At 35.4% G+C, this 58,370-nt stretch overlaps 4 protein-coding genes across 4 annotated transcripts; 2 read left to right on the top strand and 2 right to left on the bottom strand.

The window, feature by feature from the left end:
- The first annotated feature begins 11,093 nt into the window (after positions 1–11,093).
- Positions 11,094–12,140, top strand: LOC106833441 (olfactory receptor 4K15). Its single transcript, XM_014844632.3, has one exon. The coding sequence runs from the start codon at positions 11,166–11,168 to the stop codon at positions 12,138–12,140; it is 975 nt and encodes a 324-aa protein (XP_014700118.3). The 5' UTR covers positions 11,094–11,165.
- A 17,694-nt stretch (positions 12,141–29,834) lies between these two features.
- Positions 29,835–30,755, top strand: LOC106833440 (olfactory receptor 4K15-like). Its single transcript, XM_014844631.2, has one exon. The coding sequence runs from the start codon at positions 29,862–29,864 to the stop codon at positions 30,753–30,755; it is 894 nt and encodes a 297-aa protein (XP_014700117.1). The 5' UTR covers positions 29,835–29,861.
- A 3,696-nt stretch (positions 30,756–34,451) lies between these two features.
- On the bottom strand, positions 34,452–35,387 carry OR4K14 (olfactory receptor family 4 subfamily K member 14). The gene has a single exon (XM_014844556.3). It carries the CDS (start codon positions 35,382–35,384, stop codon positions 34,452–34,454), a length of 933 nt encoding a protein of 310 aa, XP_014700042.3. The 5' UTR covers positions 35,385–35,387.
- An 18,530-nt stretch (positions 35,388–53,917) lies between these two features.
- On the bottom strand, positions 53,918–54,859 carry OR4K13 (olfactory receptor family 4 subfamily K member 13). Its single transcript, XM_014844553.3, has one exon. The coding sequence runs from the start codon at positions 54,854–54,856 to the stop codon at positions 53,918–53,920; it is 939 nt and encodes a 312-aa protein (XP_014700039.2). The 5' UTR covers positions 54,857–54,859.
- Positions 54,860–58,370: the final 3,511 nt, after the last annotated feature.

Consider the following 58,370-nt stretch of genomic DNA (forward strand, 5'->3'; position numbering starts at 1 on the left):
CTTTCCTAAACTAGAAATAGGAAAAAATGTCTGTGCACGAAAACTTCAGTATCAAGCACAAAGCATATAATCGTACCTAGAAATAACACTGCTATCTACTCTACTGATCTGAAATGTAGTCCAGAAGGCAAAAACAAGGTTAGCAAAAATTCTAAAAAGTGTGATCATCGAGTAGAAAGATGTTGGATTCACAGCATATCTAATTCAGAAGAATTTTGGAGGTCAACTGAGTGGTTAGCAAAAAATACTAAATTATTTAAAAACAAATCTTGAAATAATTAACCTTATCCACAAGTAACTTCACTCACGGAACATGGACCACTACTTGTAAAGAAAGAAAGAAAAAATCCTCCTCTCAGAAATGCAAAATTTATAGTGTCTATCATTCAATCAAAGATTACTAGATATGTTAAGAACAAAAATATGAATTATAACCAGAAGAAATTAAATTCATATAAATAGACTCAGAAATTACCTAGATAATGGGATTAAAAGAAAATAACTTTAAAAGAACGAGTAAAAATATGCTCAAAGATATAAAGAAAAATACTAACATAACAAAGATAGAAATGGAATTTATTTAAAAGAAAAAAATGGAATTTTTAGTGACTAAAAACATAACATTAGACAGAATATTAGTGGAGATTATTTGTGCAATATTAGTGCAGATTAGACCCTATAAAAGAAATGATCAGTAAACTTGAAGGCATAGCAAGAGAAAAATCTCTAAACAGAAGTACCAAGACAAAAATACAAAATGGAAAGCTGACTAGAGTCACAATGATATGTAGGATAATATCAATTGGTCTAACACATATGTAATTGGAGTCCCAGAAGGAAAGGAGAAAAAGAAGGTGTACAAAAAATATATGTTAAGAAATAGTGACCAAAATTTTCCACATTTGATTAAAAATATTAAAATAGTCAAGAAGCTCTACAAACCCCAAGTGAAGTAAATTAATAGAAAATCACAAGACACCACAATTAATACTGAAAATTTGTCATCAAAACATCTTACTGCAACCATAGATAAAGATCATAAACAGAGGAACTAGGGTAAGAAAAACAAAGACTTTTTATCAGTAGACAAAATAATAGAATTGTTAAAGGCTTAAAAGGAAACAACAAATTTTTGATGTAATCATTGATGTAGAAAAACATCCTTAAAAATTTACAGTGAAATGAAGACTTTTTTAAGATAAACGTAAGCTGAGAAAATTCACGGTTGGTAGACATCCACTAAAAAACCAGAAGATTGGGGGTCAGCCTGGTGATGCGGTCGTTAAGTTTGCACGCTGTGCTTTGGTGGCCTGGGGTTTGCCCGTTCAGATCTCAGGTGCGGACCTACATGCCGCTTGTCAAGCCATGCTTGTTGCAGGCATCCCACATATAACGTAGAGGAAGATGGGCACGGATGTTAGCTCAGGGCCAGTTTTCCTCAGCAAAAAAGAGGAGGATTAGCGGCAGATGTTAACTCAGGGCTAATTTTCCTCACACACACACAAAAAACAAAAACAGAAAGTTAACAGAAGTCCTCAAGAGAAGGAAGAAATACTAGATGTGGGAACTCAGTTGTATAAAAAAAAACCTAAAGAATACTGAAAAGGGCTAAACGTGGAGAAATTAAAATATGTTTTCTAATTCTTAAATTTATGTAAAATATAATTGGATTATCACTCTCAGATCTAATCTCCTGCCTGAAATAAACAAAATACGAACAGAATATATGAAATAATTTCTAGGCAAGGCAGGAATGTGATTCCTGTGAGAGTATAGCAAATACATCGGGGCCCTATGTTATCCTAACCTTCTGCCTAAAGATGTTTTCCAGGCAACACACCACGGAAGAGAAGTACATGCAAAGCCCAGCAATTTCTGTGAGTTTGAGAGAACAAGATGAAATCAGTCTTAAAGACATATCTACGCTCCCAAGTTCATTGCAGCTTTATGCCCAATAGCCAAGACATGAACCTAAATGTCCATGAATGAATGAATGTATAAAGAAAGTGTGCACACACATACAATGGAATAATGTTCAGCCTTAAAAAAGAAGGAAATCCTGCCATTTGCAACAACATGTACAAACCTAGAGGACATTATGTTACTTGAAATAAGCCAGACACAGAAGGACATATGCTATATGATACCACTTATATGAGGAATCCAAAATAGGAAAAATCACACAAGCAGGGAATAGAATGGTGGTTGGTCAGGTACTAGGGAAGGGGGTAGGCAACAGGGAAGTATTAGTCTAGTCTAAGGTTACAAAGTTTCAGCTATAAGATCAATAAATTCTGGAGTTCTAATGTGCATCCTGTTGACTGTAGTTAACAATACTGCATTGTACACATGAAATTTACTTAGAGAGTAAATCTCAAATGTTCTCACCACTGACACAAAAAAATAGTAACTTTGTGAGGTGATGGATGTTAACTAACTTTATTGTGGCAATCATTTTATAATATCTATATCTATGTCTATAAAATCATCACATTGCACAACTTAAAATAATTATAAATTATACTTCAATAAAGCTAAAAAATAGTGAAACAAGAATTAAAAAACTAGCGTTTCAGTTATACAAGATGAATAAGTCCTAGAGATCTACTGTACAGTATAACGCCGATAGCTAACAATACTGTGCTGCATGCTTAAAATTTTTCTAAGAGAATAGATCTTATGTAAAGTGATATCACAAAAAAATAATAATCAAGAGGGCAGGAAGAAACTTTTGGAGGTAATGGATATGTTTATGGCATGAATTATGGTGACAGTTTCATGACTGTATAATTATCTTCAAACACATCAAGCTATATAAACTAAATATGTACAGCTTTTGCATGTCAATCGTAACTCAATAAAATGTTTTCTTTAAAAAACAGATTAAAGAACCACATCTAACAAAAATTTAAAGCATGTCAAAGTAAATTCGATTAGGAAAATTTATTGTAATTGCTATCTCAAAAATAATATAACATTTAATAAATATTTTGAATAAAAACATTAAATGTAAAAAAGAAGTATGTTTGATGCTAAAATGTTACAATATAGTTTAATAAAGTGGAAAATAAATGTTATAGAGCAATTAAACATTAAATAAACCTAATAATGGAAATGAAATGACAAACTAAAAAACAAAACAATGCAATAGAGGTCAGGAAAAGTGGGAAAAGGAGAAAATATAGGTAAAATAAATATAAAAAATTAGCAAGATGGTAGATATAGAGCCATTTAAATAAATACATGGTATGTAAATGATCTAAGGACTCCACAAAAAGGCCGATATTTCCAGAATGAAACACAAGCAAGATCCAATTATTCACTGTCCACGAGGAATCCACTTTAAATATAAAGACACAGATTGCTTAAAAGTAAAAGAATGGAAAAAAGATGTACAACGTAAAAAGTAATTATAAGGGAACTGAAGTAGTCATATCAGTATCTGACTCTGAAGACTTCAGAACAAGGAACATTGCCAAGGATAAAGACAGAGCTATCATAATGGTAAAGAGCTTAACTATCAAGAAAACATAACAACCCTAGTCTTGTTTGCACCTAATTCCTGAGCTTTAAAACACATGGAGCCAAACGTTTCTTCTTATCAAATTAGATTTCCAAACTAATTTGAAAAATTACATACACACAAAAACCTGCACATGAATGTTCATGGAAGCTTTATTCATTATCACCAAAAAAAGAAAAAAGGAAGCAATTAGGATGTCTTTCAATAGATAAACAGAAAAATGAGCTGAGGTTCATACTGCAAAAAGTAAAAAGCACAAACCTCATTTAAAATGGAATCAGGAGGCCAGAATGAGGAGCTCTCACCCCTGTTGGGATAACAGAGTCCAACAGGAAGAAGAAAGACTTCCTCTTTTTGACCAGCAAGAAGCTCAGCCAATGAGAGATTGTCACAATTCAGTCAACGAAAAGCCACTACATTTTGAACTCCCAATTTCCTCCAGAACTTTTTGTCTACAACAGCCCTCCCAACTTCCTCTTTCCCCGTATAAAAGACTTTCTCCTCCCCTTGCTGCTGGGGACTTTCAAGTGGATTGCCATGCTTGTAGACCCCAAATTACAATTCTTTGTTGATCTTGAATAAAAGCAATTTTTGCTGAAGAAATAACTGGCCGTCTATTTGTTTAAGGTCTGCAATATATAATAGAATAATATATACTATGATAAAAAAAAGAATGAGCTATTAACCTGCGCAAGAACATAGATCTTAAATGCATATTGCTAAATGAAAGAAGGCAATTGAAAAGGTACACGTTGTATACACTGTATACACTGAACATATAATGTTCTGGAAAAGGCAAATCCATAAACAGAGAAAACACAATAGTCATTGCTAGAGGTTTGTGGATGGGCAAGTGGTCAATTACAAAGGAAACTTTTGTGGTGATGGACGGTACTAGAGTCTGGGGTTTTGTGTTATGAATCCAGAGACTCATAAACGTTCAAATTCTTTTTTTTTTTTTTTTTGAGGAAGATTAGCCCTGGGCTAACTGCTGCCAATCCTCCTCTTTTTGCTGAGGAAGACTGGCCCTGAGCTAACATTGTGCCCATCTCCCTCTACTTTCTATGTAGGACAGCTACCATAGCATGGCTTGCCAAGTGCTTCCATGTCCGCACCTGAGATCTGAACAGGTGAACCCTGGGCCACCAAAGCGGAACGTGTGCACTTAACCCCTGTGCCACTGGGCTGGCCCAAAGCTCAAATTCTTGAATCTGGTAACTTTACATTCCAGAACTTATCCTCAGACAGCAATTAGAAATTTAAAGATGATTTTTATACAAATTACTTTTAAAAATGCATATTCTCAATTAAGAAAAAATACATTTTCTACAATGTGGGAATAATTATTTGATTATGTTTATAAATTGGAACATAAGGCGACTAGAAAAAATAAGTTTACAAGTTATATGTAACAACAAGGGGAAATGTTCATGATTCATGTTTAGAGAAAATAGCATTTTAAAAAGCTTCATAGACAGCCTGATCCCATTCACTAAGATAGGTTTGGGAAGTAAATACAGGGATATTAGAGAAGTAAACCTCACCTATCATTGATAATTTGAAACTGGATGTTTCAGAGGATGATAATGATGATATTAGCAGAGTTGCTACTTACTGTAAAGGAAAATTTAGGGAAAATATATTAATTTTGGTGGTACTCAATTTGTGGTGCAGTGGTGTCTTAAGATATATATTGTAATCTTAAAATTAGAGCTATACACTTAGGGCAGTGTCTAATAAAGATATAAAGTCATTTGACTGTATTGAATCACTAGCAGGAGATCTTAAGGAGGAAATAAATTCCAAATAACAGATTTTTAGAGATTATCTACATGAAAAAGTTAATAGAAAGAACAGATATGAAGGAAGGGTACTAGAAAGTATTGGCCAAAAAGTGCTCTAAACTCATATATCTGGGAAGGGATGAAGAATCAGCTTGGCACCAATCATAAATTCAAAATGTTCCAACCTGTGGACAAGGCATCACAGTAGACTGGGAAGGACATTAGACAAGGGATTAAAAAAATGTGTCTCTAAACTGGACAGTACAAGTTGAGTCAAGCAACTAATTCCTCAAGAGCTCTTTCATCCTATCTATACATTTAGAATGTTATACTAGTTGATTTCTAGTATCAATACTAGCATCAAAATTCTATGTGATAATAAGAAGAAAATTCTTTCTTTATCCTTTTACATTCTGTCCTTGAATGTAGAAAAACCTCAGAAGAGGAGCAAATCAGAGCTTCACTCAACAGTATTTGTGCCTAAAAATTTGAACTAAAACTTCAAATTTTTGCAAAATTCCTTCAAGTCCTTTCAGCAGAATCTACTTTGTAGGATGCAGTGTTTCTATTATAAAACAGCTGTCACTGCCCTACCCTAGAGTCCTTGCTTTGGAAACCAAGCATATGGCTCCCCTAAACTATTAAAATACCAAGATGTTTGTACTGCTGTGTAGTATGCAAAGGCACAAAATGGCTCCTCATTAATTTTTGACATTCCCAGTGGCCCTGTTCTAAAGCTCTCCTGAAGCAGATAGGACTAGCCAACAAAATTATTAATTGCTTTTCTTTCTACCATGTTACATTTTCTCCACCAGATCAAAGTATTTCCATTAGTCCTGCTGTTTTGTCCATTTGTGAAATCCTCAAGGTGATCCCCTATAATTCTTGTGAGCAAACAACCTTTCTCTCAATTAGCCCTAATGAAGGTGATTTCTGCTATCATAACTCTCCTCTGGGTCTCTTGGTCACTACAATCCAGTGACGTCAAATCACTAATTAGCTTCTAACTATTGTAACGGCTTTTCTTATATCCATATGCTAAGGACAACAATGCTTCAAAGAATGAATGGTGAAGACTGAAGCCTGAAAAGACATGGGTTCCCTATATTTGCCCCCATCTGATGGATCCTGAAGAATGTTCTTTCTCCCAGTAGGTGCAGACACCAAAGGCTGGGGATAGGAAGAGTGCTGTTTTTCCTCAGCTTCCTAATTCAGTCAGACCAGAGAACACAGAGGGGCAATTATCCTCCACATTTTCAATTAATCTTTAAATATTGTATCCATTTTGACTATTAATTATTGTCAAAATATCTAACTCTGAGAAATGATTAATGGCCATATTCCTTCACTAAAACCAGAATAGGTTTACTCTTTTGATTGAATATAATTTTATTTCAATACATCTTTATGTAATTACCTTTGTCATTGAATCAACTTCCTTTTTGGGGATCATGTTTTAAAAGCCAGAGAATTATAGAATATTAAAGTGTAGGAGGGAGAATTTTTCCCTTTTTTAAAAGAGAAGTGGAAAACTTGAACGGTATGTAATTTGCCTAAAATTGCAAAGTTATTTAGTAAGAGGTAGCATTAGAATAGATATATTCTATAACTCAAGCTAATACCTCTGTTGTGGTCCATGATGTCTTCGGATATCATCCGTCGATTTGGACTTAAGGCTATTTTACAGCTTATAATTTAGAACATCTTGGTTAATACGTGACAAGAAAGTATTAATATTAATAACATATGAAAATGAAAAATCCTGCTGGATGTATATCTTACTTGTGAAAAAAAGAGAATGCTCTACATATGATTACTGTCTTTCAGAATCTTCTTACTAGTATGACAAATCTATTATTGCATGAAATGTTCGACTCAGTTATTTCATGATCACAGAGCACACATCTCTGACATGTGAGGAAAAACTTCTACACTTTGAATCAAGGGAAAGTGAGATGAAGGAAAGAGAAGCCTAAATATTCGCTAAATATGGTTTTAATAAAATGATACATTATTCCTGATACCTCAATGTCTTTACAGACCCCAAATCATGTAACAATCACTGTAAGTGGTAATACTTCCTAAAAAATATTCTTGCTAATTTTTAAAAGAAAACTTGTATGAAATTCTTGTAGGTTAAGTTGCTGAGGCTTCCCCTTGAGAACATGTTTAAACCCCTGAAGAATTGCATCCAGACTTCTGAACCTGTCTGGTGAGGGTAGAGTTGCAAGGAAGCATTTTCCTAGTATATGTAGGTAAATATTCAATACTTGAAGCTGCAATGGAAACTAGGAAATAATCCAGTTATCCTTAGTGACATATGATTGGTTTTAATTTCTGGCTGTCTCAAAGTTTTTTGTGATCATTTAGTTTACTGCTACTGAAAACAGAAGCAATATGGCTATAGTTAGGCTAAATTCTCTGCAAAATTGTGAAACAGAAGATTTTGTTTTGGGCATTTCTTACTTTTTACCTATTCTTTACCTCTTAGATTCCTGACTGTTTCAAGGGCTCCCTCAGCTACCTAGGACCTATATTAGGATACAGCATCCTGCCCTATCTCATCTCTTTGAAGACAATCCATCTTGCCTACGGACACCCTGAGTCTATTTCCTTCTTATTTAAAAGTAAACTTCTTTATGATTCATCTCTTCAGAACCAGGTCTATTTTCTTAGGAGATGTAGAAGCAACAACTAAATTTTTTCCAAACACTTTCCATTTTATCTTAGGAAAGTGACAACATTTTTGTCAGTATTCTTCTGAAGACCACGTTCCAGCATTTGTCTTCACAGTGAGTGCTATATCTCTGATCTGGATTATGGTAGGAGGGTGAAGGGAGTGGCGATGCTAGAAAGCTTGTGAAAGATGTATCTTTGAACTGGTAGAGTTTTCTGGTGCCTGTATCTCTGGTCTCTCTACTCTTACTTTCTCGCTTCATCTACTAATCATAATATCTGAGATAGAAGTACTGGGGAAAGATTTATTTGATAGAAGTTCAAATAGCAGGGACCTGAGGGTCACCTAGAACAATCCTGTATGCATGCATTAATTTTCCTTCAAATATTATATGTCAGATCACATCATCTTTGGGCATATAAAATTATCAGAGAATAATTACTTATTCTGATTAGAAATAATGCTTTATTAAGAACATTTACATATATGTAGTCATTACAATTGATTGAAGATTTCTCACCTACATAATTTTTAAGAAAAATTTTCAACGTCTCTTTGAGTATAATATTATTCTCAGTATTTAATGCTTGAGGATCATGAGCCCTGAAAGACTCAATGACCTACTCAGTGTCATAGAGCTGCCCAATGACACAACTGTGATTTTAACAGAAATTTTTTATTCTAATAGCTTTCTGTTTTCTCTACAGTATAGTAATTTTATTTGGTGTAAAAAGACAGACCATTTCATCTAAAAAGGAGTGTGCTAAGGGGTAAAGGGAAATGAGGCTCATCAATTTCTCTAAACAAACAAGGGATTATGCATGTTAGCAAGTGATCCTCAGAAAGGCAAGTTATAAACCTAACTACTGTGTCTCTACTGCATAGCACAGTGCCCTGGGAAAAGCAGCCATTTACTTATTTACAGAGTAAATGAACAAAAAATTAATGCATTTATATTATATGTAAAGGATTTATATTTAGAGGATATTTATTTAGAGTTTCTATTGCTCATCACTTTGATTAAATCAATTTGTCAAGTGTTTTCCTCCTTGGAAAACAGGGTCGTTTCTTTTTCTGGGCACAAGAACAATGACAGCGGAAAATTACAGCTTTGCAGAAGACTCATTGGGAGGATGATTCTTGTGATGATTTTCTCACAAATTAGATTGGGTTTTTTATTTCTAAAACTTCAGAAAGTCTTCTCTGCCTGCAAATGCCTCCTGCTGCTCCATTCTGCTGTAGCTCCAGTTGTCTCTGGGAGACTCATTCCTTGTGCTTCAGGCTTTACTCTTTCTGTTAGGGCACATGTGAACCCATATTAGTTGGTTCAGTGGGATATTATTTCCTTTCTTTTATATAGGGATTTGATGAAGTATTTATGTCAAGGGGTCAAAGAGTAAGGGTGTTCCCCAGGGAAAGAGAGGCCAGGATGGGTGTCTGGAGTTAACCTGGTAACAAAAGTATCTTGAAAAATGATAAGGAGGGGAGAAACTCACTGAAGAGAATGTGATGGCTCCTCAAAGACAAACTTTTGCCACTGTATAATTTTACCTGTATCCTGCTGTGGCTACAAACTCTACTTGCTAACCTCGTCTGAAAATCTTGGAGTCATAGTTTTGATATGATCTGTGATAATATGTAAATTAATTTTTGGTGGGTTTTCTAAAGAATTGGAGAATTAATATGTAGGGGTGAGTCCCTAAATTTGGTTCCTGGGACTTAAAATTATTCATCACATGCCCTGTTGTTATGCATAAACTCCTCAGTGAAACTCAAGGAGACACCAGGCAATTTGAATTATGATCTAAGAAGACATTAACATCAAAAATGGCAGATGATTAGAAATAAAAGATAAATAAAAGTAAAGTAAAAGACACTCTCTCCCAAGATCTGTAAAGAAAGATTCTCAAAAGTAGATACTTCTTTACATTTTACCATTTATTTTTCTTATTCACCACACAACTTTTCTAAGTTCTAGCTAGCTTATAAAAGTAAAAATAAAAGGGAGAAAGTTCTGATAAAATAGATTGTAGAATAACTGAGTAGAAAAGAAAAAAAACATTTTTCTCATGGTCTGAATTTCTTAGTATCAATACTCGTGCAATATGACTATGATTTTTAAGGGCCCCATCAAATCAAGTAAAGTATCAATCATAATTCAATAATATGTCCATGGTTATTAACAACAATGGCTGAGTTTAAAGGAGCTTAGTATCTTCAAGGAATACTTGAAAGAAACAAATACCCTAGATTCCTTCATGTAATAGAATTCCATGACAAGACGAATCCAGCTCTAGGAAGAGTTCCAATACACTCTGGACCTTTCAGCTTTGCTATGGTTTTGTATTTCAGTTTATATAATTTGTAACTAGCTAGAGAAGTGGGTAAGACCTAATCGCTTAAAGCAAGGATTCTTCCTATGAGCACTCTCACACAATGTGATGCTGTCTCTTTCGCTCCTATTTTAATTTTTAAAATATGTGACATACACACAAAAAAGCACAAAGCAGAATTGCACATCTTGACAAGTTTTCACAAAGTGAACGCTCCCATGCAACTATCAACCACATCAACAAAGAGAGAACTACCAGCACTTCAGAGATCCTTTCTGTCCTCTACTTGCCCTTATTCCCCTTAAAGGATAAACAGTCTTGGAGCTTCTTTAACACCAAAGATTAGTTTTGCCTATTTTAGAACATTATTTAAAAAGGTTCATACAGTACACACTCTTTTGAATCAAACTTTTGGGGTCAACATTAAGTTTGTGAAATTATCTTCCTCTGTGTTAGATATTCAAAAGAATTTACATCATTTACTGTGGAAAAAAGGATTTAAATTTTGTCTCTGTAGATTCTTAGACTGAATTTCTGTAATGTCAAAAAAGTTTTTCAGGTATTCAGTTTCACTTGTAAATTAATTGATTACATTCCTTAAACTCATGTAATTGGATATATCAATTGGTTGAACACCCTGGCAACTCTCCCCTCCACCCTTCAGTAATTTTGTTGGCTGTCTATATAATTTTTAATGATGCATGAAAACTTAGACACCTAAATATACGTAGAAATTAGAATCCCTAAAAACTGAATGGAATTGGGAAATCAAAACCATGCTCAGTTCATTAATTGACATCTGTTTCTTTTCTATTCAGGTAACTGAAGATAAGTGACTACCAAAGTCAATGAATGAAACAAATCATTCTCGAGTGACCGAATTTGTGTTTCTGGGACTCTCTAATTCTCAGGAGCTCCAGCCTTTCTTATTTTTCATATTTTCACTCCTTTACCTAACAATACTGCTGGGCAACGTTCTCATCATTCTCACTGTGACCTCAGATTCCCGCCTTCATACTCCTATGTACTTTCTACTTGCCAACCTCTCTTTTATAGATATAGGTGTTGCCTCTTTTGCCACCCCTAAAATGATTTCAGACCTCCTGGTTGGGCGCAAGACTATTTCTTTTGATGCCTGCCTGGCCCAGATTTTCTTTGTTCACCTTTTCACTGGCAGTGAAATGGTGCTCCTTGTTTCCATGGCTTATGACCGTTATGTTGCAATATGCAAACCGCTCCACTACATGACAATCATGAGCCGCCATGTATGTATTATTCTTGTCTTCATCTCCTGGTTGGTGGGATTTATTCATACTACTAGCCAGTTGGCATTTACTGTTAACTTGCCTTTTTGTGGTCCGAATCAGGTAGACAGTTTTTTCTGTGACCTGCCTCTAGTGACCAAGCTGGCCTGCACAGACACTTATGTTGTCAGCCTCCTAATAGTTGCAGACAGTGGCTTTCTTTCTATGAGTTCCTTCCTCCTCTTGGTTGTCTCCTACACTGTGATACTTATCACAGTTAGGAATCACTCATCTGCTAGCATGGCAAAGGCCCGCTCCACATTGACTGCCCACATCACAGTGGTCACACTATTCTTTGGACCCTGCATCTTCATCTATGTGTGGCCCTTCAGCAGTTATTCAATTGATAAAGTCCTTGCTGTGTTCTACACCATCTTTACTCCCATTTTAAACCCAGTTATCTACACCCTAAGGAACAAGGAAGTGAAGGCTGCTATGTCAAAACTGAAGAGTCGGTATCTGAAGCCCGGCCAGGTTTCTGCTGTCATAAGAAATGTTCTTTTCCTGGAAACAAAGTAAACTTATAGGGTTGTTAGCACCACAGCTTTGTTTCTAGATATTTACATATGGAATCTCTGTAATGTTAAAGCAAATCATTTTAACCAGTGAGAAGGATTGAGTAACTTGAATTAAAGGTTAATGGTGATAATAAAAAGCACAATGAATTTTAGCAATTTTAATCTTTTCCTTCCATTGTGTTTTAGTTGTCCTTTGATTCCCTTTCCTCCTTAATTCTTAAAATTTAAGCTCATTTTAAGATAAAGTGTTATTGGTTTTGAAGTCAAAGGCATAATGTTATTTACTTGTAAAGTGTAAATACATTGGGTCTTCTGCCAACCAAAGGAATGAGTTTTACTGTATGTGAAAAAGACAATACAATTTTTTTTGGAGGTCAGGAAGATTGGCCCTTGAGCTAACATCCACTGCTAATGTTCCTCTTTTTGCTTGAGGAAGATTGTCTCTGAGCTAACAACTGTGCCAATCTTCCTCTATTTTGTATGTGAGATGATGCCACAGCATGGCTTGATGAGCGGTATGTAGGTTCGTGCCTGAGATCAGAACCCACGAACCCTGGGCCACTGAAGTTGAGTGTGCAAACTTAACCACTACACCACTGAGTCAGTCCAAAGAAAAAATATTTTTTAAAACAATTTTTTAAATTGGAAGAATAGTGATTCGTATTTACTGTTTTGCCCAGTTTTATGTCTACTCTCCTGCTATCACAAGAGAATATTATGGATTCTGTTCTGACTAGTTGTTCAGTGACTCACAGGATTGCTAGTTTTCATGCACCAAGTTCATTCTTCAATGAAAAATCCCCTGCCACTTGGGTTTGGTGAACAAAGAAATCCAATTAAGTGGAAGTTTTCATGAAAAGTAAGTGCATTGTGTGGATTCATTAGCAAGGCCAAATATATGAGTGTAATGCTAACTTTTAGGGCTCTGCAGAAAAGCTCTGCGTTCTTCAGCAGAGCACTACCCACTGTCTGAAAAGCAGATCATAGCACGCTACTGGGCCTTTCAGAACTGAGTCCCTGACCATGGATTAACAAGTGACTTTGTGACTAAGACTTCTCATAATTTAACAAATCACAATTTCTATCAGTCAGGGCACCAAACTAGTATAAATTGTAACTGGTGCGTCTGGGATTAGGCTGAAACAGGTCCCAAGGCACCAGAAATAAGTAGAAACAGTTACTCCCAGCCCCCATGTCATCTACTTCTGTCACATCAACACTTTTCCTTTAGCTCAAATATATGGGCTCATAGGAGGTTTTCTATGACCAGTTGACAGAATAAGAAAAACTCAATTTTGGTACACGGATTGTACCTTACTACATTTTAGCTCATGCCAACAAATGGGCTACTGCTACATTATCTGCTCATTCAAGGAAACCAGATATTACACTGGTGAGGGAATATCCTTTTAGAGGGAATAGCCTGGAAGTGCTCTTAAATCTTTACCTGTGAGCAGAAGAGGTTAATGTTGAAAACTTGTCATTCAGTAGCAAGTGAATTATACCAGGTCAATTCCTCAACAGAGGTAGTAGTGATTTGTCTTTATTGGAATTGACTTCTAATCCAGATAATGAGTTTTTCTTCTCTGCTTGCAATCTTTCTCCCAGGATCACTATCCTAGGATATAGAGAGTGCCCAATTTATGGATATGGAATTCCATAAAGATTGCCTCTGGCATAGGACACATTTTACAGTGAAAAGATTGTGGCAATAGGCATGGGATGATGAGATCCAATTTTCCTGAATGATCCCAGACTCAAAGAACAATTGAATGCCCAATTAAAGGCTCAGTAAAGAGGCTGGCATTGTCATTACACATTACTTGGAGACAATGAAGTCCAAGTCATGATATATGCATTTTACAGGTAATACGTGATACTGTATTATCAATAGCTAAAATGTGCATTCTAGGAAATAAGAAGTAGAATTAAGATTGTCCTTTCTTTCTATCATTCTTGGTGATCCATTTGAGACATTTTTGCTTCCTGTCGCTGTAATTCCAAGCTTTTCTGGATTGACAATCTTGATTGCCAGAGGAACAGCACTTCCGTTAGAGAATTGAGTATGATATCTACTGAATAAAATATTTAACTACCACCTGGTCACATTGGTATCTTTATGTTGATGGACCGGAAGCCAAAAGAAAGAGTCACTTTACTGACAAGATTGATGACATGGCTAACATGAAAAGCTAAAGTTGATGGTACATAATGCAGACTGCTAAGAATATAACTGAAATTTAAGGGAGTCACTGGGGTGTCTCTTGGTGCTTCCCTATGCAGTGAAACAGTAAACAATCAGTTGTAAGAAGCTTACTGACCATGCCTCAATAACAAAGATTTAAATAATCCAATCAGGCATTTAACCAGGACCAGCTGAAGTAATGATCAAGGGTGAAAGTAATCTAGCATGGATGGTAAAGGAAGGAAGGGATAGATTTGAATTATGGACTTAATCAGTTACAGTATTGTACTCTAATTTATTCCAGCAACCAACCTGTGGCCTTTTTTTCTTAATATGTGATGAATCATCACCTTGAAGAGCCAGTAAGGCACAAGCAAGTCTTAGCAATGCAAGGAGTAGCAAAGATTTTTGATGTACAGAACCACAACTTTTTGCTCTTTTTTTGAACTTTGTTTCCCAGGAAAAATTCCCACTTGATGATGGTATATGACTATTTAATGTGCTGTTGAAAGGTGTTTGCTAGTATTTTGTTGAAGATATTGCATCTATGTTCACCTAGGATATTGGCCTATACTTTTCTTTTTTTGTGATGTCCTTGTCTGACTTTGGTATCAGAGTAATACTGATCTTATCAAATAAGTTTTGAGATATTACTTCCTCTTCAGTCTTTCAAAGAGTTTGAGAAGTATTGATGTTAATTCCTCTTTAAATGTCTGGCAGAATTCACCAGTCTTGAGATTTTATTTCTTTGGAGATATTTGTTTAATGATTAATGATTCAATCTTTGTTAGTTATAGGTATATTCAGATTTTCTATTTATTCAATATTTTGTGTTGGTAGGTTGTAATTTCTTGGAACTTATCCATTTCTTCTAGGATATTTTGTTGGTGTAAAATTATTCATAATAGTCTCTGATGATACTTTGTATTTCTGTGGCATCCATTGTAATCTCTCTCCTTTCATGTCTAATTTTACTTGAGTTTCCTCTCCTTTCTTTTTTAGTTTGTCTCACTAAAGATTTACCAATTTTATCTTTTCAAAAAAAAACAGCCCTCAATTTTGTTGATCTTTTTTATTGTTTCTCTTGTCTCTATTTCACTTATTTCTGCTCTGATCTTGGTTATTTCCTTCCTTCTAACTTTGGGCTTAGTTTGTTCCTTTTTCTAGTTTTGAGGAGTTTTTTCTTACTTGAGATGTTTCTTTTTCTTTAATGTAGGCATTTATCACTATAAACGTTCCTCTAAAACTATTTTTGCTACACCCCATAAGTTTGGGAATGCTGTGTTTCCATTTTTGTTTGTCTCAAGATATTTTTTTACTACCTTTTTGATTTTTTTCTTTGTTCCTATGGTTGTTCAAGAGTGTCTTATTTCTTTCCACATGTTTATGAATTGTCCATCTTTTCTCCTGTTATTCATATCTAGTTTCATGCCATTTTATATGCCTTTAATATTCTTAAATTTATTAATATTTGTTTTGTGACCTAACATATAGTCTATCCTGGAGAATGTTCTGTCTGCACTTAGGAAGAGTGTATATTCTGCTGCTGTTGGACGAAATGTTCTATAAATATCTAAGTCCATTTGGTCTAAGGTGTAGTTCAAGTCCATCAGTTCTTTATTAATTTTATGTCTGGATGATCTATCCATTGTTGAAAGTAGAGTATTGAGTCCACTATTGTTATTGCATTTCTGTCTATTTATTATTTCATATCTGCTAATACTTGCTTAGTATATTTATGTGCTCCATTGTTAGGTGCATGTATATTTTCAATTAGTATATCCTCTTGGTGAATTTACCCCTTTATCATTACATAATGGTCTTCTTTGTCTCTTGTGACATTTTTTGACTTAAAGTCTATTTTTTTCTGATATAAGTATAGCTACCCCTACTGTCTTTTTGTTGTCATTTTCATGGACTATCTTTTTCCATCCCTTAACTTTCAGCCTATGTGTGCCATTAAATCTAAATTGAGTCTGTTTTAGGCTGTATATAGTTGGATCTTGTTTTTTGATCCTTTCAGCTACTCTATGTCTTTTGATTGATGAATTTAATCTATTTACCTCAAAATTACTTATTTGTAGGTATGGGCTTATTTGATGTTTTGTTAATTATTCTGACATTGTAGTTCTTTTGTTTCTTAGTCCTTTCATCCTTCATCTTCATTCTTCATCCTCTCTTTTTCTTTTCTTTTTGATTTCATGATTTTTTTTGTTAGTGAAATACTTTGATTCCTTTCTCTTTATCTTTTGTGTAGCTACTATAGGTTTTTCTTTGTGGTTATCAAGAGGTTTACATTAAACATAGTTTAATAGTCTATTTTGAGCTGTTAACAGCTTTGATCACATACTAAAACTCTACACTGTTTTTCTCCTTCCTCTCACTTTTTGTTATTGATTTCACAGTTTAACTCTTTTTATATTGTGTATTCATTAACAATTTATTGTAGCTATATATTTGTAGCCAGCCCTGGTGGTCTAGTAGTTAAGATTTTTCATTCTCACCACCATGATCCAGGTTCATTTCCTGCTCAAGGAATCATACCACTGTCTGTCCCTTGTCATACTGTAGTGGCTGCATGTTGCTGTGATGTTGAAAGCTTTGCCAGTGGTATTTCAAATAGCAGCAGTGTCACCCATGGTAAACAGGTTTCAGTGGAGTTTCCAGATTAAGACAGACCCACTTTCAAAATAATTGGTCATGAAAACTCTGTAAATAGCAGTGGAGCATTGTCTGATACAGCCCCAGAAGATGAGAAGAAGATAAAGAAAGACTAGGTAGGGTTCCACTCTGCTATACATAGGGTTTTGAAAAGTCAGAGTCAAGTTGAAGGCACTAACAATAATAGTTATTTTAATACTTTTGTCCTTTAATTTTTCTACTAGAGTTAAAAGTGGTTAATGCATCACCATTACTGAATTAAAGTATTCTGAATTTGACTATACACTTATTTTTACTAGTGAGATTTTAACTTTCTTATATTTTCACATTGCTAATTAGTGTCCTTTTTTCCAACTTGGAGAACTCCCTTTAGTATTTCTTGTAAGGCAGGTCTAGTGTTGGCAAACTCTTTCAGCTTTTGTTTTCTGGGAAAGTCTTTATCTCCCCTTCCTTTCAGAAGGACAGATTTACTGGGTACAGTGTTCTTTGTTGGCAGTTTTTTTCTCTCTCAGTACATTGACTGCATCGTTTCAGCAGGGAAATCTGCTGATAGCCTTATCTGGATTCCTTTGTATGTGATGAGTCTCTTTTCTCTTGCTGTTTTCAAAATTCTTTCTGTGTCTTTGACTTTTGACAGTTTGATTATAATGTGCATCAGGGAAGATCTCTTGATGTTCAATCTAATGGGGATTCTTTGGGCATCATGGATATGGATGTTCATTTTCCTCTCCAGATTTGGGACACTTTCTGTCATTATTTCTTTAAATAAACTTTCTTTCCCTTTCTCATACTGTGCTTCTCCTGGGACTCTTGTAATGTATATATTGATTGACTTATGGTCGTCCCATAAGTCACATAGGCTTTCTTCACTCTGTTGAATTTTTTTTATTTTGTTCCTCTTCCTGAATAATTTCAAATAACTGGTCTTAGAGTTTACTGAGTCCTTCATCTGCACAGTCAAGTCTGTTGTTTTTGTTCTTCATTGAACTTTTCAGTTCACTCATTGCATTTTTCAGGTCCAGGATTTCTTTCTGATTCATTTTTATGGTTTCTATTTCTTTATCCAATTGTTCATTTTGTTTATTGGTTGCATTCTTGATTTTGTTCAGTTGTCTATCTATGTTCTCTTGTAATTCATTAAGCTTCCTTAAGGTGATTATTTTGAATTCCTTGTCAAATAGTCATGACCTCTTTTCTTTAGGGTTGGCTACTGGAGCTTTATTAGTTTCCTTTGGTGGTGTCATATCTGTCTGTTTCTTCATGATCTGTGGAACCTTGCATTGGTGTCTGGGCACTTGAAGGAACAGACATTTATTCCAGCTTTTACAGACTTTTTTCAGCAGGTAAAGGTTTTCTCTTACTAGGTTCCTAGATTGATAGAGCCACCTCCATGATGGCTGTAAAGCAGGGCTGAAGCTTGGTATTATGGCTGTTGCTGGGTCCACAGTCGAGTCTGAAATTGGCAAGCTGTTATCAGGGCTGCAGTCAAGTGTGACTTCCACCAGGTCCCTGAGCATGCTCCCGTTGAGTTTCTGAGATGGTCCCTGGGCAGGCAAGACTGCTTCTGAAACATGGTAGAACAGGACTGGAACTGGGTGACAGGATTTGTCAGGGTCTGCAGTTTGGACAGCAGTTCAAAGTCAATGGGACTGTTTCCAGGTGTGGCATTTACTGGGTCACTTGTATGTGTGCCTAGGCAGGCAAAACTACCTTGGACCAGAGTAGAGTGGGGCTTACACTGTTTCTCAGACTCCTAATGAAACTCAGTTGAGTCTGAGGTCACTGGAGATGTTATTGGGGCCACAGAAGACAAACATGATTCCTCCCAGATCCCTTGATGGAAGGTTGGGAAGACTGCAGAGTGGGGCTGGACCCGAGTCCACAGGGAAATGGAGATGCTTCCAGTTCTCACTCAGAACTGCAGTCAGTGGACTTTCCACTGGTACATGCTCCTGACTTCTGAAAGAAGCCCTCCTCAGTTTTGGGCTACACTGGGGTTTCACAACCTCCTATTTGATCCCAAAGCTCCCACAAAGGCACTTTTGTCCATGAAGGGCTTCCAACTCTTTGTTTTTGTGGGAGAACATGGTCTGAGGACCTTCTGTCTCACCATCTTGCTGACATCACTCCATTCCATATTTACTTACTTGCTCAACTCCATCATACATGGAAATCAGTTTTAGAACTGTTTCTCTACCCCTGTGAGAAACAAATTTACTACTTATAGTACAATACTAATGTGCAATTATTTTTGTCTTTAACCTTAAAATTTCCAGTTAAAATTAGAATGATCCAGTTATATAGGACAGCCCCTTTACCCTCTCCTCTCTCAGTATAGTTATGTCATACAATGAAATACAGTTAGATGTGTTTGTCAGATTCTGCATTCCGGGAGGAATGCCCTTATAACCTGGTTAATGTTTTGCTTGTTTGCTTGTTTGCTTATGTTTATCATTGAAGTTAAATTTTCATGATTTGTATTCTATGGGTTTTGACAAATGCATAGAGTCATATATCTACCAGTTTCATACCATGCAGAATAGTATGAGGCTCAGTTTTAATGTAAAACAGCTAAGACACAGCAAAAAGAATAAGAAAAAATTTAAACAACCTCTTACGATTACTCCAATAGATAGCAAACATTGGTATTTTACCATAGCTGCTTCAGACCTTTAAAAAAATATGTAATATTATTGATCCAGTTGAAGTACCCTGCATATACTTTACCTCTTCTCTTACATTTCTTTAAATACTACTTAGAATTTGGTGTTTATTACTCCCCAGAATGTTTTGGACTTATGTTTAGTAAATGTGTAACCATTTACTTTTTAATCTATGAAAATGTGATCATATAAATTGTATCACTCTTCAATATGCCTTTCCTCTCAATATTACACTTTTTAAACTTCTAAATATTTACACATAAAATCCCATTTATTAATTTTAATCATTGAATAGTATTCCATTGAATTAAAAAGTTATTTTTCTCCATTTACCAATTTACAAAAACTTAGATTTTCTGCTATTTCTTTTTAAAAAATATTGTAATGAACGCTATTGTACATGTAACTTTGTATATGTAAAACTGTTATTAGAGTATATACAAAGAACTGAGTTTGCTGATGATGTAAAATCTCATCTTAAATTTCTTTAAAAATAATCATTTATAATTTATATCAGAACCTCTGAGACAGTCAGGAATGCAGCACCTACAAAACATACAAAATATGGTTTAAAAGACTGTTGATGTGTTTGTCAAGGAAGTAAAATATTTGTCATGGAGAAGAATGGAGAACATCTTTAAATATTTGAAGAGTCATCATGTTGAAGACAGAGTAGATTTGCTTTATTATAAACTACAGATGGTAGAGCCATTTGAATATTCTAACAACAGATTCAACTGTCTTGTGAAGTAGAGGGCTCCTTGTGACTAACAGAAAAACTCCCTGGGGCTTGGCAATCATTTATAATATTGTATGATGGCTTTAATGACAGTCAGAAAGTTGGGAGTCAAAAAATTACTTTTCTCCATAGGAGTTTGAGTGGTAATCAAATAATATTTTGCTTTCAAATGCATCCCCTAGTTGGGAAATTTTTTTTCTTTTTCCATTCCTGAAAAAATTATTATGTAAAATGTAATTAATCCCACTGCAGGGTGACTTCATAGATCTCTAAAGGGTGATTTTTTTCTCTTCTCCAAAGAGATCAGTTTTCTGGCATCAAGGTAGAAGACTTTACATTGTCTTAAGATATTGCAGTTGTATGGTTGAGGGAAAGAGGAGCTGAGCCCTCACTACCTTAGGGCAGAACCTAAGGAACTCAGCACATTTTAGTGCAAGGACCAAATTAAAATGTGTCGTGTCAAGAGTATATTGAAAATGTATTCTGTATGAAAATTCACAAGTGAATGGAAGTTTAGAAGAGTTAGAGAAATAAGGACTGGGGAAATTACTAGAACGTGTAAGTATTGTAAAGCCATTTTGAACATATTTGCTTGGAATAGAGAAATAATGAGTAAGATGTTTTCTAGATGCAACATCGATAACTAGAATTCAGCAAAGGGGAAGTCGTGGTCTCAGTCAAATTGGAAACTTCTTCTGGAAGAAATAAATTCTTCTCTTCTCTGTCTATGACTATGACTTCCCCACTGCTATGGCTTATGGGCAGCCCTTATAGGAATAGGATCAGACCCTGATAACAGAGGGAAGTATGTTAGAACCATTATCTGTCCCTTCTCTGCCCCTTTTATGCTTTCTATTCAGAGGATATTTAGACAATCATTGAATCTAGATTTATTGAATATCAAAATTTGGCTGGAATAAAGACATGAATTGCTGTGAAAACCAGAGTAATAATCAGTTAGATGTCCTTTATTGTTTTTTTGCTCCTAGTCTTATAGGAAAGCAGGTTTTGTAAGATAAATTATGGAAAAAATTTATGCATGCCTATGATTTCAGAGTTCTATTGTCACATTTTAGAGATGGATATTATTGTAAGATTCATTCCCTATGTATCCAACGTCATCTTTTTTTTATTCAGTTAGCATTTGATTATAACATTATATGCATTTCAGGTGTACATCATTATATTCTGACTTCTGTATAGACTTCATCGTGTATACCACCAAAAGTCTAGTTGTGATCCAGCACTGTAAAAATGTCCCCCCTTACCCCTTCTGCCCTCCCCCTACTCTGCTTCCCCTGCACTAACCACCAATCTATCCTCTCTATCTGTGTGTTTGTTTGTGAAATTTCATCTGAAACCAGGAGGGTAAAATTTCTCCTATGATGTATTTTGTAATCTGAAAAGACTTTTATGCCTGAAGTATACTGGCAATGAGAAAGTGTATAATTCATTAATCAAGAAGCCACTAGACATTCTAAAGATACTCTAAAGAATTATGGGTGACTTTTCCAAATTCCACATTGTCCCAATATGTAACTGTCTCTGCATTTTGAATTTTAGAAATGAAAATAGCCTTGGAGATTATCTAGCCCTGTTTTCTAAGCTAATAAGTGGAAGGATATTAGTCATCTTCACTAAGAAGTTCCTATCAATTATTAAGAAGAAAACAAAATGTTATATTGACCTGGTCCATAACACTTGTATCAACAGATAGTGGGGAAGTTAATGTGGAGAATATATTCTAGTCATCCCCTTTATTTTGAAAAATTACAATTTACAATCCTATTTTTAATTAGGAATTGGAAAGATGGATGTTGTATAAAATTAGGAAATTTTCAGAAACTTTTTTTAGAGACACGACAGTCTGCATAATAGAATAATGAATGATAACGTAACTATATCTAACATGATACAAAACCTCAGGTTTTCTTCTCTCTCCCTCTCCCTCTCCCTGTCCCTCTTCCCAAACCTCCCCTCCATTAAGTTTCTATTACGTCCCCTGCACACACACATTATCACATATATTCATTACTACAACCTGTTGATATCAAATCTCCAGTTAAGTTCTAATCATTGTCAAGATTCTAAACATTGTCTCTCTATTATGCTGAGGATGATAATATTCCAGAAAGTGTAAGTGGTAATACTGAAGCTTAGAAAGACTTGAGTTCTCTACCTTTGCCCTTTATCCAAAGGCTCCTGCAAAGTTATGTTTCACTTGGCAAGAGTAGATATCACAATTCGTGGGACAAGGAGGAAGCTGTGCTTTCCTAGGCTCTTGATTCAGTAGAAGAGAGAATAGAGAGGTGTAATTGTCCTCTACTTCTTTAATCTTTTCAGGTTCTGTACTCATTTTGTCTATTAACAATTGTCCAAATACCTGACCTTGCACAGTGACCAATCCCTGAATTTCTTTGATAAAACCAGGATCGTTTTACCTATTTGATTGTATATACTGTTTTCATCATTGTAACCAGTTGTATTTTTTTTTACATTTAATTGATTTGCTCTTTTGGGATCATATTTTCAAAAGTCAGAGAATCATAGAATATTATAGTTTATGAAGGAAAATTCTTAACCCTTTCCTTATTTTTTTTCTTAAGAAAAATTGAGTGCCTGAGCGGGTGTATGATTTGCCTAAAATTTGGTAAGCAATATAGCAGGAAGGAGAAGTAGAAACAAGGTTTTCTAAATTCCAGGCTATTGCTTTCTCTATAGCACATGATACCTTTGAACATCATTCCTTTATTTGTATTTCAGCTATTACAAAGCTTATAATTTAGAGTGGTCAGTTTATTCAACAGGACAATATTAGTTATTAGATATGAAATATATATAACTACTAGATATAGTTATTTGATATAAAATAACTAATGAAACTGAGAATCATCTGCCGTGCATATAATTACAAAAGAAGTGTACCACCTATATGACGTCTGTCTTTGAGAATCTTATCACTAACATAGTTAAATCCATTTTTTTAATGCAGGATAAGATATCTGACACAATTATATGATGATCATACATAACACATCTCTGAGAACAAGGGAAAAATTAATCAACACTTTATTTATTTTTTTTTGAGGAAGATTAGCCCTGAGCTAACATCTGCTTCCAATCCTCCACTTTTTGCTGAGGAAGACTGGCCCTGAGCTGATATCCATGCCCCTCTTCCTCTACTTTATATGTGGGACACCTACCACAGCATGGCTTGCCAAGCAGTGCCATGTCTGCACCCAGGATCCAAACCAGTGAACCCCGGGCCGCCAAAACGGAACATGTGAACTTAAACACTGCGCCACTGGGCCAGCCCTAATCTACACTTTAAAATTAAGGAAAAGTAAGGCAGAGAAAGGAAAAAGCCTAAATTTTTTTAAAGTATTATTTTGAGACTATGACTAAATTTCCTGACACTTGAGGAAATTTGCAGAACCTATTATAGGCAATGACCATCATATGTTATACTTTCTAAAAAATATTTTGAAGTACCCTTGGTTAACATTTCTGATTAAAACTTTCTCTGATGGAAAAAGGAAGGCTTATATGAAAAAATTATAGCTGAAATTTCTGAGTCTTCCTTTGAAATCAGTACTTTAACTATTTGACTAATTCTATTCATACCTTTGGAGGTTAAGTTGGAAGGTAACACTTTTCTATGATACATGGCTGGAATATAGGTCAGGAATCAATCCTCTATATGACTTTTAGTGAGGGATGATTGATTTTAATTTCTAGAGGTCTCCACAAGTTGTTTTGATTGCCAACCTATTTCCTTGTTTACTGCTATCATAAATAAAAGCAATGTAGCAACAATTAGACTAAACTCTAGGCAACATTTGCAAATTTATTTTCAGTCCTATTTGCCTCTCTCTGTTTTATGAGCTCCTTTATCTCTTTCAGATTCCTGAAAGTTCCAATTACTCCCCAGCTGCCAAGAGCCTCCATTAGGATACTGCATCCAACCCTGTCCCACTTTCTTGAAGTCAAGCACATCCCAAGCACAGACCTTTGGCCAGTTTCCTTCTTCAGAAGTAAACCTGTTCTATGGCTCATCTTCTCAGGGCCAGGCCAGTGTTTCTCTTGGCACCTTTTATCTGACAATTAAACCCTTTCCAAGCTTTAATTACCATAGACTAAAGGATGTGTCCACACTCTTCATTTTGTCTTAGATAAGTGGCAGAGTTTTGTTGGTATCTTTCTGAGGACCATGCATCAGCACTGGTCTCTAGTGCACAGTGACTGCAGGGTTCAGGGAAGGGAGCTGGAGATGGAGAGAGCAGACAGCAAAAGAAAGTTTCTGAAAGCTCTAACTTTGAACTGGTAAGGTTTGGTGGCATTTGCAAATTATACTCATACCTACTTTATTTTACTCACCAGGCATACTATTTCAGAGATAGAAGTACTGGAGAGAGGCTGATGTTATAAGATATAGGAATAAGAGAGACCTGAATGTCACACAGCTAAATCTTCTGTAACTGCATTAATTCACCCTAACATATAGTCGTGCGTCACATAATGAAGGAGATATGTTTTGAGAAATGCATCAGTAGGCAATTTTGTCATTGAGTGAACACCATAGAGGGTACTTACACAAATCTGGATGGTATAGCCTACTATACATCTAGCCTATATGGTTTCACCTATTTCTTCTATGCTACAAAGCTGTACAGCATGTTACTCTACTGAATACTGTAGGCAATTGTAACACAATGGTATGTATTTGTGTCTCTAAACATATCTAAACATGGAAAAGGAACAGTAAAAATATGGTGTAAAAGAGAAAAATTCGTGCACCTGTGTGGGACACTTAGCATGAATGGAGCTTGCAGGACTGGAAATTGCGCCAAGTGAATCAGTGAGTGAGTGGTGAGTGAATGTGACGCTCTAGGACATTACTGCACACTGCTGTAGACTCTATGAAATACTGTCCATTTGGGCTATATGAAATTTATATAAAACGTTTTTTCTTCTTCAATAGTAAATTAACTCTAGCTTACTATAACTTTTTCACTTCATGAACTTTTTATTTTTTTAACTTTTTGACTCTTTTGTAATAACAGCTTAAAGCACGAACACATTGTACAGCTGTACAAAAATATTTCCTTTCATTACATTCTTACTCTGTAAGCTTTTTTCCTATTTTTAAAGTTTTTATTTTTTTACTTTTAAAACTTTTTTGTTAAAAATTAAGTTGTGAACACATACATTAACCTAGGCCTACACAGGGTCAGGATCATCAATACCACTATCTTCCACCTTCATATCTTGTCCCACTGGAAGGTCTTCAGGAGAAATAACATGCATGGAGCTGTCATCTCCTATGATAGCAATGCATTTTTCTGGAATACTTCCTAACGGACCTGCCTGAGGCTCTTCTTGAGGAAGTATCACTCTTTTCACAAATAGGTCTGTGGTGGTGGTTTCCTTGGCTTGTTTCTTTTTCTTTTTTTTTTTGTCATAGATTTGCTTGTAAGCAGATAATGGACCATGAACATTTCTCTCTATCGATGAAAGCCTGTCAGTGTTGGGGTCCATGTTTTCAAACTTTTTAAGGAACTTGTTGAGGTCTGCAACACTTCTGTTAAACCCTTCACTGTGAACTTTCTTGGAGCTCCTTCCCCTTTTGCTTTCTTTTGCAGTTTTCTTTTCTCTTGCCTCGTCTTCAACTATGTGTTCCTATTCCAGTTCAAAGAACTCCTCATTAGTCAATTTCTCAGGAACCACCTCCAGGAGCAAATCAACATCATCCTCATCCATATTCAGGTTAAAGTTGCTTGCCATCTCAATCACAACCTTGCTTACTTTTGAAACCTCCTCATCCTTGGCAAATCCTTTGAAGGCATGGATGAACCTCTTAAGTGTCTTCTTCCAGATGCCATTCATACATTCCTTGGTGACATCACCCCAAGCCCGAGCAAGCTTCTTAATGCAGTCATAAAGTGTCTTCTTAGTGTTTTCTTCAGGTGCAGCAATAGACTGGGGAAAGGTCCTCCTCAGGTAGTGGGCCTTAAAAGCTGCTATAACTCCTTGATCCATTGGTTGGATCTAACAGGTGGTGTTTGGAGGGAGAAAAACCTCTTTAATATGGGGATGTAAATCACAAATAAAAGAAAGATATCCAGGAGCATTATCAACTGTAAGCAAAATCTTGAAAGGTATGTTATTCTCAAAACAGTCCTCTACTTCACTGGTGTAACAATTTTGTTAGCACAGCAATGCACATCATGGAAGAGAAGCTCTGTCATCAATGACTTCTTATTGCTCCTATAGTAAACTGGCAATGTGTGCTTATTAATATGATTGAAATCCCTGAGGTTCACACAGTGCCAGGTAACAAAGAGTTTCAATTTGTACCCTGTAATATTGCCCCCAAGCAAGATTGTTATCCTGTCTTTAAAAGCCTTGAATCCTAGAATTGACATGGTCTCCCTATGGCTGAAAGTCCTTTCAGGCATCCTTTTCCAGAATAGGGAAATTTCATCCATATTATATATTTGCTCTGGCAAGTAATTTTCCTCCACAATCAGGTTATCTAGAGTTTCCAAAAATCTACAGCTGCCTTCACATCAGCACTCACAGACTCGCTACTCACTTTTACATTATGTAATGAATAATGATTCTTGAATAGTTTAAGCTACCCAGAGCTAACAATAAATTGAACATTATAGTCAGGTCCAGTCTTCTTTTTTAATATCACAATCAAACTTTTTGCTTTGGCCATGATCGTAATGGTGCTGAGAAGGATATGCTTCTCTGTCTGGTCTTCATTCCAGGACATTAGAAATTTCTCCATGTCTGATACAGGCACTTCTCAAATTTTTAATAGTCTCATTGCCTTCAATGAGGCAGATCCTTTAACAGCTTCTGATACTTTGTTCTTGTTCTTCAAAACTATGGCTATGGTGGAATGGGACATGCCTGACTGGGAGAAATAATCATCAGTGATTTTCCAGCTTCATAATCCTTAATCACTTTTAATTTCACTTCTAGACCATTCACCCAATGTGGTCTCTTACTGGCAACATTAGCAGTAGATTTTGTACTCTTAGAATTCATGATGAACAAAACAACACAAGATTAAATCAAGCACGAGAGAAATGATGCAATCAATAGACAGGGTAAACGTGCGATGTATGAGGCTGCTGCCAGTGTAGCATGGCACACTGTTTTAGAGTAAACATTTTTAATAAGCAGAAAGAGTACACTCTAAAATGACAATAAAAACTATAATATAGTAAAAATATAAACAAGCAACGCAGTCATTTATTATTATTATCAAGTATTACATACTGCACGTAATCGTATGAGCTATACTTTTATACACCTGGCAGCACAGTAGGTTTGTTCATACCAGTATCACCGCAAAAATGTGAGTAATATGTTGTGCTACAGTGTTAAGATGGCTACAACATCACTAAGTGATAGAAAATTTTCAGCTCCCAAATAAATTTATGGGACCATCATGGATTGTATATGTGGCCCATTGTTATTATTGCATTACCAAAAATGGAAAATTGAATTTTCTTGAGTTGAATCTAGTAGTGGGAACTCATTGTTCCATAAGTCAGGTACCACTGTCTTTGAACAGGTATTATTACCAGAAACAAAATACTTATTCTGATTTGAAATAATATATTATTAAGAATGCTTACATGTGTGTAGCCATTACATTTTAATAAGGATTTATCACCTATATAATCTTTTAAGAAACTTTTCAGTGTCTCTTTAAGGGTAATATTATTCTCAGTATTTTATATGTGAAAACAATGAGCCCTGAAAGGGTAAATGACTTGCTCTATGCCATACAGATGCCTGATGACACAACTGTGATTTTAACCCAGAATATTTTTCTAGTAGATTTATACTTCTATAACAGCATAGTATTTTATTGAGTGTAAAGAGACAATTCCAGTCCTTTTATTAAGTGATAACGCTATTCTTATTTCATCTAGCAAAGAATGTACTGAGGAGTAAAGGGAAAAGAGGTCCACCACCTTCTCTGAAAGAACAAGGGATTGTGATGTCAGTAAATGACTTTCGGAGGGAAGTTATAAACCTAGCTGCTTTAACACCAGTGCCTACATAGCACAATACCCTTGGCAAAGTGGGTATTTACATTTTAAAAGAGTGAATTAACTAAAAGAGAATGGATTTACCTTGCAAAGAAACTTAGAGCTTTGGTTATCCAACATCTTCATCTTACAGTCTTAAAAATGGAAGTATTGATTAAAGAGATTTTCTGAGGCCACTGAGCTACTCTGTGTCAGAAGAGAGAATGGATTTATCTATGTTTAGTCTTCGCATGGTATTTTTTCTTTGGAGCAAAGGTGATAGCTAAACTTTCCTCTTGTTATACCTCTAGCCTTTTATCATAAGGGGAAAAACTGCAAAGCTGGAAATAATTACTCATTTATTAAGCAAATCTCAACTATTTGTGATGCAAAATGTATAATTATCTTTCCATTAATGCTGAATTGTAGAAGAAGATAGATTCTGAAGAATACCAAAAACTGTCATAATAGCAGTGAGAATAGAGCTCTAAGTGTTACAGAAGGGGGAGGTCTTCAGAACCCATGAAGAGAAAGAAAAAGAGACCATTCTTTTTCTGGGAACCCCCAGAAGCCAATACTATCAACTGAATCAAGAAACAGAACATTACCAGCATTCCAATAGTCCCTTCTATGCCTCCTCCTGTCCCTCTACTCTCTTCAAGGATAACCACTACACTGGCTTCCTACACTGTAGATTCATTTGTCGGTCTTTAAACTTAACTAAAATAGAATAATACAGCATACACTCTTTTGCATCTAATGCCTTTTGCACATTACTTTTTTGAAAATCTATTTCTTTCTGGTAGCAGTTCACAAATTTTTCTCTTATTAACAGTTCTTGCTTTATTTTGTCCCTGTAGATTGTTATTGGATTTCTGTGATGTCAAAACAGCTTTTCGGACATTCATTTGTTATTACTTCCTTTGTAAGGAATTTATTAGCCAAAAAAAAGAAAAGGTTGTTCCGGGCCAGGTCATCTTATTTTGAGGAGAAGAAAATAGCAGGAGTTTTATCATGCAGATTATCTCACTAGTGTTGAGACTGTTTTAAAGTCACATTTCTGGGAGGGATTGAAACTGCAATTAAGTCTTGGTTTGCTGTCACAGGGGGCAAAGGACTCTGTTTTGGGCCTGCTTTCTCTTTTTTAACAGAACCAACTGGTTGAAATTCTCTCCACCAATCTCACAACCATTAGAAGAGTTTTGGTTCAGTGTCCCATCTGTCTCTATTTCTCTCATTTTTGATTGATAAAATACAGTCTCTACTTAGGCATACCTGAAAATCCAACAAATATATTTGAGTGGAAACTAGAATCTCTAAACCTAGGCAGAATTGGAAAATTGAACCCATACTCAGTTCATTCATTGATTTCTGTTTCTCTCCTCTTCAGGTAACTGCAGATAAATTCCTTTCAAAGTCAATGACTAAAACAAACCATTCCCGGGTGACCGAATTTGTGTTTCTGGGACTCTCTAATTCCCAGGAGCTCCAACCTTTCTTATTCATCATATTTTCACTACTTTACCTAGCAATACTCCTGGGCAACTTTCTCATCATCCTCACTGTGACCTCAGATTCCCGCCTTCATACCCCCATGTACTTTCTGCTTGCAAACCTCTCTTTTATAGATATATGTGTTGCCTCTTTTGCCACCCCTAAAATGATTTCAGACTTTCTGGTTGAGCGCAAAACTATTTCTTTTGAAGCCTGCCTGGCCCAGATTTTCTTTGTTCATCTATTTGCTGGTGGTGAAATGGTGGTCCTTGTATCTATGGCTTATGACCGTTATGTTGCAATATGCAAACCACTCCACTACATGACAATCATGAACTGGCGTGTGTGCATTACTCTGGTCCTCGTCCCATGGTGTGTTGGCTTCATCCATACTACTAGCCAGTTGGCATTTACTGTTAACTTGCCCTTTTGTGGTCCAAATCAGGTAGACAGTTTTTTCTGTGACCTGCCTCTAGTGACCAAGCTGGCCTGCACAGACACTTATGTTGTCAGCCTCCTAATAGTTGCAGACAGTGGCTTTCTTTCTATGAGTTCCTTCCTCCTCTTGGTTGTCTCCTACACTGTGATATTTATCACAGTTAGGAATCGCTCGTCTGCTAGCATGGCAACGGCCCGCTCCACATTGACTGCTCACATCACAGTGGTCATATTATTCTTTGGACCATGCATCTTCATCTATGTGTGGCCCTTCAGTGGTTATTCAGTTGATAAAGTCCTTGCTGTGTTCTACATCATCTTCACTCCTATTTTAAACCCAGTTATCTACACTCTAAGGAACAAAGAAGTGAAGGCATGTTAAAACTGAAGAGTCGGTATCTGAAGCCCAGCCAGGTTTCTGCAGTCATAAGAAATGTTCTTTTCCTAGAAACAAAGTAAACTTAAAAGACCGTTACCCCTGTAGCTTTGTCTCTAGACGTTTACAAATGAAATAACTATAATTTTAAAGCAAGTCATTTTGACCAATGAAAAGAGTTGAGTGACATGAATTAAAAAGTAATAATGATAATAAAATGCCATATAATGAATCTTACTGATTTTCACATTCTCTTCCTTCTTTTTTTTTTCCTTTTTGGTTCCGTTTCTTACTTTTTATTTTTTTATATAAAACTTTTTCAAGACATAGGCTTTGAAGACTTTGGGAAATGTCATTTACCTATAAATGATTGATAAACTGAACCTTTCCTTAAAATAGTACTGCCCAGATGCCAATTTTGAATTAATAATAGGTAAATTTCTCTATACCATAGAGATTATATCTATTTACATGTATAATATATAATATACCTAGATAAGAATTCGTTTCACACTGTACTGTGTAACTGACAGCACAGGAAGACAATTCTATGGTTGATGTTATTGGTATAGTGAAAGGTGAAATGGCATAGCTATCCAGCAGAAGATGTTTATATTCAGTGCTTTCACAAATTCTTCTTCAATATGGCTATTTAATATATATTTTTCTTGGGAAGTAACTCACTGAATATATTGATTCACCAGCGTGTTTTGTATTTGGCTATGTTATTTACTGTTAATACTAGTAAAACAGTCTGGGGAATTTAAGAGATGAGTGAAAAATTCTCTGCTTGTCATCATCGTGATGGGAGCCCGAATCTTAGTATAAAACATTCTCTCTCTCCCTAGGCCTTCATGATTTCTGACTTCTCAGATAGGGTAGTTTTTCATATCAATACCTAAAATAAATTATCATTTTTCTATATGGACTTTGTATCCAGTTAACGTTTTGTTTTAAATTGCCTAAAGCAGGTCCAGAAAATGACAGAATCCTATTTCAAGGCCTTTGGGATAGTCAGAAACATACCCCTCCATGATCACTTAAGAGACTAAGATTTTTTTAGGATTCCCAACTGCAGGTTATTTTAGGCTTTTCCTCTTTTATCGTGTTGAAGGTTTCTCCTATATTTTTCTTCTGTGCCCTAATTTCGCAATCTGTCATAATGTTAAATCTTTTCCAGTCTCCACTCTTTAGGGTCTCTTAAAGGGATTCTATAATTACTGTTACCAAAATAAAAAAAAAATTCTGAGCCCAAGGAAAATAAAGAAGCCAATTTATTATGGATATAAACAAAATGAAAATTAAAACAAATGTGCATGAGTGTTTAAGAATGTTTATTTATTGAAACTTTTTGCAATAATACAAGACTCCTAGAATTCTACACTACTTTTGCACCTGTTCTACTTTTATGTAAAAAATAAATGATATATCTAGCACTAATTACAACTTAATAGACACTATACAGCAAGAAATGTAGTAAGAATTTCACACTTATGTTACGCTTTCAAACATTTCCATGAGATATTTGTTCTGCTCATTTTATACATGATAAAAATAAGGTTAAGATGAGGTAAGGATATTGAGCAAGTTTACACAGTTAGAAAGTGGCAAGTGGATTTCATGTCCAGGTTGGTATTGTTTTTTGTTGTTCCAGAATGGCACACTTTTAGAATATACGTCTGCCTAGTATGAAGTAAGCTGTGACCTGTGCAGACAATGTTATTTTCTGCTTACCCTCTCACACCTCTTTCCTACTCCTAATATCGAAAAATCTTGGAAGATGAGGACTTCAACTCAAGAGGATACTTAAGTTTCTTGCAAAATCAGTCATACAGCATGAGCACAGCACAACTGATGCAATGTATTTTTGTATACTCAAAAGATAAGAAAAAACCTAAGAAAAACAAAGCCGCAGTAATGTGCACAGATATAAGATAAACCAGGTATAAAGAACATACAAAATAAAGGGAGAAGAATGTCATGACTGTTGTGAATATTATAAAAATCTGTTAGCAGTAACGTCAGGACTGGATTAAGTTTCTCTCTCAAGTTCTCTTGGAGCATATCATGTTTATCCCTAGCATATCTCTCATTTCACAGCATATTGTATGATTGTCTATACACTTGCTTTTATTCCAGTAAACTGGGAATGTATGTTCTTAAACACTCTTCCCTCCTAGCTTAGTGCATGGAATCTGCAGGTGCTTGAAAACATTTATTAATTGAATAAATAAATGTATAAATAGTATTACTTATATCTTGATGATAAGAAATGACTCTGTCCAAAGCGTATAAAGTCAATGATCATTATTATATCGATAAAATGAAGAAAATTAATCCAAGGCAGAAATTTATTTCCTTTTAAGCTCTTTTTCTGTTCACATATATGGGTGTAATTGATCATAAAAATTGACTATGTCCAATGTCTATAAAATCAAAGCAGTGTTATCACAAGGCAAGCAAGGGGACTGTAGAGAAATTTATTTTAAGGCAGAAGTTGTTTTCCTCCTATGTTCTTTTAGTGTTTATGCACATGTGTAGGATTGTAGTCATAAAGGAAGGTACTGCTGAAGTAGCATACTTCTCCTGATTGAAGACAATGTTCAAAATTATTGGAAGTTTCACCCAGTTACCCAAGTAGTTCAGTCATTGTCCAGTCCTTTCCTTTGGTTTGATGTTTCAGAATCAACTTATGAGAAAATTGCTTGAATTCTATGAACATTAATTTATTTAATATCAAATTTAACACTTGTTTATTACTGTCTTTTTAGAATCCAGACATTTAAAAACTTAGCATAAGATCTGAATCTGTGGTATTCAAACACACACTTCCTAACAGATGACTGTTCAAGAGACAGAATCAATTCAGTAAGATGCAGTGCCTATTTAAAATCCACTGTGGGTTAAAGTTTATTAATTTACTAATCCAATGCATATTAAGTGGTGACATTATAGTTCATGTTTATACCATGAAATATTTAGCCATAAAATATACATGTTCCCATGTTAAAATTAACTTCTGTAATTGAGTATCACTGGCGTAATTCATTTTTTAAATAAAAAGGTTGAATATAATACATATTCACAAGAAAATAATATACTTTTTAAATTAATGGGCTATTGAAATAGTTATTTTTTACCTTCTCCTCCCAGGCTTTCAAAACTAGGAGAAGGCTTCACAGGGTATTATTTACCCTTACGCTAGCTTCCCTGTGCCAATGTCTCATGTCTTGAATACCTATGAACTGATAGCCCTTGCTGTGTTGGACTATGATTAGGAAACAAAAACTTATTTTCATTCCAATTTTTTAGACAAAATAAAGTAGTAAGAGAAATTCGGCTAAAAAAAAAGAAACAAAATTGCTGAGTTCATTCCAAAGTGTACGTACGGGGTTGGGTATATATATATATATAGGGTTAGGGTTAGGGTTAGGGTTAGCGTTCGGGTTCGGGTTTGGGTTCGGGTTAGGGTTAGGGTTCAGGTTAGGGTTAGGGTTAAGGTTAGGGTTAGGTTTATTTTATATGTAAAATAAAACTATGTATACATTTTTGTTATTGACATCAACAACTATTTCTCTGTGATGTAACACAATACAAATTACATCAATATAGCGTCAGAATGAAATCTTTGATAGGAATCATATTAAAGAAATGTTATCTCCTGAATGAGTAAGAACATGTAGCTCTATGGAAAGCTGAAAATCAGTGAATAGTCACAGGTCGGCTCCACAGTTTCTTCATAGCTGTTTTCATGTCTTTATTTCTCAATGTGTAGATAAGGGGGTTCAAGAGTGGAGTAAAAATGGTGTAAAACACAGAGAGGAGCTTGTCCACAGAGAACCGGCTGAAAGGCCACACATAAATGAAAATGCAGGGCCCAAAGAAGAGTGTGACTACCATGATATGAGCAGAACAAGTAGAGAGTGCTTTGTATACCCCACCAGTGACATTGTGTTGGACTGTGATGAGGATAACAGTGTAGGAGATCACGAGGAGCAGAAAACAGCTCAAGGAAAGCAACCCACTGTCTGAAATCATAAGTATGCCCAAGACGTAGGTGTCCATGCAGGCAAGCTTGATCACAAGAGGAAGGTCACAGAAGAAGCTGTCCACCTCATTGGGGCCACAGTAAGGTAAATTCACAGTAAAGGCTACTTGACTGGTGGAGTGCACAAATCCAATGACCCACGAAACCAACACCAGCCTCAGGCAAGTCTGCCGGCTCATCATGGTCATGTAATGCAAGGGTTTGCATATGGCCACATATCTGTCATAGGCCATGGAAACGAGAAGTACCATCTCAGCCCCACCAATAAAATGCAAAAAGAAGATTTGAGCCATACATCCTCCAAAGGAGATGAGTTTTTGATCACTAAGGAAGTCCTTGATCATCTTGGGGGTGGCAAATGAGGCCAGCCATATGTCCAGGAAAGATAGATTCCCCAGGAGGAAGTACATAGGGGAAGAGTGCAAGCAGGGGTCAAAAGTTACAGTAACCACAATGATTAAGTTACCAAGCACAGTGGCCACATAGGTTCCAGAGAAGAATATAAAGAAAAAATTTTGGAGATGCCGTGAAGTACAGAGTCCATGCAACACAAATTCTGACACCAAGGAATAATTCTGCAGGTCCATTATCTCAGGGTTCAGATTTTGTTCTGAATGTATATAAAGAAAAGAGATGTAAACAAAAGTGCCTGTCAACTGCCAGGTGCGTGAAAGTGACCAACTAAGTGTTATCTGAGTATAATTTTTAATTTGTAAAAGAGAATCTAAAATACAGTATATGGAGATTAAAACCAAATCCACACCAACATGTATATTTACCTTTTTCAGACTTCAGTGTTTCCTTAGGGGCAGTCAGATATTCAGGGAGACTCTAACACAGGTGACAGTTGTAGAAACATTTATTTTCTTCCTTCTCTAGGTTTTGTCCATAGGAAAATGTGGAATCAACAAGTATAGAACATGAACCAAACATCCTTAGGAGGATTGAAAATATGAAGATTTTCTGAATCATATTATGTTCTCTCCATCTGCATCAATATCATTGCCCAATGGTTGATCATTTTTAAGCATCAGACCTAGGAATTTAAATTAAAGCTCAATTGCAAAAAAAAAAAAAACATGTAAAAACAAAGGCAACTGCATACACATTATCAAATCTCTCTCCCTTCTCCATTCTCTCTGTTTACCCACACAAACACAAAACAAAATCTAGCAAAGTCACTTTAGTGTGTGGTTATGTCTATATATCTAAACACTAATCAGCATGTATCTCTCCTGAAGCCAAGAGAAGAAGTAAATTTCATTCCTTGATGATAAAGTTAAAAGCAGAAAGATTCTTTTAAGCTAAAAAGCATGTTCTAGATGTAATCATATTTGGGATGATGTATAAATATAGGATAGCTCCTAGATCATGAACTCAAGTAATGCATGTTGTTTAGTAATTTTGGGGGAGGGACATTATTGTGTTGTATGTGAGTTATAGAATGGCGTTTATCATATTCTCAGATAACATATTTTAGGAAAATTTGATCTGAATAATAGCACAAATAATAGCACAAAGTTTTAATCTAAAGCATTAATCTATGTCATCAGACAGAACAGCATCTAATTGTAGGCCACACAACCCGCATAAGACATAATTATCAAATTTACAGCTAACACAAGTCTGACAGAGTTCAGTTATAAAATATTTTAAAAACATGGAAATATATACTGTAGTCAGAGAATCTCATATATGAAGAAGAGAGAAAAGAGTGTAGACTGATACCATGCTAACAGAGATGTAGAGTAGTATATTATTAATGCATTTTGTTGTAATTCTTGTGCGTTTTTATGTATTATAATTATAATGAGAACATATTTTTACTTTTATGATTTAAAAGTAAGGAAAAACTTTTTTTCTCAAAAAAAATCTCATGGTATAAGTTCTTGTAATGCCTATGATTAAATGATTCCTAGGGAAGATCTGGTTCAGGACAATCCTACCTTTTTCTCCAACTAATATTCAGCTCAAGATATTGCTTTCCAAAGAGCAGTAGATTTGGGATTCTCCCATGTTAAGCTTATTAGGAATCTTTTTTTTTAAACCCTCTTCTTAGGATATATTTTACCAGCTATAAAATTTTCCCATTTTAAATGTAAAATTCAATAATGATTTTTAGCGAATTTCCCAACTTGTACAACCACTTTGATAATGCCTGCCTTGGAAATGAAGATCTCAGTTCCTTCCAAGACTTCTCCTGGCAGCAGTCAGGCAATCTTCTTCTTCCTCATTTGCTCATTCACACACTCACTCCTTTGGACCCTATCTATATAACACCACCACAGTTTGTCATCCTCCCTTAATTCAGCATAGAAACCAATCAGTATAAGGGAAATAAATCAATTAACCTACGGTTTATACAATTCTCCTGATCCCACAATTTTTTATTATTGCTCTTGTCCTTTCTTTTAATCAGTTGGATTTGGGATTAAAAAGCCAATGAGCTATTCGTTTGTAAATTTACTGTTTATGAACTGACTACTTCTGAGATTTTAGGATGGTTTATAATGAAAGATATTTTTCAGGACCTCTCAACAAATAAAATCTATGCAATAATTTTTTTAGGAAGCGTTTTCACAATTATAGATGAACGACTGAGAAATTCAAAATGTAACTTAATTATGTAGCTCTGGGCCTCAAGAAGAAGTAGGATAAGATATATAGGTCTCATTATTAGTTAATCATGAGAAATAAACTGGTGTCTCACTCTCCTCACTAAAAGGAAGATATTGTATAAATCTTTTTATGAAGCCATTGAACAGAATTCTTCCCAGACAATTTCACATAAGATGCAGAACTGTCCCTTGAATGAGCTTTTGTTATGTTCGCCCTTTATAAAATTGATGAAGATAACATAAAATAATAGTTTTGTAAGGCTTCTACAGGGGACTAAAGTAACATATTCCAGATCTGAAATATTCTAATAATGTGAATATGACATAGTGATTGAATTTTAAAATCTATAGAAATTAACGGTAATTACATCTGTTTTAGTCCATTCAAACAGCATCCATCTCAACCAGGCTTTTGTCAGGATTATTATCTCAAATTTCTTTTTTTCCTTCTTGAACTTTTACAAATGCCTTATATTAAAAGATTTAATTGAAACACTTTTGTGGTAATAGATGCTCCCCCTGTTTAGATTGGGATTATAAATCTGAAATTAAACATCACTGTGGACACGATGGATACAATCACAATTCAGGAACTCTTCACAAGTTTAGTTAGATTACCCTGAAACCCATCCAGGCATACAAATTACAGACCATAATGACTGCACTTTTATTGGTATTCTTTCTCTTTATGGCCATGAAATATTTCACATATAACCCCAAAACACAACTGTGTTTAATTTACTGTTTTATAAAGTTTGAGTGAATGGAAAATTAAAATAATCAAATGAAAAATTCAGGAAACAAAAATAAAAGCTTAACTTGCTGTTGAATCAAAGATGCTCTAAAATTAGATATCAGTGATGGTTGTACAACCTTGTAAACATACTAAAAACCATTGAATTGTACACTTAAGATAGTAAACTTTACAATATGTAAATTATATCTCAACAAGGTCTTTTAAAAATGGAGACTAAGAGATGTGGAATAAAGCAGACAAATAGACTTCTAATCTCAGAGAACTTTTTATGATTTGCAAAGGCTTTATTAAGATTATTAAATGAATGTTAAACCTGTAAACAAAAAAATCAGGTTGATTTTGTATACGTATTAATGCTACTTAGGAACAAATACAATGACAAAATTTAATTTTGTCTGACAAGTTAACATGATTTACTCCAATAACTTAATGTACAAGATAATAGAATAAATTAGTCTCTATTTGGTTTGTATTTTCAGACACATATTCACTAAATATATATGTATATTTACATATAAATATAAATAAATATCTATATATTTACATATAGTAAAGTAAAGAGTTACTAACCTGGAGTTAAGACGCTCAGTGCTGACAGTGCAGATCCCTCAATTTGCAGGAACTTGAAGGAACTACTGTACTTGAAGGAACTTCTGAAAACATGCATATTTGTATCCTGGAGACAATTTAATCATCTCTTTCTCTTGCACCCTAAAAAAGTATTCAGGAAAAGCATCACTTTAAGAAGTTAGAGCACTTCAGATTTGAGTCTCCCTTGGACTTCAGATATAAATATCGATATCCTCTCTCCTATAAAATTAAGAAGCCTTTAAAGATGGACCATTAATGGCCAACTACCGTAGTGGAGGCTGGGGAATAAACCATCTTCTAGTGGAAATTTGCGGTAATGAATCATATTCATTTCTCCAAGTGACAATGGAAGAAAAATTTTAAAGCTCTGTCAGAGTATACAAACATAGATGCAATTATTTTAATAATACAAGCAGAATAATGTGTATCATTATCCAGTTAATAGAGTGTAAAATATGTTTTTCCTTTAAATAATCGAATCTAACAATCAATTAAATCAATCCAATCAGACAAGTTACATTCTAAAAATATACTGAAAATCTGTCAAACCTACATGTTATTTTATATAACTTTGATCAAGCATAACACTTTGGAGAAGGTTTATTCCTTCCAGGAACACCAGATTTATATATAACAAAATATTTGCTTTCTCCAGATTCATCTTGTTGGGTATAAGGAAATCTCTTGGTGTCTGAGTTAATTTGCACATCACTTATAATTTTCCCACTTACTTCACTAAATCACTTGAAGTCAATTCAGACTTCTTCTGCTAACGGTTGTATGCTGATTACAAATATCTAGACTATTCTGATGAATGATAATCACATTTACAATATTCACTTGACACTGAATTCCATATTACATGTATAAGCACAACCAAATTTATATGGGATTTCACTGCCAAGACAGCAGCTGAGTGTAGTGAGAAGTCTCAAGTTCTGCATCGACATTAAATAATTGTGGTTCACTTAAGAAATACAAAACCTTTCTAGGTCTCTGTTTCTCCTTGTAAAACACAGATAATAATTGCCAAAGAAACATTGTAGAAGTAGGCTACGTGGGTCAATGTCATTTATTTCTGAAATGCAGTCATTATGTGGGTACAGATATATTATGAAATGCCAAGAATTATAGAGAAGCTTGTGACAAACAACAGAAGTGAATACTTGGAGGTAGGGAAGGGTTTACCAAGTGTGATAGTTAATTTTAATATGTCAGTGTGGAGGGTGTTTTGGATGAGATTAACATTTAAATTGGTGAACTCTGAGTAAAGCAAACTGCTTTCCATAATGTGGGTGGGCCTTCTCCAATCAGTTGAAGGTCTGAATAGAACAAAAAGACCAGCTGTCCCAAGCGAAAAGGAATTCTCCAGTAGAATGCCTTTGGACTTCAACTGCACCATCGGCTCTCCTAGGACTCCAACCTGATAGTCCACATTGCAGATTCTGGACTCGCCGGGCTCCAAACCACATGGGTCATCCCTCACAATGAATCTCTCCTCTCTCTCTCTTTCTGTTTCTCTGGACAACCCTGATTAACATGGCAAATATAGAGTCAACAATAGAAGAATTCAGAAAGTAAAAGGGTAATATACAAAATATTTAAAATTAAAAAAAAAATTGTATTTGAGAAAGCATCACAATAAAATTAAAATCCAACTACAAACTGGTTAACTGCATTTTCAATCTTGTGACACCCAAAGTCACTACATAAAATTGTGTAAACTTTAGCTGTCCAAGGCCTACTAGCCAAAAGGTCTGTGGGGGCTGACATCCAGCATGTGCCTCACCCATCTGATAAATATACGTCCTGGCCAGGCCTAAGTCTGCAAAATGAAATCACTTTTTTTCTAACGCATACGAAGTTCCATTGTGGCTACTGTAGCCCTCATGGCAAAGACTTGATGTCCTTAATGCAGACAAAATATTTACAAATCAATAAGTGAAGAAAACTTGAAGATAAAAATAAGCAACAAATATGATTTTTTATAAAGGAAGAGAAACAATAGGTCAATAAGCATCAAAAAAGTTACCTCAATGAATATCAGACAAACAAAAATTAACAAGAAATACCTTTATTCATGTACCAAATTTAGAATAAATATATCAAATTTTTGGTCAAGTATGATGAAAATGGAAAATTTAATGATAAAAATAGCAATAAAAATTTAAATAATACTTGACATCTATTGATTTTTTACTCTATGCCAGCACTATGCTAAGGTGTATTCTTTCAATTAACCTTTGCAAAAGTCTAATGAGAGAAACAAGATTATTTGTCTCTTACACATGAGGAGACTGAAGCTTAAATTGTTTAGGCACACAAGTTGTCAGTATTAGAGCTGCAGTTCTAATCTACATATTTGGACACTAGAATCCATATTCTTAAATTGCACAATGCTGCCTCCCTAACTGTTAATAATGTAGGGGAGGAAGACATTTCCTCTTCCCAAATGGGGGTTCATCTGGCCGGAGAATGAATTAAATTCACATGAGACAGAATAGCAAGAGAAAATTAAACAAAGCTTTATGAGGAACCATGGTCTGGGGCCTTTCTTCCTGAAGGAAGAAAGGGCACAGAAGAAGTGGGGTGCACAGAGTGGTTATATACCCCCAAACAGGGTGTTTCACATAGGATTGAAATGTCCCTTTTACAATAGTCATGAGGCTGCTCTGTCAGCACAGCGATTGATGGAAATGGCAGATAGGTCTGCTGTCTCCGTGAAAGCCGAGGGGTGGCAGGTGTGTTGCCTCGGCCTGGGGGGGGAGTCACAGATGAGCGCTGCAATGGGTTCCCAGCCTAAAAAAAGATGCTTAATCTTTAAGGAGATGCCAACATTGGGAGGGGGAGGGAAGTCAGTTACAGGAGGTTACCAGAGAAGCACAATAAAATGCAGATTTAAGTCCTTGCCTTTGGTATTGATTAAGAGTTTCTAGAGAGAAGGTCATCTCCTTTCTTCTTTCTGGTACAGAGAGGGAGGCACCTTTTACAGATAGAGATTTACCTTACAAATGTAAATGTGTCCTAACAAAGGGCAAGTTCCATTCCTCAAAGCCTCCTTCCCTGTCCCAGTTTATCAAAAGCAATCAGCCTCAAATAATCCTGATGACAAAGAGACATATCTTGGGGGGGTCAATTTCAGGTCCCTACAGTAAGAAAGTAAGTCAGTAGATCTTTTGGATAGACGTTTTGTAAATCTAAATGAATCTTCTTCAAAAAATGCCAATAGGCTTTGAAAATCTAGTCACTTTTATGTTACAAGATGTCTATTATAGAGTTACAGATTAATATAACAAAAATATAAGCAATTTAATTTTGCCACAGTAGTTAAAATCAAAGTATGTTTGTGTGATAGAAGATAATAAAACATGAAAAATAATGTTTTCAACAAATATTTCAATATATGAAGAAGGATTCATGGTATTTTGTTAAGGACAACATAAACTATACATATAGCATACATTCTCAGGATGCATTGGTGAATGAAATAGATAAAAATTGCTTCCCTCATAGTACTTACATTCTCACGGAAAACACAGATGCATAAATACAAATGAATGAGCAATTTATGATAAGCGTTAAGAAAAAAAATTAAACAGGGTAAGGGATATTGGGAATACTAGAGATAAAGTTGCAAGTTTAATTAAAATTAAAATTTTGATTTTAAGTACTCTATTAAGAATAGGCCTCATTGAGAAGGTGAATTTTGATCAATGACTTATAGGAGCTGGGATTAACCACGTATATATCTGGGGAAAGCAAAACAAAGAGAGAACAGCCAGTGCAAAGGCACTTTGGTGGGTGCTGGCAGATGTGTTCAAATAACTTTAGAGCTAAAATAACTTAAGTGACTAAAGTGGAATAAATTGGAAATTAGTTGGAAATGGGAACAGATAAGCAATTGTGGGTGGTGTGCAGATCATGTAGGGCCCCGTAAAATGCTATCAGAACACTGCCTTTTCTTCTGAGTGAAAAGGGAGTAATCGGTGGGTTTTGTGTAGAGGAATGAATATCTGACATATTTTAGAAGATGGCTACAACTGCTCTGTTGGAAAAGGCAGGATGAAAGTTAGGAGGCCAGATAGTTAGCAAGTTTACTAACTCAGGCCAGCTGTGATGGTGGCTCATAGGAGAAAACTATACTAGAAGTGAGAAGTAGTCAGACTCCAAAAGTATTTTGAAATTAGATCCAGTAGAATTTTCTGAAGATTACTATAGGTTGTGACTATGATGCAGGAATCAAGCATGATTCCAAGTGCCGTAGCCTAAAAAAACAGACGGATAAAGTTGTCATTAGATAAGATTGTAAAAGCTATATTTGTAGACAGTTTCAGAGGAAGATCAAGCGGGTAATTTTGCACGTTATCTTTAAAATGCTACTTTTGAATAAAAATGGGGAGGTTGAAGAGTCTCTTGGATATATGAGTCTGGAGTTCAGGAGAGAAGTCCGGACTACATATATAAATTTGGAAATTGTCATGGTGTAGCAGATTATGTCAGTACCTTGCTCTTATCTTCTAAGCATATACTGTCTATTTACAAGTTATCATGAATCCAAATGCCAGCACTTTCTGCTCTTTATCAATGGCTTTTTGGCTGAATCTGCTCTACCTTCATTTCAGGTAGGAAGGGATGGTCAGGGAATTAATGCCCCTGAAAGCAATCTCCAACCAATGCCAATAAATACCCCACCTCCCTGTCTCCACAGGCTAGGTAATTCTTAGACACTGTACTGTTTTCCAGAGTTCCACAGTGAATGTAAGCTTTAGTTGCTTACAGAGACAGATTGCTTCATGATGCCATGTTTATTGGCTTCTATTCCTTCTTTGTCTCACTTCTTCAGTCTACCAGGAAACTGTCAAGTTTTCCTAGAATCACCTCCTCCAGTAAGACTATTTATACTCAAATCCTGACCTGAGAGACTTCTGCGTAAATGCAAACCAGGATGGTTACTACTAGAAGTGGTCCTATGAAGCAATGCTGAAAATAATATTTTGAAATTGAATCACTCACAGTCCTGATGGCCGCAGACCCCATTGGTAGTGGTAAGTGAGATCATGCTAACCTCTGGCATACTGTAATATCACAATTACCAAGACTCTCACCTGTGATGATTTAAGTTGGGCTAGTTACTTTGAACTGCCATCAAAGTGCTGACAGAAGAAAATAATAGGCTCAGATCAACCAACCAGCAACTCAAGCCACAGTGTGAAAAATAGAAGGCCGCATGGCAATATACAAAAAGATCCCTTACCTCTCCTGGAGAAAATTCAAAAGCCCCAATTGATGTGTGTATCTGGCAAGATAATACACGTCCAACTCAAGATCTGCCCCAGTTCACCTCACCACTTCTAGACAAATAACGAGGGTATAGTAACACAATGTTAAGACAAGGGAAATATTGAGCCTGCTCTGGGATGAAAGGGGAAATCCACCAAAGGAACTTCATGAACTAGTTAAGATGCACTGGCAGAAATGAAGGCAGCATGCTTAGGAATGGATGTTGAGGTTTTGGACCCTCTCCATTTTGATTAATGAGACCAGAATATAGGGCTAGATAAGGGAGAATTAATTGATATGGAAGCACTTTCTCATGAATTAGGATTTATGCCCTTGAAACTTGAGCAGAATGATGGCCCAAGGTAAATGAGGTAAAATGCTGGATCTGTCTTGGTATATTATTAATGAAGGGGTCAAAAGACTAAGAGAGCTTGGCACAATCAAACGGATTTATTTTATAATACCAGAGGACCCATGAGCAGACAATGTTCCAGGGGAGGGCCCGGGGGTTATTTATTTTGTTAAAGATAATGTACTCTCAACTGTCACACTCTCAACAATCACAATAGGCGTCTGGAATATAAGGCCATGTGGCAGGACTCCTGTTTAAACATTAGAGGCAACCATCATAATTTCCACAATGTTCAGCAAGACTGTAATGACAAACATAGATCTTGACCTACAGGTATCTATTGTGTTAGCTAGATGAGAAAAAAATCTATAGGCATCCAACAAAAGTACTTATTGGCTTATAACCAAAGGAGAAAAAAATTAACAAGTGGTGAGCAAAAGGTTTCCATAAGCCGCTATAATGGAACAAAGAACAGTTTATCATCCACTTTCTAAAAAGGATTCAGTACTCAGATCCAGTACCCATCAATTCAAGAAGTTGGGTCCACTTCAAGAACTCCACACCACTACAAGTGTATACAATAATGATTCTCCAAATCTTGTCTCCAAATTAATTATGGTGATTTTATGGTGATTTACCACAGTAAGTAAACAGTGAATAAAGGGAAATATTGAGATACTTGAGGGCTAGAGTCTGAGATAGCATTGATACCAGGGAAGCAAAACTCCATCATGGTCCACTTGTTAGAATAAAGCATACAGATATCAGGTGAGGAATAAAGTCCATTTCACAGGGAGTCCAGTAGGTCTAAAGATTTACCATTAGTCATTCCCCTGGTTCCTGATTGTATGATAAGAATGGTTAAATATATCCAAGTAGCTTACGTAATCCTTGTCTATTTGTTCATTCATCACTCTACTGGTTCACTTTAGCTCTTTGTCCATGATTTCCTTCAATGCTTTGTGCATACTTAAGGTAGTTGATTTAAAGTCTTTGTCTGGCAAGTTAAATATCTATGATTCCTTAGGAATAATTTCTGTTAATTTCATCCGTGAATGGGGCCATACTTATTATATCTCTTCATGTTTTGTTTTGAGATTTTCGGTAACAATGGGACATTTTAAACATTAAAATCTGGTAACTTGGAAATCAGATTTTTCTCATAGTTTTTGTTCTTGTTGTTGTTCCTTGCTATAGCCATTAGGTTTATTAGTGACTTTTCTAAACTATTTTTATAAAGTCTGTATTCCTTATCATGAATAGTCTTAAAGTATCTAAAATTTTAGTGTGTGTTCAGCTAGCATTTTGACAGAGATTTTCTTGAATGCCAGGGACAAATGAGAGAGAGAGAGAGAGAAATAAGGACAGATGTATAGAAAAGAAAGGAAGAAGGAAAGAAAGGAAGGAAGAACATCTCTGAGTCTTTGCAGATTGGCTCTGTGCTAGAGCACTTACTCAGTGCTTCAACAGGCCATTTACAACTCTGTCTTAGGCTTCACTTTCTGCTTCACTTAGCTTAGAGATGAGTCAGAGGTGAAAGCTTAAAGTCTTCTCATGTTTTCTTTTCTTTTCTTTTTTTCTTTTTTTTGAGGAAGATCAGCCCTGAGCTAACTACTGCCAATCTTCCTCTTTTTGCTGAGGAAGACTGGCCCTGAGCTAGCATCCATGCCCATCCTCCTCTGTGTTGTACATTGGACGCCTACCACAGCATGGCTTTTGCCAAGCGGTGCCATGTCCGCACCCAGGATCCGAACTGGTGAACCCCGGGCCGCCAAGAATCAGAACGTGTGAGCTTAACTGCTGCACCACTGGGCCGGCCCCTCATGTCTTCTTTTGAACAGATGTCCTGTCCTGGTTATGCACATGGCTTTCTAATTTCCCAATATATACAGTTACTCTTGAATGAAATAATTCCCTAAAGAAACTCGCCAATTTTTTTCTCCCAAATTTTGATGCTCTATTGTATGCCTGAACTATAAGCTTTTGTGCCAAGTGTCTGTGGATTGTTTATTTGCATTACAATATTTTTGAGGAATGTTGTCTGCTTTTCCACCTTGAGTGAGTTCCAAGATAGGTGAAACAAAGATCAAGTGGCTTTCATCAGTACTTCAGGTACCCTAAGGACAAGTGAAAATAAGCAAATAATATTTTAAGAATAAGGTTTGTTTTGCTCCCTCCAGAACTTTAATTATGTCATTCCACAGCCTTCTGACCTTCATAGCTTTTGATGAGCTATCAGCTGTTAACATCTTGAAGGTTCCTTTTATGTGATGAGTTTTTTTTTTCTTTTTTACTGGTTTAAATATTCATTATTTGTCTTTAGCATTCAACAGTTTGACTATGATGTGGGTAATTGTGAATCTGAATTTATTGAGGTCCCTAAGATTTTTTTGATGTGTATATAACTGTTTTTCATCAAACTTATGAAGTTGTTTGCCATTATTTCTTCAACTATTCTTTCTACTCCTTTCTTTTTCTCTGAACTCCCATTATGTACATGATAGTACTGTTTCTTCCTGTTCCTTAGACCAGGTAATGTTACCTACCTTGTTTTCAAGTTCACTGATATTTTCTTTTGACAGCCAAAACTGCAGCTGAGTCCCTCTAGTGAATGTTTCATTTTTGTTATTGTACTTTTTTCATTCCAGAATTTCTATTTTTTATTATTTCTCTTTATTAATAGTCTGTATTATTCTTGTGATTCAATATTCCTCACTCATATGATATCAGGTTAGCAAAATACTGGGCCATCATCAAGCTTATCTTCCTGTAGCAGATTACATTTTACAAAGATAGTTTCATCAATATCTTTCATCCCACATATTTTCCTGCAAGATGACCATGCCTTTTCCTATCGTGATCTACAGTCTGAGAGGCTAGACATAAAGGAAGAAGTCATCTTGAAAATGAGTACTCCAATTCCAAGGTGCATTTAATTCCAAAATAAGCTGACCCTATGTGACTCAGACATGAACTGCTCAGCTGAGCCCTTCCCCGAGCCTTAACCCACAACACTGCAAGCAGAGCAAAATGGCCATTTAAGCCAGAACATTTTGGGAAGCAATTTGTTACTCATCAAATTGGAACACTCACCCACAATCTTTCTCCTAGAACCCTGTAAGATTACCTCAAATAAGCTTCTATGTTTCCACATTTCCCTCTACTCTACTCTTCTTTAAAATCTACTGTCCTAACGAAACAGGAGCTGGCCCCATGGCATAGTGGTTAAGTTCAGTGTGCTCTGCTTTGGCAGGTCAGGTTCATGGGTTTGGATCCCAGTCACAGACCTACACCACTCATAAGCCATGCTGTGGTGGCAACCCACATATAAAGTAGAGGAATATTGGCACAGATGTTAGCTCAGGGCTAATCTTCCTCAAGCAAAAAAAGAGCAAGATTGGCAACAAATGTTAGCTCAGGGTGAGTCTTCCTCAGCCAAAAAGAAAAAAAAATTAATATTGCTTTTCGACTACTTTTCCTGCTTCTCTTATCAGGAATTTTTTTTGAAAACAATCTAGAGTTGATCTTCATGCCTTCAAAAACCCTCTGCCCTAGCCTATAAAAAAAGTTCTGAGGCCAAATCAGCCACTGTTCTTGGTTACCGAAGAACACCAACACTTAGTCAGGCAACTGCTACTGCTGCTTTCCTTAGAACTCGTTTTACCTTTTCTGCTTTTGCTGCTTTGTTGAGGATTCTTAGGCTTCCATGCTGGTTTGACTCTGGTTAGCTGCTCATATCAGAAATATGATCCCATTAGAAATACCCACAGAGTAAAAGAAGAGAAAACTTCAATGGCATCTGTTAAATTATAGTATTTTTCTTGTTTTTCTCTAGAATTGCCTACAGGTTAATGTTTCAAGATCAAGGATCACAGCAATTCCATCGTACTCTATTACCTAACATAATGATTGTATAAGCTAGGCACTCATTAAATGTTTCTTGAAATAACATTTATTTCAATGGAATCTCTGCCACTGACAATAAGAGAAGATAATGCTAAAATTGCTATAAACGAGGGAAAGTTCTTGATATATGCATAAATAAAAGCTTTGATAACCATACATGTTAGGATAATAGGGTAAATTCTACAGGTACCAACAAATAAAAAAGGGATTTTCAATATATAAGCTGGGATTTCTGATATCAATATATAAGCTGGGATTTCTGTCAGTAATCTGCAACTATACTAGTTACCAAAGTACAATTTTTGCTATAACCATATCTCTTCTACTTACTCTTTTCTTCCTCTGCTAATCCCATGTCCCTTTTAGTCTCTGAAATACATTAATTGATCATGTCACTGTCACATCAAATTGAAAATGGTTAAGACATAATTGATTTCCCTTAAATCTTTAAATCTTCATCTTATAATTAACCAACTCATTAATTGATTAAAATAAATCTGCTCTGACAACCTATTATATGCCAGAGATTGAGCAATGATCTAGTGGGAATAAGAAAAAGGAGACATCATTGCAAGCCTCAAGGGTTAACTTGGTTAGTGGCGCTTGACAAAAAATGAACAAATGAATGCAATAAAACACTGTATTTGGAATGATAGCACCATGTAGCATAGACAACAGGTACACGAAAAAGAAATTGTCAATTTTAACCCAGGAGATCAGATTTAGGCAAAAACCTCATTGATGGCATAGAATCATCTATAATTCTCTCCACTACACCTCTCTTCAGACTTTCTATGGGTAGAATTATAAACTACTTACTGTTTTGTGTTTAGCTTTTTCAATCAACATTCATTTGTAAATTTCATCATATTTCTCATATATAGTCTTTTTTCAAAACCCCAATACCTATGAGCAGGTGTGTCTTACAGTAGAAAGGTTCTGCATCACTTGTCTTGGTCTCAAGTGTATAAGAACAAGAAAGTAGCCTTTGCATTATTTGTTCCATGGACTCAGCTTCCAAGACCTCTGTTATGTTTTAAACTCTTTCTGGATTGGGGGAAGGAGGTTATTTATAAAGGTGGTATCCAGGATTTGGATAACACCGTTAGAAGTAACACAGAATTCTGAAAAGATGTGTGGTTTCTAAAAACAGACTGAGTTTGAATCTCAGTTCTTTTACTTGCTAGCTGTGGAAACTTAGCTAAGCTATAAAACCTTTCTGCTTCAATGCCTTCATACATAAAAATGGGGTTAAAAACAGCACCCAGTTCCTAAGATTGAGATACTCAAAGACTTTAATAGATAACCTACTTATTTACTTAATTCCTCATCAGACTCTGCTGTCAAATTTTGTCTTTGGCTATAGACTGAAGAATTGCTTTTGACCATTGTTTCTTTAGTAGCCTCAAAAATTCCTATTTTTCTCTAGACATATGAACCTATTTGACCAATTTTGCTTAATGTAAAATCATTTGGGAGAACAGCTCTGAGAAAATGCTTCCAATCTTGCTGATTAAGGCGATATTAGGTATTCTACATTTTTACTTCCTCCTGAAATTTGGAAGGGTCATCCACAATTTTTAGGGACGTTAAAGATTTAACTTTGCAAATGTATGGTAGGCAATAGATTTAAATCATGAATATGATTTTGACATCCAGATCATTTCTTGTTACTAGTCTGCCTTGCCTTTTTCAGGATAGCTTAATTTCTAATGATAACTGAATGGACTGTGAATGTTCGCTGGAATTCTGGACTTCTTTTTTGGGTACTGTAGGAGGAAAGCTCTCAAAGTAATGTTAAAATTTGTCTGTAAAAATGGCTATTTTAAGTGATAGAGAGGCTAATTAGCTTACTGCTTCTTTGGAAGGTACAGGACTTCAGACTGCTTATAAATTGCCTATTGGGGGATTGGAAAGACTCTAACCCACTGTTGTAAACTCTCCTCCCCAATCCTTGATTTTTTGTTAAAAGTTAGGAAACACAGGAGAATGTTGTCACTAGGTGGTGGCAAGCTCCTTGCAAACTTTACTCATTTCAGTTTTTGTTGGAAATTGTAACTTTCAACTTTAGATTCATTTTCTTAGATTTCTTATACCAATGAAAAAATATTTATTTCTTTTTATTGGAAATGTTGACAATAGCGCCACTGAAATTAGTAAATTTGTCCATGTCAAATAAGACAAGTGCAAATTTCAGCTTTTCTCATCCCAAATATTATATATCATTCTTGTAAAAATGTGTACAATATTCACTGTATTGCATAAACATATTAAAATCAGAAATTAGCCTCACTGGAGTTGAGCTGTCTCAGAACTTTTATAACATATATCTATTTTGTTCTTCAGCATTCAGGTAAAAAATTTAAAAAAAGTATTAAGTCCTAGAGATATCATGAACTAAAATATGAAATAAGATATTGAAAAATAGGAAAAAATAGGATTATCATAGATGGGATGTTGTATACTAAGTCCAAGAAAATCAACTAAAATTTTCAATTATTTAGAAAGCTCAGTTTAGTAGGTAATTACAAGTAATTATATATATATGATTATAGATTTTCTTCATTCCAGAAACAATAAGAAAATACAATTGAAAAGTGACCTCACAAAATTAAAATAAAATAATTCATAAATTTAATATTTTCACTATATAATAAAGAAAGTTATAAAACATTACTGGGGAACACAAAAGAAGACCTGAATAAGTGCAGGAAAAAAAACATGTTCTAGGATAAAACAAGTGCAACATTGTCAACATCACATTTCTGCCTAAATTAATTTATAAGGTGAATTAAATTATAACTACATAATGTTCATATTATTTGATAAAATTATTCTAGCTAATAGCAATGAATAACTGAACTGGTTTCAAAATAGTTTGACAAGGAATAGTAACAAAAGTACTTATAGAATAGATAGATATTAAAATGTAACATAGATTTACAGTAATTAAAAGTTTGCTGTGGGATGAATCTCACAGGCATCATGCTAAGCGAAAGAAGTCATGCTCAAAAGGCCACTTACTATAAGATTCCATTTATATGATGGTCTACAAAAGGCAAACTCTAGGGACAAAAGCCGGATCACTAGCACCAGCACCAGAGAATGCAGAGAGGGGCTGACTACAAAGGGGCACCAGGGATTGTGAGGGGGTTGGTGAAACTCTCCTCTATCATATTTGCGATGATTACATGACTATGCATTTGTCAAGACTACAGAATTGTATGCTAAAGAGAGTGATTTTTTTTTCTATTTGTAAATTGTACTTTGAAAGTAAAAAGAAGTGCTTGATACTGGTACTAAGAATTGATTGTAGGCTTCTCGGAAGTGTCAATCATCCCTTCCTTCTTGTGAGTTCTGAATCAATTTATAAATGGAAATAGGAAAAAGGAATACACTAATATCAGTGTTATTACTGGTAAAGTAGTATTGGACTTACACCCCCAAAACTCTTTGTACCACTCCCCTTAAAGTTTAACCCTGGAAGCCACATAAAGGCAGAGTTCGCAGAACAAATACTTAACCAGGCAGAGGCAAGGGCAACTCTAAAGTGCACATACCTCTTTGAGCAGATAATCCTGAAAGGAAAACTATGTGAGAAGAGTTTCCAAATCTGTCCCTAGAAGGCAGGTTCTAACCCCTGACTCTGAGGTTTAACACCAAGAACAGGAAGAAAGAACTCTGTATGCCCGTAGGTGACTGTGAAAGAGCAAGAGAGCAAAATGCTGAGGAGCTCATGCTCAGTCTCCTTTCTAAATCTCAATGATCTATAAATCACACCTCATACCAAGGGGCAGAGTGAGTGAGTGGTATAAGGAAGGAAGTGGCAGAAGGAGAGAAGAAGCTTGTACTCGCTAATATCATCAGAGCGAGTGTTTTGGTACTGTATGCTAAAGGCAGGCAGCATTTTGAGAGAGGATAAAAGTGATTCCTCCTAACAAGGATAGTTGTCAAATTTCATGTGACAAAGTGAGCAGAATAGATTATGTTAAAAAATAGTGGTGTGGAGAAAATCAGTAACTCTTTGGGGAAAACACTGAGTAGTTAGTAGTTTTATTCTGAGTGGGCATGAAAGCAATTGATTGCAAATAATTTATATCACCAATTTTTGACAATTAGTTCAACAAATTTTCAGCGACATCCATTAATCAATAATGCCCTTGTAAAAACAGACTCTAGATTACTTTAAGCTTATGATGCAGTCCCATAAAATGTGTTCAGAGAAGAGATATCTCTGGCTAGATATAATTCAACCTGCAATCAAAATATTTTATCCAGAAAATTGATTTCTCAGTATAAAAAACTAAGGTTAATACAAGATGGCCTTTACGTAGAAAATGATCTATTGATGTGCTGCTGTTATAGTATTTAATATATTATTTTCTGGGTCATAGCTACGATAAATCCAATAGAGGATATAAAATTCTCTTTAGATTTTTGCTGAAGTTAAAAGACAATGGGCAACTCTTGCCATAGCCAGTTACCTTAAACTTCCTTTTGTCTTTTAGTCAGTTCCACACTTAGCTACGTAGACTGCAAAGAGGAATATCATGACAGAGCTGAAATGGAGGAGGTAACCTTGGAACAGAAGCAGTACAATGTACTAGTTTGGGCAAGAATCGTCTAAGCTTTCTTTTTCTTTCTGTCTTTTTAATTTCAGTATTACATAGTTCTGAACACCAAGGAGTGCCCTATGTCTTCTATTTTATTATCAGAGTGCATTTGCCTACCTCCCTACTTCATCTCTTGCCATCAAAGCCCATGCCCCAACTCAATGAAATTACGCGAAGTTCCTAGAGTGTGTCCCATTATTTCGTGCTTCTGTGCATTCTCATATATGTTCCTTTTGTTGGGAATTTCTTTCTTTTCCATGTAGCTGATGCTATAAATGCTACCCCGTTCTGGAAGCATCCCTGGCCCCTGCCTTGATTTAAATGCCACTCCTCTGCACTGCCACAGCACCCTGTGCATCTGTGTAACATGGTGCTGTTCATGCCACACGTTTAGTTCACTCTTCTCCCTCTATAGGCTGTAAACTCTTTGAAGCCCTGGATGTATCTTCTGGCACTTTGTTGGCTCACAAAATATGTGAAGAATGGGTGGATGCACTGCGCCTGTGGCAAATGAGTAACTAAAAATTAATACACATTAACTAGGGATTACTTACAAAGTGTAGTTTTCTAGTACTCAACAGTCATTAACCAGACTTGGCTAAATGACTATGGGGGTGTCATCTGTGTGCATTTTCTAAATATGAATTACCAACAATAATAACAAAAACTATAATAGCAACAATAATAATGTATTTTGTAAGGATTGAAAACATGCTAAAATAATAAAAGTAACATACAAATAAGTTTTTATAGATAAAGAAACTAAGTCACAGAGAATTTATTCATTTTGTTCAAATTTGCATGACAGGAAGTGCTGAAGGTGGGATTTAAATACACACTTGCCAGACTGTAGATGTCATGCTTTTAACCATTAAAGATGACGAAAAAGAGGATTGCTTTTTAACAGTTACACTCACTGTTTCCTTATACAAAACTTGAGATGCATTAAAACTTCATTCCTTAATAATGTCCGAAGAACAGACTATCTCTTCAGAAGTGTCATCTACAAAGTGTGTTTTGAATTTATACTTTGAGTCCTTATCTTCTTAATGGCTGCTTTTACTTCTTGATTCCTTAATGTATAAATAATAGGATTTAAGAGAGGTGTGAAAATTGTGTAAAATACAGAAAGAATTTTATCTACAGAGTATCTGCTGAAGGGCCATACATAGATAAAGACACATGGGGCAAAGAACAAAGTCACAACTGTGATGTGTGCTGAGAGAGTGGAGAAGGCCTTCGAGGAACCACTAACGGCACGGTGTCTAACTGAGCATATGATGACTGCGTAGGAGACAAGCAAGAGGAGGAAGCAAACCAGGGACAGGAGGCCACTGTCAGCAATGACCAGGAGTTGTAGAATGTAGGTGTCCTTGCAGGCAAGTTTGATCACAAGGGGAAGGTCACAGAAAAAGCTGTCCACAACATTGGGGCCACAGAAGGGCAAATTCAACATGAAAGCCATATGACTAGATGAATGCACAAATCCAACTGCATAGGAGGATAACAGGAGCCCAGTGAGTACTCGTGGGCTCATAATGGCCATGTAATGGAGGGGTTTGCATATGGCAACATACCTGTCTATTGCCATAGCTACAAGCAACATCACCTCGCTCCCACCTAGGAGGTGCATGAAGAACATCTGAGAATAACATCCCCACCAGGAGATGGTCTTCTGTTCTCGGAGGAAATCCGCAATCATCTTTGGGGTAGCGAAAGAAGCCAGTGTCATATCAATGCAGGAGAGATTGATAAGCAGAAAATACATGGGTGTATGAAGGCGTGAGTCAAAGGTCACAGTCACCAAAATGAGGAGATTTCCTAATACGATCCCAGCATAGACCACAGAGAATCCCAAGAAGAATAAAATCTGAGGATTCTGTGATTTGGAAAGTCCCAGCAAAATGAACTCTGATACCACTGAATTGTTTGACCTCTCCATGTTGTCAACTTGATTCCATAATAATCAAAGTGAGTGAGAATAAGGGGCAGAAAAGTTGTGTTTACAGAAAGGATGGTTCATGTTGATGTCCAATTTTGCCGCTCAGACAGGATACTTGAATTTAGAAGCACCCCCTTTTGGGAAATTTACTTTTGGGAAATTTTGTTGGTTAGCGATTTCCTGCCTGGCATAGAGAAGTATTCCAAATGGTCAGTAGAATTCAGAATATACATTTCTGAAAGATAAAAAAAAAAGAGTACATGAAACCACAATTGCATAGGTTGTAAACTTAGAATCAGAAGACCTCAATACAACACCTAGCTGAGCAACTCACTGGGTAACATGGGACAAGTAATTTTCCTTTTGAAGGTTAAGTTTCTCCTCAGTAAAATAAAAATTAAAAAAATGGACGACATGACAGTGAATGCCTCTTTGTACTATAAAGATCTCTGTGAATAAAATAATGATCATCGTTGGTTCTATATTCAAAGAATAGTATTGAGTTTTTTAACTTGGAAATTATAAATGTAGAAAATATATCCAGGATTCTCAAGAATCATATTTTGAAATAGATTCGAGTAAACAACTATAAGTCAAAACCTGAAATTGTCTTAATGTAAGATTTTAGGTCCTGAGAAATGTAACTCTTCTTTTCCCAGCCCCATTCTCTTCTTTTTCCCCCTGCGCCATTCCTGTATCAATCTCTCACAGCTCATTCTACTATTAGTGATGGTTATTGCACGCTTTTTAAGAGTTAAACTCTGTGTGTATGTGTGTGTGTGTATATATATATATAATTTTATTCACTCAACATTTAACATTATTCACATCAAATGCCTCTTCTAGGATTTTAGGCAAGTATTACAAAGGATGCAGAAAGCCCACAGCCAAATTTAACTGAGTTTATTTCATTTTCAGTTTGTATTCGTTCATTTGCTATTACAGAGGATCACTGGTTGGATTGTGCATGTTTATTTATCCCAGGCTTCAAAATGACAAAATGAGAGAGCTTGAGGTAACTGATTTATGTTGGTAAAAGAAATACAGTTCTTTCAGTATAATCATCTAAATTTATGCCATAACTTTGTCATCAGCCCATGCTTATTGCAAAACTGGTTTTACTGGCTTTGCTTTAAAAAAAATTACTTTCATAGCTAATGATTTCTACAGACATCATTTAGTAAATAAAGTATAGCCTTCTTTTTGTGCCATTATTACTTATCACAGAGAGGGTAACACTTCCATGCGAAGGTGCCTTGTCTGAATGAATCCCAGGAATAGGCTTGCATTTCCTTTTCTTATATTCCCATCAATTTCCTGCAGTTTACTCTCCCCATCATCCGAAAGAGAAATAAAGAATCGTAATGCTGTACACTCTGCTTCTTTGAGACAACCCCGTGGGAACATTTATCTAAATGGGGGTGTATTTTTCTATATATAACTATATTCTTTGGCCCATTTCCTACTCTGAGAAACTTGGATTGACGTAAAGCACTAAATTACATCAAGTACGTAAAGTTATTCATCTCCGTGTCTAGAAAGGTTATAGCTCCTGTCATTTTTATGTCTAGTACTTTAAGGATACATACTAATGCTTCTTAAAACCTAACTTTTGAAACGGAATTTAAAGAGAGCAGCACAGTTTTCAAATATACACAGAGTTCATACACATTCTAGCACCTAGAATAGTGCATGACCCTCAAATAACTGTTGAATGAATGAATGAACTATATAATGTATATTTAGAATCTGAATTAAAATCAGTTATACAGCAAAATCCCCAGAAATTGGAAACTGCTAAGTATATTCATTTTCAAATGTCAAATTAGATGTTGAAGCCTTCGAAACAGAAATGGAAGAACTAGTTTTAAAAAATAGAAGTATTTTCCTCCAATTTACTTAAATGAAAGTAGCTTATACTAATGAACAAAAAGCAGTGGCACATATAACAGAAGGGTAACTAACTGTTAGCAGTTTAACAATGTCCTGGATAGCTTTCAAAAAAAATAATACACACGTTAGTACAGTATGCCTGTGTCCATGTGTTGTGACTATTATTATATGTTTACATTTATATCCTGTTTATTATAAGAACACTATTCATGCTATATGCATAGTCACTTTCCTTGGGTTTGTCAGTATATTAAAAAATATGAGCATATAGAAATTCATAACTTTTTATGACTATATAGAATTCCATTTTGTAGGTGATGCCTAATGTAATCCGCCTACAAAAACAGTTTATTTTTAGGAATTTAGCATTAATTATAAAAATTCTATTTTCATCATATTACTGTGTTTTTTTAAAAACTTATATTTACATAACTATCTTATATCCCCAAATTTTCCTATGCCTTTACAATCAGCCCCTCATCCACTCTAAAAATCTAATACTGTTTTTTAATATTGCAAAAATTCAACTACTGTTTCAGTAAGAACAACTGCAAGGGTTTCTGCATTCTTCATACATTTTTCTTCTATCCTCACTTCTTTTCTTTTAGCTTGACAAATTCCTCTGTCCCTATAACCAAATCCTTCAAGGTACCTCAAGGCCTCTCTTCTGCATAATAGAACCTCCCCTAGATGTGAGACCCATAATAATTTCCACTGTATTTCTGGTCCATTGCATGTGATCTACCGCTCAGTTATTATTCAGGTATATCCTGTGCCTTAGGTATTAATGTTCTGAAATAGAAGGAACACTAGAACAAGAGTTAGGCATATTTGTTGTAATCCCAGTTCTCTTATTTCTAGTGTTGTGATTCTCTTTCCTTAAATAATTTTTAATCTCCTTGAAAACAGACAAATTACTCTTATATTCCTCATAATACGTTATGAAGGCCATCAATAGAGTCGTTGATAGAGTGAAAGTAGACAAATATTTAACAAGAAAAATTTAATTAATTTTTTAAAAATAATGTAACTAATGATATACAACTATGGGATAGCTTTATTAAATGCCAAGAATTTTCCTACTTTTATGTCCTTCTGTTTTTTACAGTGTATCTTGCACTAATCTATGATTTTCCTTTGAACCACACATTTTAATATATAATTTTTTAACCCTAAACCTTAGACACACACACACATTCTCATATACACACTATCTATGAATGTGAGGGGGCAGGGGAAGACATGAGAGAGGAGAGAGAAGTTTATGTTTTCAAAGGGATCATTTTGATTGTCTGCCTGGCATCTCGTTTCCCTGCAGAAACGAAGTTCCTTAGCTTTCCTCTTACTGCGAAAAACTTTCAGACTATTCTACGATGGCTGAGGATAAAGATATGTGAGCTTTGAAAGCAACATTCTGAGTCTAATGCATAGACTCGTGTGTAATAAACATAATTGAACTGAGTATTAGAAGTTGAAATTTATTCACAGGAGATAATAGTTATCAAAAGATGAAGAGAAAAACACAAATTGAGATTGATCATCTAGTTGTTTGATATACAGAGAACAAAATGTCCAACTACTTGAGAACATATGAATGATTTATTCTATTAAAATTTATTTT

Source organism: Equus asinus, chromosome 2 (genome assembly GCF_041296235.1).
Source record: "Equus asinus isolate D_3611 breed Donkey chromosome 2, EquAss-T2T_v2, whole genome shotgun sequence".
Taxonomy (NCBI): Eukaryota; Metazoa; Chordata; class Mammalia; order Perissodactyla; family Equidae; genus Equus; species Equus asinus.

Coding starts and splice junctions, on each gene's coding strand:
- LOC106833441 (XM_014844632.3), top strand. CDS start 11,166: ATGAATGAAACAAATCATTCTCGAGTGACCGAATTTGTGTTTCTGGGA.
- LOC106833440 (XM_014844631.2), top strand. CDS start 29,862: ATGACTAAAACAAACCATTCCCGGGTGACCGAATTTGTGTTTCTGGGA.
- OR4K14 (XM_014844556.3), bottom strand. CDS start 35,384: ATGGACCTGCAGAATTATTCCTTGGTGTCAGAATTTGTGTTGCATGGA.
- OR4K13 (XM_014844553.3), bottom strand. CDS start 54,856: ATGGAGAGGTCAAACAATTCAGTGGTATCAGAGTTCATTTTGCTGGGA.